A 72089-nucleotide genomic window follows, 5' to 3' on the forward strand; every position below is an offset into this window, starting at 1 on the left:
GCAGATTGCGTAAAAGAACTAGAGCAGTATATACATTGGAATGTTTTCTTCTCGTGAACAGCTTCAATATGTATCTTTAAGTTTCCAGAGCGTGTAAATGAACTAGAGCAGTAACTACATGTATATTTTTTTATTTTCCTCATGAACACCTTCAATGTGCCTCTTTAAGTCTCCTAAATGTGTGAAAGATCTAGTACAGGAACTACATTGGAATTTTTTTATCTTCTCATGAACACCTTCAATATGCATCTTCAAGTTTCCAGATTGTGTAAAAGAACTAGAGCAGTAAATACATTGGAATTTTTTGATCTTCTTATGAACACCATTAATATGCGTCCTTAAGCTTCCGGATTGTGTAAAAGAACTAGAGCAGTAAGTACATGGGTATTTTTTTTTCTTTTTACTAACACTTTCAGTATCCATCTTTAAGTCTTCAGAGCCTAGAACTAGAATTAATCAGAATATTAAATATATAATTAATAACTATGTATTTCAAAAATTTTAGGTTTGAAGATGATAAATTACTTTAATTGATGTAGTTTTTTCTTCTGACTTCACTGATGTAAATATTTCCAATATTTATTCGATAAAAACGGAATGATTTGAATTTTTCGATCGAAATTCCAACTTCCTCTTTTCGCATCTTCAATTCAATATTATTATTTGTTAATTATAACGTATAACTAAAAAATAAGTAGGCACGCCCAACGAGAACACACAGGACTAGCTTTTTTATTCCCTCTCAACCTTGATTGTCAAAAGGGAAAGGAAAAATTGGGGGAAAACAGTAGCATATGTTTTTTTGTTTTTTTTTGACCAACTGGTTCATTAGACTTACTTAGATAATATAATCGTTATTAATAATTATATACATTGAATTGATAATCTTATGTATGTGTATCTGTAAATCTGTGTATGAAATTAAATGCATTCTACGAGAAGGCTCTGAATTGCTATAAAAATCCAAATTCTATTTATGACAAATAAGATGCAATAAATATTTCGAATAATTCCTAATCTAATTTCCTTGATCCCATGACAAAAAAAATGGCAAAACATTGAGTTTTAGTCATAAAGAGATAAAATATAGTGTGCTTACTCATTAGAATGACGAGGACAATTTATTAAAGCGTTGAGCTGATGAACAATGAAGAAACATAAGGATCAAATCATTCAGTTATTATGTCAACATTAGCCTTTCAGTTATCAATAATATTTCTTAAAATCTGAATAAATTAATAATTAGTGATAAAATAACCTTCTAAGTTTCAAAATTTATCGTAGTGGATATCATTGGAACTTGATACATTCTTACTTTTTTATTCGTTGAGTCCAATGCCTGTTTGCATTGCATTCAATTGTACTTCAAGAACACCATCTTTTTTTAGATCCCTAGAGCACTATCTTGCTAGGAAATTGTGGAAGAAATGTGAATTTAACCACAATTATGTGAAAATAAGCTTTTTTTCATAAGTATTTTCATAACTTTATAAAAAAATCATTTGTTTAGGCATCCTTGTTAGTTGTTAGATAAATTAATATTCCATATATATTATAACATCTATTTTCAGATGTCCTAAAAATCCAGCACTTATAAAGCCGTCGCCAAGATTGGAAACAAAACAAATGGTCAAGGATATGTTTAAAGCACTTCAAGGGCTCTGACATCATATAGCATAAAGTTAAGTTCACTCTTGTTAGTTGTTGATGGAGCAGTGCCCCAATTTTGACTTTCCAATGCACTTATAAAAAGTGGAGTCCCTTCGACGAATCTTAAAGCGAAGAACTTATGAAGAAGACAGTACTATAAAAAGGAATTCTGATGACATGATTGAAAAAAGGCCAACTGTAAATATAGTCATTACTCATACATATGCCCTACCTAGTACTATGGAATCCTTGGGGATGATGAAAAAATAGAGCAAAAAGAGACATCCTGAAATCAAGATAGCAGTTATATTGATAGTTGTCATATCTTATTCAGTTTAAGAATCAATAATTTGAAAAAATATCAATAATTAATAGGTTGAAATACTTCACTTTATTAGTATTTAATATTTTGTAGAATAAATGATACTTCATTGATTACATTTTTATTTGTCTTAGATATTCTAAAACACTTTTTATTAACTTATGTATTTACGAGAACAAACGAGAATATTAGGAATTTATAAAAAAAATCAATTATGAAAATGTTCTTTACTGTGTTTTTATAGGTTTCATGCGATTCAAGGTGAATCTAAACGCCAATCGTGGAGATTCCTTTAAGTGATCATGCTCCTTCCTAAGAGTTAGATTTGAGATTGATGAATTATTATAAGAATAACAGTGAACTACTTCGCATTTTACAGATTTGATATTTATACTTGCCATTTTGATAAGAGAAAAGAGGAAAATTTGAACTAAGTTGAGTACCCTCATTATCCATTATGCCCCTAAAATCACATTATTAATTAGACGAAACGGCTATTTAGTACATAATATTTGAATGTTTTGATCCTTTTGTTGTTTGTGTTCATCAGCTGTCTCTCCCTTCAATTTTTTCCTCAAGTAAGAACTTTATATTTTTTATCTCTATGGTTTCAGCATTAAAAAAGTAAAATAGAATCATTTCAAATATTTTCAATTAATACCAACGGCATTATTGTAATAGAAAGTTTCAAAATACGTGCTTAGTCCCATAACATTTTCGATGATAAATTCTACTTGGTAAACTCATATGAATTTTGTACAGTTACATATAAGATTATAATATTTGTCGTAGTTGTAATTTTTTTCTCAACATCTATGATATTTCTGCCAACGATTCAATTTTTTTTACATATAATTCCCCTGAATTAATCATTAAGACTGATGAGTTATTTACTTACGGAGTCGGCTTGGAACACAGTAAATATGCATATTTATTTATGATTTGAAGTCACAAATTTTAAAATACCTGCAGATTTAGAGCCGAGATCTCTAAATAGGATAAATTCCATTTCAAGAAACTATTGGAATCATACTCTAGAAATTAAATTTAACTTTTTAGTCCCTAAAATGTTAAATCAATTTACACAAGTTAATTAAAAATACACACATCTAATAATAAATTAGTCTTAATTTATAGTTTGTAATAGTATTTTGTGATCTTGGCTTTGAATCTCTACCTTTAAATTATGTGACTCCAACTCCATTTGAGTAGTTGTACAAATATACTGACTTTATGAATTAATCACATGATTATTGAAAGATCAATCGATGAATAATATTTCATATTAATTAGTTATTTGAATGAAACTTACTAGATAATGATCTGATACAAACACAAAATGAAGTTGATACTTTATTTTTGAAGGACAAATTCATCAGTTTAAATAATCAATTCAATAATTTATTTTAGTAAAAATAAATTTTCACCCTGAATACAGAAATGAAATGCATAATACTATGGATACAATTATAATATTAAATACAATAATTTTTGGATTTAGAGGCATACAATTAATTCAAGATACATTTGACAGTTTATTCACTGTTCTGTTTGCTCCATGATCACTATGTCTTTTGCGTTTTCCATTTTTTCCCCGTTAACAGAGGGACCTTTTAACTATGAAGTTAGAAGTTTTTCCAAGCTATTAATTCAATCAATTTAAAAATTATCGTATAATTTCATTACGCACAAGGCACTTAAGAACAAGTTTCATTGTATATATTAGTCTTTCTCACCCCTTATTGATGGTAAAGAGCAAAATTCGCAAATTTAAGCTTATTGGTATACAAGACATATGAAGAAATCAATTCCTCAAATTTCGTAATCATCTTTTTTTGGTTCCACATAATCTTTTATCTTTCAAATAAACTATGACGGTATGACAACGCTATCAACAATCTCAACTTTAATTTACCTCACACTATATACAACCCTTGTAACTGGAACCTTTTTATGATTTAGATAAGGATAAAAAGACAGCTGTTGCTCTAAAAACAAATCTTAATTGGATATCTGACAAATCATTTGTTGGAATATAAATCATCTCCAGATAGCTTTCAAAATTACAAATGGGGTGTAATGGATCAAATATAAGTTATAGTTATCGACTTAAAATCATTTATTTTTCTAGGCTCCATTTAATCTGTTCATGAAACGTACATCAATTTCAACCCAAAATTAGCAGCTTCAATCCTTATTACTGCGCAATATGGAAGTACTTTATCTTAATTTTTAACTTCTCTTTTTTCTCAATAATTCTCATTTATTGTCTGGAGAGCGTCGGAAGATATTCGTATATTTAAATTTCCTCACCAAAATCTGTGATTATTATAAATAATATATTTCAATAAAACATCACAACTTTCTTAAACATTAAAATAATTGAATTACATTTTCAGGAATTACAGAGTACAGTATTGTGCAAAAGTTGATATTTTTAAATACCTGCAATTAAATGTATAATTAAATATTAAATAAATATAAATTGGAAAAAAATATTAATTAATATTTTACTACTCAGTCGTATGTATGAATATATTTTACTTTCTTGGAAAAGATGCAGTTATATATGTGAAGTGTAGCTTATTTGTCTACTTATGATGAGCTGCATGATGCATCTGCAAGCTATCCAAACTTATAAAAGTAGAAAAGCAGGAAGCACATTGGATTTTTTTAATTTCCTCAGGAACACCATTAATATTCCTCTTCAAGTCTTCAGAGCGTTTAAGAGAACCAGAACAGAAATTACTTTGTGATTTTTTTATATTCTCATGAACATCTTCAATATGCGTCTTCAAGTTTCTAGAGTTTGTAAAAGAAGTAGAACAGTAACTACATTGGTATTTTTGTATCTTCCCATGAACACCTTCAATATGTGTCTTCAAGTTTCCAGATTGTGAAAAAGAACTAGAGCAGTAGCTACATTGGAATTTTTTAATTTTCTCATGAACAGTTTCAATATGCCTCTTCAAATCTCCAGAGCGTGTAAAAGAACTAGAGCAGTCACTACATTGGAAATTTTTAATCTTTTCATGAACAAATTCAATATGTGTCTTCAAGTTTCCAGATTGTGTAAAAGAAATAGAGCAGTAACTACATGTGAATTTTTTTATTTTCTCATGAACAGTCTCAATGTGCCTCTTCAAGTCTCCAGAGCGTGTAAAAGAACTAGAGCAGTAACTACAGGGGAAATTTTTTACCTTCTTATGAACACAATTAGTATGCGTCTTCAAGCTTTCAGAGGTTGCAAAAGAACTGGAGCAGTGAGTACATGTGTATTTTTGTATCTTCTCATGAACACATTCAATATGCAATTTCAAGTTTCTAGATTTTTTAAAGGAACTGGAGCAGTAACTACATTGGAAATTTTTTATATTCTCATGAACACATTCAATATGCGTCTTCAAGTTTCCAGATTGTGTAAAGGAACTTGAGCAATAACTACATGTGAACTTTTTTATCTTCTCATGAACACCTTCAATATGCCTATTCAAGGTTTGCGAGGTTGTAAAAGAACTAGGACAGTAAGTGCATTTGTATTTTTTAATCTTCTTATGAACACCTTCGATATGTGCCTTCAAGTTTCCAGAGGTTGTAAAAGAACTAGAGCAGTAACTACAATTGAATTTTTTAATCTTCTCATGAACACTTTCAATATGCGTCTTCATATGTCCAAAGCGTATAAAAGAACTAGAGCAGTAGCTACATTTGAATTTTTTTTTCTTTTTATCAACACCTTCCATATCCATCTTAATCTCTTCCGATCCTTTAAAAGAACTATGGTGCATTAGAATTTATAATAGCTATTTATTAAGTAACTAGGTATTCCAAAAAAAGGTAGATTTGAAGATGATAATTAATGTAGCTTTGTCTTTTGATTTCAGTGATCTAAATATTTTCAATATTTATTCCATAATAACGGAGTAATTTAAATTTTCGACCGAAATTTAGACTTTCCCTTTTTTCACGTCTTCAATTCAATATTATTGTTTGTTAGAAATAACTAATAACTAGGGACGTCCAACGAGGAATACACAGGACTAGCTTTTTTATCTAATCTCAACCTGGTTTGTCTAAAAGGAGAGGAAAAACATCATAAAACAGTAGCTAACTGACCTTCTTTATTTTTATTTTTGCAATAAAATGATTATTCTATATAGAATAGAGACTTTTCTTCTACTAACAAATAAGATCTTAATTTGTCACTTATCTGAAATATAGTAAAATATAAATTTCTATGTAATTATCTTTCTAACTGAGCCGAATATAATGCATTGATTAAGCCTGTTTTGCCTTGTGATTTTGACTACTATCTTCAGATATATATACCTATTACTAAATATTTAAATGATACTCTGCAAATCAAATTTTACAAAGCATTTACACACTGTTATACATCTGGAAATAGTTTGTTATAAAAACCAATAGGTTTGTGTAGGAACAACTATAGGATCAAAATTTCAATGCGACCATAATGACGTCATTCGTCATCAAATAATCGTAATATAATTTTGATACATTTTACATATTGATTCTAATCAAACGACCTATAATTAGCTCGTATAATACACACTTACTAACTTATTTATTTCTGTAAAGATCCCAGATTTTCGTAAGAATCAAATTCTAATATGCTAATAAGCAATTTAGCTGCTTAGAAGAGGATTCCTGAGTCAATAAGTTTGGGAATTGCAACGACATTAAAATATTCAAATAAAGTTCACAGAAGCATAGTGTTAAAAAATATAAGTGACTTATTAAGGTCACTTATATTTTTTAATACTATAAATCAATTTATTAATTAATCAATTATACAGATATATAAGATTATTTCTGATATATAATCCGATTTTTTTTTAAAGGTGGCCTTTTTCCAACATAATGTAAATTACTATTATTAATTAATGAATAATTCTTCATACATATATTAAATATTGTATATGTTGTTTCCATGGCAAATTTTGATTTGTTGCACTTACATTCCATACAAACTGTGTTAACAATTTTGCAAATGATTTTTGTCATTAGATTTAACTTTTAAATATTCAAAAGAAATTTTTCCAAAAAGTAGTGTTGAGGGAAAAGATTTTAATTAAACTCTTCAATTTCTGATTTATTTTCAATTCCTTCTGAATTTTTTACATAGAATGATCAAATTGATAAAAATCCATTTTTTATACGAAATTCTTGTTTGCAATAAGCCCTAATTTATTATTATTAAATTAAAATAGCCTACAATGTAACAAATTAAACTTTTTCCAGTTTTTGTATGGTTCCTTCATCACTTTTAATTCATTTTAAAACTCTTATGGAATCGGTCAATATATTGGAATCTCTCATTGTATTTAATTCGATGGATATATTTTACATTTCTCCTAGATTTGATTTTTGAAATAATTTTTTTAATCTTATGATTTTTTCCGATTCTAGAATTTGACGCACAGAAATAAAATAATTTAGTCCAGGTAGTCCCCTATATTCACTAAAACGAAATTAAACGCCATCACTTTGTAATTTACTTGTTAAAATATACTCAACTTTTTTTGCATATTAAAAATCTAAAAATATCAGCAGTATAGAGATTTAGAGCCGAATAAGTTTCTCTTGAAAATGAATTATTCGGTAAATCATATTTCAATATTTGATGGATGAAGATATTTATGAATCAATTTATGAGCAAATCTTATGTTTTCATTGATTTCCTTATAAATTTTCCAAATGAACATAATTCGGAGTTCCTATTAATACATTTTCAAATGGAGGAAACTGAGAATTTTCAACTTTTCAAAATTATTACGGCAATTTTGAAATTATGTAGCATATCAAAAAAAGGATATATGCTTTAGTTGGAGTTTATTGGGTTCCATATTGAAGTCGAAAGACATCCATTACACACATTATCAACAATCAGTTCTAGGTTAATTGGATGATTGTCGAATGACATAGAAGCCTAAATCATCCAAAAAAAATTAAAGTTTTGATAATGATGTTATATTGATTAGATACTGACAACTTATCAATTTCGATGAGGGCAACTACATCCTTGTATCGAGATGTTAACGAAGAAATCATCAATGTTAAAACTATTTTCCATACATTCCCATCAACTTCTCCATAGCATTTTCGCCTTGCAAACTCGAATCTTTGACTTGTATAAACTATAATTAAAAAAAAATAAAAAATACTAATCTTAATAAGCTTACAAAATTACTTACTTTCATCCATCATCAAATGAAAATATCGTTGGAAGCTGGATAATTCTTTGTTTTAAGTATATTTTAGTAGAATCATTTATTCCACATTCTTCACTTAAAAAGCTAGTTATTCTCGTCAGATAGTTACTACGAGGTAGCAATAAGAATTTTCTAACACCATGATACAAGTATGGTGATGTTCTAAACCATATAAATTTTGAAAGAAACTGATACTACAAAATCTTGTGCTAACCCAAACTGAAGTTAATACTTTATTTTTGAAGTGCAAATTATTACTTTAAATAATTATTTCAATTATTTTTAGACGATTTACTTTAGAAAAACTTTCAACAGATATCTACTTTGATTTTGATGTGTGAACGTGATGTGAGTTTTTCATTTTCGACTGGAAAAAAAATCTTTGGGGATTTAAAATGCTAACCTTAAATGGAGGAGTTAAATAAAATACCACGTGATGTTGTTAAAAAACTACAACAACGACAAACTATTACTCTTTTATAATTAGAACAAAGATCATTTGAGTATACCAACAGGAATTTATCATACAAAATTGTGTTTTTCTTCACTATAGGTTGCGCTATTGGAGCTTGTACTCCTCCAATAGTATTGTAACTCATTTATCGAGCTTGACATATGTACCTTGTATTTCAAGTTACTTTGCTTAATATGTCACGCATAATTTTTCTTTTTTGAAAAACCTCACATTTTTCAATAATTTCAAGCATTTGCTTATGATTCCATCTCCTTCCAGAAAAAAAAAACCAATAAAAAAAACAGTATGGATATTATAAAAAAGAGAAGTTGCAGATGGAATTGGAACAGTTAAATCGGTTTAATGTTCAAATCAGTGCGACTTACTCATAAGATCGAACCATATCGATTGAAATATAATTAATAATTATGGTCACATTACTTCGTCTATGAAATTATATACTAGATTTCTGAACTTATTTTGGTTAGATATTATCAATTTTCTGATCATATCAAAATCTTCAAATCCAAAGACATCGTCGATGAAATCATTCAGTTAGTTTGAGAAGAGTAATATCTTGTATAATTCTGTTTGAATTAATTGAAAGCCGGACTAGCGCTGAAATATCTCTAGGATATACCAAGAATTTATTGTTTTGAAATCAATATAAAGTTCCTTCATTTTGAGCACTAATTTATTCTGGATATTGCTAATCGTAGGAAAGATCATATTGAATGGACGTTTAGTAACAAGTGAAAAATTTAGATAAAGTAGACTCCCTTAAGTAACAATGCAACGAAAACTTATTGGGTTGAATTGAGAGATTTCGTCAAAAGGCCCAGAAAAAATAAAGAGAGTTATTGTAGTGCAGATGGACTGAATTATAATAATGATAAGAGAGAAATTATTCGTGCTAAATGAGTGCAGAACTCACTTATAATTAATAAATATTTTTTCTAAAGCCCTGGAAGGTCCTTTGTAGAATAAAATACAACACTTTTGTAAGGATAAATTTAGTCATAAATCAATTTTGAAAATAGATATTTAATTATTATGATATAAATTTATTTCTTCCATTATGAAATTTGAACAAACCCCTCCATTATTGAAGGAAAAAAGTATAGATAAATGCATTTTAAATATTAAATAAATATATAAATTGGAAAAAAATGGAAAAATATATTAATTAATATTTTCCTACTAGGTCGTATGTATAAATATATTTTACTATCTTGGAAAAGTTGCACTTATGTATGTGAAGTGTAGCTTGTTTGTCTACTTATGATGAGCTGCATGATGCATCTGCAAGCTTTCCAAACATGTAAAACTACAAAAGCAGGAAGCACATTCAATTTTTTTAATCTCCTCATGAACACCATTAATATGCCTCTTCAAGTCTCCAGAGCGTTTAAAAGAACTAGAGCAGTAACTACATTGGAACTTTTTTATCTTTTTATGAACATCTTCAATATGGGTCTTCAAGTTTCTAGAGTTTGTAAAAGAATCTGAGCAGTCACTACAATGGAAATTTTTTATCTTCTCATGAACACCTTCAATATGTGTCTTCAAGTTTCCAGATTGTGAAAACGAACTTGAGCAGTAACGGCATTGGAACTTTTTTATCTTTTTATGAACAGTTTCAATGTGCCTCTTCAAATCTCCAAAGCGTCTAAAAGAACTAGAGCAGTAACTACATTGGAAATTTTTTATCTTCTTATGAACACCATTAATATGCGTCTTTAAGCTTTCAGAGGATGTAAAAGAACTAGAGCAGTGACTACATGTGTATTTTTGTATCTTCTCATGAACACTTTCAATATGTATCCTCAAACTTCCAGAATGTGTAAAAGAACTAGAGCAGTCTTTACATTGGAATTTTTTAATCTTCTGATGAACACATTCAATATGTGTCTTCAAATTTCCTGATTGTGTAAAAGAATTAGAGCAGTAGCTACATTGGAATTTTTTTATCTTCTTATGAACAGTTTCAATGTGCCTCTTCAAGTCTCCAGTGCGTGTAAAAGAACTGGAACAGTGAGTACACGGGAAATTTTTTACCTTTTTATGAACACCTTCAATATGCTTTTTCAAGCTTTCAGAGAGTGTAAAAGTACTAGAGCAGTCACTACATTGGAATTTTTGTATCTTCTCATGAACAGTTTCAATATGCGTCTTTAAGTTTCTAGAATTTGTAAAAGAACTGGAGCAGTCACTACAATGGAAATTTTTTATCTTCTCATGAACACATTCAATATGCGTCTTCAAGTTTCCAGACTGTGTAAAAGAACTTGAGCAATAACTACATTGGAACCTTTTTATCTTCTCATGAACAGTTTCAATATGCCTCTTCAAGTCTCCCGAGCGCGTAAAAGAACTAGAGCAGTTACTACAGGGGAATTTTTTAATCTTCTCATGAACACCTTCAATATGCGTCTTCAAGCTTTCCGAGAACGTAAAAGTACTAGAGCAGTAAGTGCATTGGAAATTTTTTAACTTCTCATGAACACCTTCAATATGCCTTTTCAAGGTTCCAGCTTGTGTAAAAGAACTAGAGCACTCACTACATGTGTATTTTTTTATCTTCTCATGAACACCTTCAATATGTCTTTTCAAGGTTCCAGATTGTGTAAAAGAACTAGAGCAGAAACTACAGTGGAATTTTTTTATCTTTTTATGAACACCTTCAATATGCGTCTTCAAGTCCCTGGAGTTTATAAAAGAACTAGAGCAAGAATCACATTGGAAATTTTTTTTCTTCTTATGAGCACCATTCATATCCATCTTCAAGTCTTCCGAGCCTTTATAAGAACTAGAGCACATTGGAATACTTTTTTTAATAACGATTGTTTTTTAGCTAATAACTATAAACCAGTACTGTAGTAGGTTAAAGTTGTGTATGTTAAAGGATTAAAAAAAATAGATGAGAAGGAGAACTTAATTAACTTGATTTGTTAATATCTTTTTCTTTTAATATTAGTGATACCAGTATTTTCAATTTTTATACGATAGGAACGGATTAATCATATTTTGTCGATAGAAAATCCGCCTCTTTCCTCTCCACGTCTATAATTCAATGTTATTGTTTATTTCATTGGCCATGACGTATAATCGTATGTTTATATTATTTTTTCATCGCGTTATAAGAAGAAAAGAAAAGAATAAAAAAGAAAAAAGAGGTAACTAAAAGAAAAAATATGTTCATTCAAGAACTACCAGAAATTTTTATTAGTCTTTGATTCACTTAATTAAAAATAGTAAATGTAGGTCTATAGAATACTTATATGTTGGTTAGTTAAAAGAATCAAACAAAAAAAAAAAAATATTTGAAGGCGATAACTAACTTTATTTGATGAAATTTTTTCTCTTAATTTCTAATATTTTATTCGATAGAAACGGTGTAATTTAGTGTTTTCGACAGATATTTTGGGTAGTTCTTCTCAGCTACTTTTTTTGTTAAATAACGCAAGTATGGCTAATGTCAACTTCATGTAATTTCTTCAGATGATAGATGAAACCTTTAAGAATAATACAAAAACGAGAGTTTAATACCTATTAGTAAATTCAATCTTGAAATTATTTTCAAAAAATCATACTCTTGTAGTCCTTTTAACTATATTAACTAAACTAACTTGGCAATGAATTCTTAGATAAAATTCTTTGACCATGGAAATCGTTCACTCTAATATGATTGGGGTAAAAATGTTGCGGACAAAAACGTTGGGGTTACATGGTAATATCGTTGTGTACATTATTAATGTGATACAAAAACGTTGTGGGTTATATAATTGTGAGTAATTCATTGCAAAATAAATTATATTCGGACGATGAAACTATTGAATGATGAAGGAGCATGCTAGAATAGAACCCTATTACTCTGCTATAAATTATAATATACCTTGGGCCACGGGTTGTATAGATGAACTACTGGCCCCGAGGCAAGGTAAATTTATACGCCGCTACTTCCCTGAGCATCAAGGAACCCTTTTAATAATCTACAATAGACCCTATTCTACAGGTTGTGTAGATAAACTAGAAATTAGGATCCGCTAGAAGAAAAAAAAATCTCACATGAGTCAAATAGGTGGTTCTTATGAACACGCTAGTCCTGTAGATGCTCTTAATCGCATTCGACTTCTAATGCTGGGTAAGCAAGCTGAAATTGCTGTTCCCAGTGCTCCTGTTAAATTTAGAAACACAAGATATGCCTCTCTTTAATCAATTAGGACCTACATCTATCTCAAAAGATGAATTTGAACATCATAACTCGGAGGACTGTATCTGTATGTCAATGTCTATAACTTTTGAAAGGGAATTCTAAACTGAATGTTAACATTCAACTCAACCAAACGAGTTCTAAATATAACATGAAGAAATAGGTGTTGAAGTATTAGATTCAGACTTGGAACAAAATTTCATGGCAAGTCAGGGTTTTATTTATGTTTGTGGATGGATTTCATATAAATATCCGGAGTTATGGGGAAAAACAGCAAATTTAGAAATATCTGAAGTATCTCCTTGGCTCCTAGTTTTTTTCCAAAGGTGGGCTAAGGCAAACCGTCAGACCTATTAATAGAAACTTATAACAATTGCGAAAAATTATTTCACGAAGAAGAGAAAAATATAACTAAAAGAATAAATGATATTTTACAATCTTCAAATGAAAAACAAAATAGCTACAAGCTTCTAATCAAAGTAATATTTAAATATGTAAGGATAAGAACTTTCATTCGAATAACAAAAATGAAAAAAAAATATAACCAAGAAAAATCCAAAAATCTATGTAATAAAACTCAGAGAAATATTAAAAAATCAAGATTTGTTAAAATTATTATTATTATTCTCATACATTAATATAATTGATGATGACATTTTTCCACTTTGTAAATATATATTTAAAAAAGTAGATGTTAGACAATTAAATATTTATTACTGCTTGTCATGCATTAAAATTGTTATATTCAGTGTTTTTTCGTACTTGAGAAGAGCCTCTATACCTTGTGTTATGGCGAAAATCTCTGCGTGAAACACAGATTTATGCATCATTTGGTGATGGCCCATCCAACCTCAGTGTTTCCGTCTTCGTCTTTAGACCCATCTGTATAGATGATCGCGTCAGGAGTCCTAATCTGACTATTATTTATCCAAATGCGATTATTTTTTATGTAGTAATTTGTTTGATCCATTCAGACTTGTATGAGTATTTTATCACTATTCCCACGACGTTTTGGAAGATTACCAATTCTATCCTAGGTATAACATAAGAAACGCTTCGTTTTCATTTTGATTTCGTCGCTTGTTCCTTAATGTATATGTCCAGAGGAGCAATACCCAAAACTGCCTACATTCCTTCGGTTGGCGTCGATCTAAATGATTAAGTCATTCCCAAAAGTGATTTCCTTTGAATGGTGTTTAATATTTTCCTTGCACTTTTCTTTGTACTGATTAGATGTCCCCATATTAGATACCCATAGCAGATGATATGCCTGATCATAGCTTCATACAACCAGAGAACCTTGTCTGAAGTGAGCCCCCATTTTTGTCCCATGATTGCCTTGGCCATATTCCATATCCAAGAGCACTTGAAGACTTTTTTTCAAATGCTTTGTCCGGGCAAGTTCTTTATCAAAAGTCAAACCTAGATACTTCATATATGTGGCATATTCCATTACTTTGCCGTCCATTTCTAATTGTGGAATGTATTTTGATCTAAGTTTATAAGCTTTCGAAAAAACTATAGCGCTTGATTTTGTTTGGTTAAAGGTAATACTTTTTTTTTTTCCCCATTCAATAACAGAATTGATTGCCTTTTGCATTGTGTTAACAAGGGGTTGGGGATATTTTCTACTAATTAAAAGGAGGTTGTCTGTGTAGCCAACGACCTTAACTGCTCCTTTTTTAAATTTATTAAGCTATCCATAATCATATTCCCAACGACCGGTGATAGAACACCCCCTTGTAGGCTCCATGGGTTGGATTGACACAAACTTTTTCGACTTTAAGCCTGGCCTTGGCATTGGTAATTATTCAGATTCTGTTTGGGACCTGAAGATGTACCAGTTAGCTTCTCTAAAATATATTTATTGCTTTTTGTAGAGTACCTTACCAAAGTTAATAATTTCAGATTTACAAGTTCTACCTTAAGATTTCTAAACTATTGATAATTTTTATTGGTTGTATTAATGCTTTTCATAGTGAATGTGAGATGAACTCACATATATATATCCAAATCTTACGAGTTTGAGCGTAAATATTCCATGTTAATACGCTTCTAGATTTCATAACAAATTTTATTGAAGAACAGTCCATTAACAGTTATTGACACCCTCAAATGCGAATGAACCATTCTTTCTTCATTTAAGGTATTTTCTTATCACTGGAATGAAATACATATGAGTAGTTATCTTGAATTAAGAACAAGGAGTAACATTTTTCATCTTTATCACACCTTCGATTAACGACAGTAAGGCTAAAACTATCCCCTAAGTAATTAATTAACAGAAAAAAAGAAGCTTCCTGGTCTTCTTAGAAACACTTACTATGTTCTGAAACAGGGGGAAATATCACAATTTAGTAAGATATTGCACATATTTGATATTAAGATATATTGCCTTAAGAAAATGCCAAATAAATATGTCCCCTTTCGTAAGATTACTCTCTAGAGTGACATGGCCAATTTATTCAAGCGTTCAGCTGATGAACAATAAAGAAACATAAGGATCAAAACATTCAGTTATTATGTCAACATTACCCTTTCAGTTACGAATAATATTCTTAAAATCTTAATAATTAGTAATAAAATAACCTTGTAATTTTTACAAAAGGAGATTGGTATTAGGTAAGTTTGTCATAGCGGATATAATTGGAACTTGATACATTCTTATTATGTTATTCGTAGAGTCCAATGCCTGCTTGCATTGCATTCAATTGTACTTCAAGAACACCAGCTTTTTCTAGATCCCCTGAGCACGATTTTGGTAGTAAATCATTGAAAAAAATGTGAACTCAGCCGCAATAAGGTGAAAATAAGCTTTTTTCCGTAAGTATTTTCATAACTTTATAAAAAAATCATATGTTTTGTCATCCTTGTTAGTTAATTTAATATTCCAAATATATTATAAGTAACCATCTACTTTCAGATTTCCTAAAAATCCAGCGCTTCTAAAGCGATGGATAGTAAACTGCCGTCGCCAAGATTGGAAACCAACCAAATGGTCAAGAATCTGTTCTAAGCACTTCAAAGATTCTGACATCATCAAACACAAAGTTAAGTGCACGCTTGTTGATGGAGCAGTGCCCTCAATTTTTGACTTTCCAATGCACTTAAAAAAAGTAGAGTCCCATCGACGAATCTTAAAGCGAAGAACCTATGAAGAAGACAGTACTATAAAAAGGAATTCTGATGACATGATTGAAAAAAGGTCAATTGTAAATATAGTCATTGATCATACATATGCTCTACCTAGTACTATGGAATCCTTGGGGGAGGTGACAAAAAGAGTAAATATAGTCATTGATCATACATATGCTCTACCTAGTACTATGGAAACTTTGGGGGAGGTGACAAAAAGAGCAAAAAGATACATTATGATTCTTTCCGAAAAAAATGAACTTCTTTCAACACATTTAAAGGCTTTAAAAATTAAAAATAAAATTATTTGTCAAAGCAAACGAAGGCTTCAGAAGCGGATAACCAATGCTAAAGATTTATGTCGTCATTTAACAAAATAAAATATGGGTTCTGGATTAAGTTACTACTATAACATCTAAGTTTTCAAAGAGCCCTTTCATCGTATGATCCATAATACAAAAATGGGAATTACAACAAAAACATATACTCTGGGAATTAAATCAATTTGCGTTGACTTAACAGTTTTTCTCTCAGAAGGGTTATGATTATTCCGAAGGAATTTCAACATGGAATTGCCACATCCTTCTGTCATTAGAACCTGGTATGGATCGATTGATGGTTCTACTGGCTTTACTCTAGAATCATATGAAACATTAAGAATACGATTTGAGCAACAAGAAAGCGACAACGGCGAAAAAATCTATTACAACCTAACTCTAGATGAAATGAGTATAAAGAAAATGATTGAGTTTGATGGCAGTAAGTACCATAGGTACGTGGATTGTCCGACGATTCAATGCCTCCTGCCACAGAGGTTATTGTACTGATGGTGGTTGCCATGAATGGGAGTTGGAAAATACCTATTGGAAACTGTATGATCCATGGATTATCTGGGAGAGAAAAGACAAATTTGGTTCGTACGGCTTTGAGTAAAGTGTATGATACGGGTATAATCATTCCTAGTATTACATGTGATACATCTTGCAACTTTTCTATTTTTAACGCCCTCGGAGCTGTTCTCCCTTCAAATAATATGGAAAATACGTTTCCTCATTCTTTCAATCTGAAATCAAGATAGCAGTTATATTTGATATTTGCCACATGATGAAGCCCGTGAGGAGTACATTTGCATCCTTTGGTGTTATGAAAAATCAAAAAGGAGAGGAGATTCGTTGGAGCTTTATCAATGAACTATACTTATTACAGAAACATAAAGGTCTGAGAGCTGGAACGAACTTGAGAAAAGCTCTCATTGAATGGAGAAAAATGAAAGTAAATTTGGCATGCCAAAAACTTTCGAGAAGAGTAGCAGTAGCTCTCAAAGGAACTTAAACACAAAAACTTTTCAAACTTTACGGCTACAGTGGAGTTCATTAGAATAATTTACGTCTTATTTGGCATTTTTAACTCTCGGAATATATTAGGAAGCTCAACTAAAGGGCCATTAAGAAGATGCAACTATGACTATAACAAAGAACTAAAAACTTACAGTTGTTAAGCAAAGCAAAAAACAGGATATGTTGGATTTTTGATTGGGATTCAGAGTTTTATACACTTATATAAGTGTATCAAGTGTAAACAAGTTATCTAAAATATACAAATTCAGTCAAGACCACTTGGAACTTTTCTTCTGTATAATTCGCTCTGCCAACGGGCATAATAATAATCCTTCGGTCAGACAGTTTTCCTCCGCTTATAAAAGATTGATTATTCAACATGAGATTAAAGCAGGAACCAGAGGAAATTGCTTAAGCAAAGATAACACAACCTTTCTATCTTCCCAGGGAAACAAAGGAAGATGCTAGATAAATATGGATAGCAACCATATGGAATTTAGTCGTAAACATGGCTTAATTGATAAAGGTCCTTTGCAGATCGACCATGATTTGAGCAGAGTGCCTAATCATAATTCTTTCACAGCAATTTCAGACTGTAAAAGAGTGGTCATCACTTACATTAACGGATTTTTAGTGAAAAAATGGGGAAAAACAATCTTTAGTGAAAAATTCATTGAATCTTTGTGGTGTCTCGACATCGTATTCAAGGTCGATTATGCCTTGATAAATCAGAAAGATGGGAGAGGATTGCATCAAACAGTACTAACATATCCTTTTGAGGATGTTATTGAAGTCTAGAATCTGAAAGTATGTTTGAAAAACTTTTAAATTCTACAAAACGGGCTTTGCCGAGAGATTCCAGCGTGACTCGTCAAATTAGCATTGCAGTTTTGAAAAATATTGGCTTTCGTAAAAATTATTTCAATGCCTTAGTGATCATATATTTGATTCATCTCCAGAATCTAATAATGTATTTTCCCTTATAAAAGCAATTTCTCAATGTTATACAAGTATGAAACTGCATCACTTGGGAAAGCTAGAAACTGAGACTGTAGAAGGAACCAAGATTCGTATTGTTCTCACAAATCTTATACAGTTTAAGTATCAATAATTTGAAAAATATCAATAGTATGTTGGAAGACTTAATTTTATTAGTATATAATATTTTTTAGAATAAATGATACTTCATTGATTACATTTTTATTTGTCTTAGATATTCTAAAACGCTTTTTATTAACTTATGTATTTACGAGAACAAACGAGAATATTAGGAATTTATAAAAAAAATCAATTATGAAAATGTTCTTTACTGTGTTGTTATAGGCTTCATGCGATTCAAGGTGGATCTAAACGCCAATCGTGGAGATTCCTTTAAGTGATCATACTCCTTCCTAAGAGTTAGATTTGAGATTGATGAATTATTATAAGAATAACAATGAACTACTTTGCATTTTACAGATTTTATATTTATACTTGCCATTTTGATAAGAGAAAAGAGGAAAATTTGAACTAAGTTGAGTATCCTCATTATCCATTAGGCCCCTAAAATCACATTATTAATTAGACGAAACGGCTATTTAGTACATAATATTTGAATGTTTTGATCATTTTGTTGTTTGTATTCATCAATTAAGAACTCTAATTTTTTTATCTCTATGACCATGACATGTAGAACGGAGGGCTTGTTATCCGATAAGTCGTCTTCAAAGTCCTTATTCAAAAATGTAATGAGTCTACACTTGAGGACATACTTCACATATCACATACTTCATACTCTATAAAAAACATGAAACAATATTATAAATATTGAATTAAAGACGCAGAGAAGAGGAATTCGGAATTTATGTCGAAAAATTTAAATTACTAGCCACGTTGCTATCGAATAAGTATTAGAAATATTTGTATCATATAAAGTTAATTATTGTATTCAAATCCAAATTTTTTGAAATCCTTAAGTAGTATGCCAACGCAATGGAATAACTATTCCTCAGATAATTCTTTCTTTTAATCCATAAGTTCCCGATTTTAATAAGAATATGGAACAAGAATCAAGATAATGTCAAGATTGTAAATTACTAGATGGACGGAAATATTATGGATTGATTGCACTAGTCCCTTACTTTTTCCCCTTGGATTTAGATGAGGTGTTACGAATTACTTTTACCTCTAAAAGCATGAAGACGAATATCATTGTTATATAAGAATTATATATATGATTGGAAGGATTCCAATGTTAAGTCACGTGCTACAATTAATATCTCTTCCACGAAGACAACATTAAATAAAACTTGCTTGGAATAGGTGATTCAACTTGGCACTGCAACAGAAATTACTTTTGACATTTTTCTAAAAGTTAATTACAGAATAAAATATCAAAAACGAAGTTGAGATCAAACATTTTATACTTTAAAGTAAGGAGTCCTCTTTTTGCTAAGGAATGTAGAATATATATAACGTAAATCTTTAATAGATAATCAAGATAAAAAGAGAGAATCGAAGAGTTGAATAATGATTACTTGATTAATAATAATAATTTTAAAATATACAGTATTATGTGCGTGCTATTTCTATTTCTTAATTGAATATTATGAAGTAGATTAAATGTATATAATATTTTTCTTTTAATAAAATCATGTAAATTGTTTATTGAAGAATTAATACGTAAAAATATAACATTTTTAACTAAAGAGTTATTTAAGAGTAATGTTGAGCCTTATATCTTTGACCACAGGGAAAAGGTTTCTTAAGTCTCGAAGATCCTTATTAGAATAACATACAACATTATTCACTTTTGAACATTGATATTTAATTATTATGACATAAATTTATTTATTTCAAATATACTCTAGATTATATTTTTAGTGAATTAGGAATTTTAAACACAATGTGAGCGCCCAAGTTGAACTTTGGACAAACCACTCCATTATTGAAGCGATAAAGGAGAGATAAATTAATTTTAAAATAATAAATATATATGTATAATTTAGAAATATAAGAAAATAAATTGTTTTTTAATACTTTCCTACTCAGTCGTTTATATAAATATATTTACTATATTGGAAAAGTAGCAGATTTTTATTTGGAGCGTAGCTTGTTTCGTCTACTTATGATGAGCCGCATGATGCATTTGCAATCCTTCCAAACTTGTAAATGTACAAAAGCAGGAACCACATTGGATGTTTTTAATCTCGTGAACACTTTCAATATGACTCTTCAATTCTTCAGAGCGTTTAAAATAACAAAAACAGTAACTGCATTTGTGTTTTTTAATCTCCTCATGAATACTTTCAATATGCTTCTTCAAGTGTCCATGCCGTGTAAAAGAACGATAGCAGTCACTACATTGATATTTCTTTATCTTTTCATGTACAGCTTCAATATGCCTATTCATGGTTCCACATTGTGCAAAAGAACTAGAACAGTACTTACATTGGAATTTTTTAATTTTTTCATGAACACCTTGAATATGTATCTTCAAGTATTCAGGGCGTGCAAAAGAACTAGAGCAGTAACTACATTTGAATCTTTTTATCTTCTCATGAACACATTCAATATGTCTCTTTAACTTTAAAGAGTTTCTAAAAGAACTAGAGCAGTAACTACAAGGGAATTTTTGCTTCTTTTCATGAACACCTTCAATATCCATTTTCAAATCTTCCGACCCTTTAAAAGAACTAAAACTATGTTTAAAGATATAAAAAATAGATTAGAAGAGTATAATTAACTTTAATTGATGTAGCTTTTTCTTCGAATTTCGCCGATGTAAATATTTTCAATAGTTATAGGATAACAGCCGGGTTATTTGAATGTTTTGACAGAAATTCCGACTTCCTCTACTCCTCGTCTTCAATTCAATATTATTGTTGGCTTCTAATAAATATAAATAACTAGTCACGCCCAAGACCATCTTTTTTATCTACACTCAACCTCGACTGTCAAAAAGGAATGAAACTTTTCAAAAAAACAGTGCTCAGATTGACTTTTGTATTTTTACCTTTGCCAAAAGGTTCCTAATCATTATTATTTAGAGAATTGTTTGAATTACATTCAATTAATTACACTGCAGAAATCGAATTTTGTACTAATGAATTGAAGCCATAAATATCTTTGAGCGCAGAATCCAAAACTGATCTCAGTTGTCGGAATTTTGAAATATCCGGGATTATAGTAATCGAGACTTTTATAGCTCTCTGTCATTTTTTAACCTTAAGACAATCACACATTGAATAAGGCGAATAAAACTGATGTAAAATGGTTTTTTAAAAGTATTTACATTGATTCTGTATATTGTTCTGAACTCCACATATTTCCATTTTTACTCAGTACACCCTTGATGTTACTAACTACAACTAACATCTGGAATGGAACAAAGTTTAGTCATTCAAAGTCATGTTGGGGGAAGGAGTTTATTTTTTATGTTTAAAAGTCAAATGGCATACATTTTTATAAAATGTTTTTTAAAAGTTTGTGCAATATCATTCCCCTGTAAAATCATAGGCATAAGGAAATATACGTTCACTAACGTGCTACAATTAAAATATATTTCAAGACAAAAACATTTTTCGAATACAAAAGTTTCTGAGGAAAAAAGAACCCGCAGTGTAAGTGTTTTAACCTAAAAGTGCTACTGTTATTAACTTTAACATTTTTCTGAGAGTAAATTTAAAAAAAGACGTTTAGATAAAGCATTTTATAATTTAAAGTAAGGAGTCCTCTTTTTGCTAAGGAATGTAGAATATATATAACGTAAATTTTTAATAGAGAATTAAGAAAAAAAGAGAGAATCGAAGAGTTGAATAATGATTACTTGATTAATAATAATAATTTTAAAATATACAGTATTATGCGCGTGCTATTTCTATTTCTTAATTGAATATTATGAAGTAGATTAAATGTATATAATATTTTTCTTTTAATCAAAATGAAGCAAATTATATATTTAAGGAATTAATACGTAAAAATATAATATTTTTAATTAAAGAGATATTTAAGAGTAATGTTGAGCCTTATATCTTTTAACACAGACAAAAGGCTTCTCAACTCTCGAAGATCTTTATTAGAATAACATACAACGTTTTTGTAAGGATAAATTGAGTCCTAATTCAATTTTGAACATTGATATTTAATTATTATGACATAAAATTATTTATTTCAAATATACTGTTGATTATATTTTTTGTGAATTGGAAATAGTAAACACAATGTGAGCGTCCACTTAGAATATTGGACAAACCACTCCATTATTGAATTGATAAATACATTCTAAATAATAAATATATATAATTTAGAATTAAAAGAAAAAAACTGTTTTTTAATACTTTCCTACTCAGTCGTATTTATAAATATATTTTACTATATTGGAAAAGTAGCAGATTTTTATGTGGAGCGTAGCTTCTTTGTCTACTTATGATGAGTCTTATGATGCAATTGTAAGCCTCCTAATTGTGCAAAAGTACTAAAGCAGGAACCACATTGGAATTTTTTTATCTTCTCATGAACAGTTTCAATATGAATCTTCAAATGTGCTTTTTGTGAAAAAGAACTAGAGCAGTCACTACATTTGAATTTTTTTATCTTCTCATGAACACTTTTAATATGTGTCTTCAAGCCTCCAGATTGAGTAAAATAACTAGAACAGTAACTGCATTGGTATTTTTTTATCTTTTCATGAACACCTTCAATATGCGTTTTCAAGTTTCCAGAGTTTGTAAAAGAACTAGAGCAGTGACTACATTGAAATTTTTTAATCTTCTCATGAACACTTTCAATATGCGTCTTCAAACCTCCAGATTGTGTAAAAGAACTAGAACATTTACTACATGAGTATTTTTTTATCTTCTCATGAACGCCTTCAATATGCGTCTTCAGGTGTCCAGAGCGAGTAAAAGAACGAGAGCAGTGGGTACATTGGTATTTTTTTATCTTCTCATGAACACTTTCGATATGCGTCTTCAAATTTCCAGAGCGTGTAAAAGAACTGGAGCAGTAATTACATTTATATTTTTTTATCTTCTCATGAACACCTTCAATATGCTTTTTCAAGTTTCCAGAGAATGTAAAAGAACTAGGGCAGTCACTACATTGGAATTTCTTTATCTTCTTATGAACACCTTCAATGTGCAGTTTTAGGCTTCCAGAGAGTGAAAAAGATCTAGAACAATAACTACAATGGAATTTTTTAATTTTCTTATGAACACCATCAATGTGAATCTTCAAGCTCCCAGATTGTGTAAAAGAACTAGAGCAGTAACTACAGGGGAATTTTTTCTTCTTCTTATGAGGACCTTCAATATGCGTCTTCAAGTCTTCAGAGCTTGTAAACGAACTAGAGCACATTTTAATTTATAATAATTAATAACAATTTTCGGAAAATAATATTGTCAAACGAGGAACACAAAACCAATAATTAAGTTTAATAAAATTATTATTATTATGTTACAACTCTATACTTTGTAATTTAGTTAAGTTTTTCAAAAAATTTAGATGTGAAGACGATTATTAACCTTATTCAATGTTAATATATCCCATATTTATTCAATAGCAACGTATCTATTTATGTTTTTCGACAGAAATTCCTTTTTTCCTTTTCTCCGCGTCTTCAACTCAATATTAAATAGACAGTGTTTCATGTTTGTGATAGCTATGACGTATTTGGTATGGCGACTCTACGTCATAACAAGAAAAATAAATAATATATTATTTAAAAAAAAAATGTAAACAGGAAAATAATTTGTAAAATAATCTTAATCTGTATATACGTATATATGTTGCAATTAATGTAAGAAATCCGTTAATATGCAAAATAACTAGATAATTTCCATAATTACTGAACTAGACCGTTAATGTGGAAAAAACTAAGTTATATGCACAATAACTGAACAAGTCTGTAAATGTGCATACTAACTGGAAAAGATTAGTCAATGTGGAAAATCATTGAAATCATTAATTTTACATTCTTTTCCGTGACCCATTCCAGAATCACAAATTGATGCTCGGCTCATGGGATATGCAGCGTGTCCTCAGGGCTTGATTAAGAGTAAGCACCCTTCGTCAATTAATGTATTACAATCTGAAACGCCATCACTGTAAACTCTTTTAATTCTCAGACCACGGGCTGTGTTGCGTGCCGACAGGACTAAAAACGGATTCTAACCCACCGCCAACTCATGTAATATCATCAGAGACTCTATCCATTTTAACTCCGGATGTTATAACAATACACGGGTTTTTTTTCGTGCCAAAGTGACTAACAAATGGATTGGAACCCACCGCTAATTCACGTAGTATCATCAAGGACGCCATCCACTATCCAGAAATGTTTCGATTTGGATAACTTATCATCATTTTTGTGGCCTATGGAGCAATAATTATCTTTAAAATGGATGTATGATTGACCATGAATTTCTAAAAACCTAGTTGAGAAATAGTACATGGATTGATAAAACTTTTTTAAATCGGTTTACTCTTGTTGCGTACTCGATTAGATTGAAACGAAGCCCCCCTCATATGATCAGTACATTCTTATTCTTGGATATTTGGCATAAGAAATTGATTAGCCATTTATTCCAAGAAATATTTCAAATAACTATGTAATCAATGCCAGGTTGAATTTTTTCATCTGAGTAGGATAAAGTTTTCTATTGTAAAAATTGTGAAAAAATCATACTATCTGTAAAAAGATGCATGAAAAAATCTATTCGATCTTCTCTATCTATATTAATTTTGTGCTTCTCCAATAAAGGAGGCATATATATTTTTATTGACTTGACAGATGGGTTTTTTATAGATTCAACAACATCATCTCCCTCCTAAACCTCAACTACTTCTTCACTTTCATTGTTACTAGCTGCCCCTACTTATTGAGTTGTACCAATTTGTACAGGTAGTCATTATTCATTCCTACTACCACAGTCGTCCACACTTAAGTCTGGAATCTCTTCTTTTACCCTATATATATATTCTTATGGTCTCACTGACATACTAAGATATGCATAAAAACGAAATAAAAATAAAATTTGGACATACCACACAATCATTGAAGCGAAAAAGTATAGATAAATGCATTTTAAATATTAAATAAATATATAAATTGGAAAAAAATGGAAAAATATTTTTATTAATGATTTTCCTATTCAGTCGTATATTTTAATATATTTTACTATCTTGGAAAAGTTGCACATATAATACACAGGGTTGATCTTATCTAGTGGTACTCATTTTAATCATTTTCAATTTTTTAAGAGTAAAATTTAAACGAGAGCTATTGTGAGGATATTTATTTAACAAAATTATCTGAAAATATTGATCGGCATAACTTTAATTCTATCTGTGCCCTCAATTCTAATAATTGCTTCAATAAGAGGCCTAAATCTCTTGTCGACCTTGAATATGTAGTCAGACTCGATCTTGCTCCACTCCTTTTTGATGGAAGAGTAGTCCAACGTATTCGCGTCTGGATAGGAGGGCGTACATATGTCCCAAAAGTATGGAAAGTTATATCTCAGGAAAGCCCTGTCTTGAGTGAAAACAAACTTGTGGTCCAACTTTTATATGGGCATAGTAGCACTTTCTTATCCAGAAGTTCAATGTAAGCATCTGCAGTGAGCCACTCCTTCCTCTCTACAAAAATGGGAGGGCAAACTCCACAACGCTCAAGACCATGATGATTCCAGTTGGATTGTTTTTTTCTAAATACATGTATCATTGAAGTTGAGATATTGCGAGTATGTTCAGTTATGATGTAGCAGCTATTCAGCTTATTCTTAGTGCCATCAGGGATGAAAAAACTTTCCATCATCAGAAAATAGAGAAACTTTTCACATAATTTACTAGCCCTGAGAAAATTTAGAGTCTTTTTTGCTTTTTCCAACCGTTTTAGCTTCCTCTATTCAGAGATAAGATGTTATGTTGTCCTCCTCCGTGATTTTGTACCAATGTTATTCCGGTTGAACATAATAAAATGTGTTCCTGTATCAACCCTGTTCCTTGAATGTCTATTTATGATGAGTCGTATGATGTATCTGTAAGCCTTCTAATTCTGCAAAAGTACTAAAGCAGGAACCACATTGGAATTTTTTAATCTTCTCATGAACATTTTCAGTATGAGTCTTCCAGTGTGCTTTTTGTGAAAAAGAACTAGAGCAGTAGCTACATTGGAATTTTTTTATCTTCTCATGAACACTTTTAATATGCGTTTTCAAGCTTCCAGATTGTGTAAAAGAACTAGAGCAGTAGGTACATTTGAATATTTTTATCTTCTCATGAACACTTTTAATATGCGTCTTCAAGCCTCCAGATTGTGTAAAATAACTAGAGCAGTAACTGCATTGGTATTTTTTTATCTTCTCATGAACACCTTCAATATGTGTCTTCAAGTTTCCAGAGTTTGTAAAAGAACTGGAGCAGTCACTACATTGGAATTTTTTTATCTTCTCATGAACACTTTCAACATGTGTCTTCAAGCCTCCGGATTGTGTAAAAGAACTAGCGCAGTAACTACATTTGTATTTTTTTATCTTCTCATGAACACCCTCAATATGCGTCTTCAAGTGTTCAGAGCGTGTAAAAGAACTAGAGCAATCACTACATTGGAATTTTTTTATCTTCTCATGTACACTTTCAATATGCGTCTTCAAATTTCCAGAGCGTGTAAAAGAACTGGAACAATAACTACATTTATATTTTTTTATCTTCTCATGAACACCTTCAATATGCTTTTTCAAGTTTCCAGAGAATGTGAAAGAACTAGGACAGTCACTACATTGGAACTTTTTTATCTTCTGATGAACACCTTCAATATGCTTCTTCAAGCTTCCAGAGAGTGAGAAAGATCTGGAACAATAACTACAATGGAATTTTTTAATTTTCTTATGAACACCATCAATATGAATCTTCAAGCTCCCAGATTGTGTAAAAGAACTAGAGCAGTAACTACAATGGAATTTTTTCTTCTTCTTATGAGGACCTTCAATATGTATCTTCAAGTCTTCAGAGCTCGTAAAAGAACTAGAGCACATTCCAATTTATAATAACACTCTTCAGATAATGTCAAACGAGGAACACAAAACCACAAAACTTAATTGATAATGAAGTATAAAAGAATAATAATGATTATTTTACCAGTTGCAACTAAATTATGTCAAGTATATCAAAAAAATAGATTTGAAGATGATAAGTAACTTTAATTGATGTAGCTTATTCTTTTAATTTCACTGATGTAAATATTTCCAATATTAATTCGATAGTAACGATACGTAGTCATTTATTTTTTTGAGAGAAATTTCAATTTCCTCTTCTCTGCGTCATCAATTCAATATTATTGTTTATGATATACAGAATGAAGTAAAAAAGAAAAAGAAGTAATCAACGAGTTCTAATATTATCTGGAGGAGCAAAAGCTCCAATCACGCAACTTGTTCTGGTAAAAAACATAATTTTTGATTAAAAAAACTTATATGGAATTTGTAAATTTATAAGGCTATAAAATTTGTCATAGTTTAATGTCAAGATCACGTGGTATTTTAAGCAACTCTTTTCTATTAGGATTATATTTGAAATCCTAAAATATTATTTTTGAGTAAAAAAATGATGGATTGACTTATTGTATAAAACTCAGAATCAAAGTAGATAAAGGTGTTAAAGGGTTTTCTAAAGTAAACTTTAAGAATATTATCAAACTAATTATTTAAAATGATGCATTTGCATTAAAATAAAATTTTTATCCAGACTAGTGGAGAAATTCAATAAAATAATAGAATGAACATCTCTTGCATCCTTATTTCCAGCTCCATTTACATAAGACAGACATTCAAGGGATATCTGGGAACAAATTCTACTGCCCTGGGACAGTTTAGGGAGGATTTCCTTGCCAATAAATAATAATTAACTGTTAGCTAGAATGAAAATACAGCAGGAAAGCAAATATGTCAAATGTTTCCTTTTGTCAGTTAAGGTTGAGAGTGGATAAAAAAGCTAGTCCATTGTTCCCCTCATCAAAGCTGCTTGTAGGAGATCCTATGAATCGTCATGACAAGTAAGCTGCTCTCCTCCAAAATATTCATCATTGATCAAAGGATAACTATGTTTATTCATATCCATACTCTCAGTCTATGGATGCATTTTACCATGAATTTTCTAAAAAGACGCAATTGAGAAATCCATCACCTTAGTCTTTTTGTGGTCTAATTTTTTGTTCCTCGGCCGATGTCCTTAACTATTAGAACAATCACATTGTTATTAAAAAAAATAAAATGTGTGATAGTTCTTCTATAAGCTTTAAGACTTGAGGATGAATATTGAAGGTGTTCACAAAAAGATTAAAAAATTCAAATGTAAGTACTGTTCTAGTTCTTTTACACAATCTGGAAGCTTGAAGATACATATTGAGGGTGTTCATGACAAGATTAAAAAATTTCAATGTAATTACTGCTCTAATTCTTTTACACGCTCTGGAAACTTGAAGACGCATATTGAAGGTGTTCATGAGAAAAAGAAAAAATTTCATTGTAATTACTGCTCTAGTTCTTTTACACGCTCAGGAAACTTGAAGACGCATATTGAAGGTGTTCATGAGAAAAAGAAAGAATTCCAATGTAGTTATTGCTCGAATTCTTTTACACAATCTGGAAGCTTGAAAATTCATATTGAAGGTGTTCATGAAAAGATAAAAAAATACCAATGTAGTGAGTGCTCTAGTTCTTTTACACAATCTGGAAGCTTGAAAACGCATACTGAAAGTGTTCATGAGAAGATAAAAAAATACCAATGTAGTTACTGCTCTTGTTCTTTTACAAACTCCGGACATCTAAAGACGCATATTGAAGGTGTTCATGAGAAGATAAAAAAATTCCAATGTAGCGACTGCTCTAGTTCTTTTACACGCTCTGGAAACTTGAAGATACATATTGAAGGTGTTCATGAAAAGATAAAAAAATTCACATGTATTTACTGCTCTAGTTCTTTTGCACGCTCTGGAAGCTTGAAGACCCATATCGAAGGTGTTCATGAGAAGATAAACAACTTCCATTGTAGTTACTGCTCTAGTTCTTTTACACAATCTGCAAGCTTGAGGATTCATATTGAAGGTGTTCATGAGAAAAAGAAAAAATTCCAATGCAGTGACTGCTCTAGTTCTTTTACAACCTCTGGAAACTTGAAGGCACATATCGAAGGTGTTCATAAGAAGATTAAAAAATACAAATGTAGTAACTGCTCTAGTTCTTTTACACAATCTGCAAGCTTGAGGATTCATATTGAAGGTGTTCATGAAAAGATAAAAAAATTCAAATGTACTTACTGTCCTAGTTCTTTTACACAATCTGGAAGCTTGAAAACGCATATTAATGGTGTTCATGAGAAAATTAAAAAATTTCAATGTAGTAAATGTTCTAGTTCTTTTACAAACTCTGGACATCTAAAGACACATATTGAAGGTGTTCATGAGAAGATTAAAAAATTACAAATTAATTTCTACTGTAGTCCTTGCACACGCTCTGGAAACTTGAAGACTCATATTGAAGGTGTTCATAAAAAGATAAAAAAATTCCAATGTAGTAAATGTTCTAGTTCTTTTACAAACTCTGGAAACTTGAAGATTCATATTGAAGGTGTTCATGATAAGATACAAAAATTCCAATGTAGTTACTGCTCTAGTTCGTTTACACAATCTGGAAACTTGAATACGCATATTGAAGGTGTTCATGAGAAGATAAAAAAATTCCAGTGTGGTTCCTGCTTTAGCACTTTTACACGGCTAGGAGGCTTACAGATGCATCATAAGACTTATCATAAGTAGACAAAGTAGGTATATATAAAAAATATAACTGCAACTTTTCCAAGATAGTAAAATATACATACGGCTGAGTAGAAAAATATCTTATTTATTATTTGAATTTATTCTTCCTTTTTCGCTTCCATTATAGTGTGGGTTGTCCAAAGTTGACGTTTCTATTGTGTTTATAATTTCTAATTGCCTTAAAAAATATAATTAACATTATATTTAATATAAATTTATCATACTAATTATATATTAATATTCAAAACTGAGTTTAGGCTAAATTTATCAAAAAAAAGTTGTATTTTATTTTACAATGAATATTTGAGCATTGAGAAGACTTATGTTTCTGATCACAGCTATCAGCTAATCGCTATTATTAAACTTAATCAGTAATTTTAATTCAAGATACCTATTAACTAGGAATATATGAACTTCAAATTTGGAAAACGCCACCAAGATCGAATTTCAAATTATTTCACATAAATACACCGTGAACTGCTCATATGTCTTAGAAAATTTGTATCATGTATTAAATACTGGTCTGAAGAGTCAAAGATTTCGTTTTATAGAGTTCTTAGAGTAACGATACATTTTGGGCCATCAATCCAACTTCCTTATTTATGAATGTTGCTGTTTTCTACTTGACAGTGAAAAAGGGATTTGAATTAGATTTGCCTTGGAAATTCCTTAGTGAGTGCTTTGAACACTTATTTGCCCAATGTAAAAACACAAGTGGATTTAATTAATATATCACATTCCGCCAGTTAATTAAATTAGAAAAGGCCATCAGACTCAAGGTGAAGTACACTTCGTTGTCAATTAGCGACCTTACAAACATTGAAAGAAGCTTTAATGATAGATACGTATATATATGGAAGATATTGCAGTTTTTCTTGAATATTTAGACGACATGGTCATTTCTGTTACAATCGAAGACAATTATAAATAAATTATTTTCGGATTCAATTTGTTACTCTCTTTCTAAAACAATTAACTCTGAGGACTGCAAAAATTCATTATCCTGTCAAGCCAAATAATCAAGTTTATTCGATATTGTGGATATTCTAGGACGGAATATTTGAACATTTGCAATCGAGGTGGACTGAATGTTCATGATGCATTGAATAATCCTCTCTGCCTTGGGATTTTGACTATTCTCTCTAGATATATATATATTAGTAAATATTTCAATGATATTCTGTAAATCAAATTTTCTAAAACATTCTCTCCTTACATACTGTTAGAAATAGTTTGTAGTACAGCCAACAATTAATAATTATAAATAATTTGAAACTTTTACTCACTGAAAACAATTATAATAATACATTTGTATGTCTAAATTAAAGCCGAATGAATCAAAAGATAAAAAATAAAATAACAGAGAACTCATATATAGGAAATATAAATTTTAGTGATGTTCTAAATTTTTATTAGTTGTCCCATCAATACTAAAAGAATCTTATTATTTTTTTTTTATATTTTAGCTATTGAAAATTTCCGACTCGATAAGATTTGTAATTGCAAAGTTAAGAGGTTTAAAACACATCATTCCTTAACAGTTTCCAATAACTATATTAGATGTAATTATTTTTTTTGTGCTTCTATATCTTTGTAAGAGTAATATTCCTTTATATTGACAAGCAATTAAACTGTTTAGAAGATGATTTCCTACTAAATATGTTTGAGAATTGGAACGACATTATGACATTATAATAGAGTCTGCAGAAATTAAGAAGTTACTTAAAACATATCATCACTTAACTCTTACCAAGAACTAATTATATGTAATATCAGAATAAAATATGCATTGATATTAATAAAAGATAGGCACATTAATATATAACTAATATAGGTTAGGTTAAAAAATAACATAGGAAAGGACTTTAAATACTTATAAGTAATAGTATTACATTACTTTAATTTTTTAAATAATAACTAATACTGATAGTGATAGCCAATAGTCTGCCTATGTTATTTTTTAACCGGTAACCTATATTGTATTATTGAGCCTGGCACTACATAAAGTATAACTATTACCACTTCTTTTTTATTCACAAAACCTTTCGACGTGTGTAGGTATGAACCTTAATACTCTGCAATCAGGATGAGGTGAGAGCGAAGATGGTATGTACTAGGTATGTTGAAGTATTAATACATTTTTAGATTTGATGTAGCTTTTTCTCCTGATTTCAATGATATCAGTATTACAAATATTTACTCGATAGAAACGGAGTAATTTGATAGTTTTCGATCGGGAATTCCGACCTACCTTCTTATCGTTTTTATTCAATGTTATTATTTGTTTATTTGGCTCTCCATATTTATGTCTTATGTTCATTTTATGTTTTCACCTTTTGAGAAGAAAAGAAGAAGAATCCAAGTCTATAATTTTTTAATATTTTTATGCATGCGATACAAAGAGGACAATTTGTTGTAAAATAATATAATTATTAAAATTAAATATTTCATACATATTTGATGTTATAAATATAAATTAATTTGAATTAAAATAATGTTTCATGCATATTATTAACATTTCTCAAATATGGTAAGGGAAAAATCATGAAAATTCATGAAATTGTGTCTGGTGATAGAGGATAGTTATAGCTTATTAGCATAAAGTGAAAAAATGGATTGAAAGTACCACTTTGAAAATTTAAACGATTATCCGTTAGTAGAATTAATATTATTTAGTAGTTAGTAATTAGGAGTTAGGAGTTCTAAAAAGCACAATAATAAACGAATAAATGAAACAGTGAGAAACGGAAAGAGTTATCCTCCTCCATCGACTACTCCTTCTTTGAAACTCCTCAAAGTGAACTCTGTTTTGTCTCTTAAGAAACTTATTTCCTTGAACTGAGTCCTTTAGTATCCTTGATGTATATAATGCAGTAATCCCTCATCTCAATCACATTTATATCAATTCCATTTATAAGTTGGATTTAGTGATATACGGTCTGTTAAATGATAATGTTTAAAAAAAAATATATATATATAAGAGACCTCTTAACATCAATCGACTTCTATTGAAATATCTGAATATCATTGCAATCCCCAAGCATATTTAGTCGAGAATCCTCCTTCAAAAAAACTAAATTACATGTCATTATATTGGAATATTACTCTTGTGAAAAAATAGGATCTTGCCACAAATAAATTAATTACATATAATACAGATTTTTAATTGTATACATCCATTCAATCTATCAGTTTTTGCCCAAAAACATTTTTCTAGGATTTCAAATATTATCCCAATATGAAAGAGTTACTTAAAATACAAGTTGATATTGTTATAAAATTACAAATACGCCACATATTATAACTTTATAATAGTACAAAGTTCACATGAGTTCACCGAATGGAACTTGTCATCAAAAATTATCTTTTTTCCCACAACGTTTTGCGTGATTTGTGCACATCAACATAGTATTAGGACTCATTTGTTGATTACTAATATAATAATTAATTTCAATTATTATATCAATTTAGAGATGCTCATAGCTTAATAAAGTACTTGTAAAAAGATTACTTTATGAAGTATATTAATATTTTTTCCCCACTTTTTATTACAAGATTAATTAAAATAATCAGTGAAGAAATGAAGATGGCACAGATATAATAGTAGGAAGAAGATTAGCGCGTTTGTCTTAGTATGTGGATAATAAAATGATTCGAAATAAAATATATACATCTTTGTATTTTCCAGGCTTGTGAGCGATCAGAAATTCCCATTTCACTGCGATATAACGATCAGGGCCATAATAATAATTTCTTTTCTAGCTCTTTATTTTACATTAACGGGAGCTGTTTCTAAAAGTTGTCGTCTCTCAGCCTCTGTCTAGTCCTCCTCAGGATCTGTTTGGCCTTGGAGAACAAACGCTTGCTTGGCACTACTGGGAAGCAGGACATTGTATCCTTGAAATACCTTTTTGACCCCCCGGTAGGCCAAGATCATTTCCGGACCTTCAGAGTAATCAGCCAGGTATCTTTTCACTTCCTGCTTGGCCGTATCCACCTTTTTTGGGACTTTGGTGAAGAAATTACTCTTTTTCTGCAACTTAGGCAATATCCCACCTTCTCTTTAGAAAAAATTCCGATCAACAAGCCTTGTATTTTATAATATTCAATACGTTTTTAATAAAATATGACATTAGTACTTAGGCTTAGGTAATTTCTACTATTTAATTTTTAGAAAAAAATTTCCTTAATATCTATTTACAAAAAAAATGAAAATTATTTTTTCTTCTTACTGTCAATAACTAGCAATAATATTGAATTGAAGACGCGGAGGAGAATAGAAATTCAAATATTTTCTATCTTAAATTCAATTTTTTGTAATTAATTTGTAGAAAAATGTTGTTCTAGCAATCCCAGGTATAAATACCCACTTTATTACTAAATTAATTTTTAAATTCAGTACAAAAATATTGTCTTTGGAGAAGATATATTAATTATAGGCTATAGTATGTAATTTCAAATAGATTATTTGATGCTGATCAAATAAAAAGGGACTACTATAGTTAATTAGGTTTTGCCATTTGAATTTAACCGTAAAAATACACTTCCCCCTATGAGGTTAAGTCAATTCCAGATATTAGTATAACTCAGTGAAACCAAGGTCTATGTAATAAGTTATTACTAATAACTAATAATAAGTTCTGGGCAATACAAAAAAGAAAAGAAGAGTGAACATTAGTAGTGGATAGCAAAAAAGAAAACAGTAGGCGAAGAAGAATTGAAATTCACTATAATATGTCCATTATATTGAATATAATTAGATATATGCAATTTACATCTAGTATTAAGTAATAATAAACATGTTGAGAGAGAGTAAGTTATCATTATATATTAATATTCCATATTCCAAAATATTCCAAAGTATTCCAATTTAAAGAGAAGGTGGTGTGATATTACCTATTTATTCCAATCTTCTTCACTCCAACGACAATTTCCCACCATCACTTATCAAAAGATCCAAATATTCATAAAATTTAGGTTTATAGATGTAAAAGTGTAGAACTATACTAATTGTTTCTCTGAAAAAAAACACATCATACTTCCTAAGGGACAATTAGAAAAATCCATTTCCATTTAAATTATGGATGCCCTTTTTACTTTTCCTATTTCCTGCCGTATCATTTTATTTAAATCATCAAAAGTTTTTATGTAATGTTCCACGAACACCACTTACAGACGGAAGCAACGGACCGGAGTAAAGTCAATAAGAACACCTTTGGATTGGGGGTACAATCATACACTAAAACATATATTCTGTAAGGGATTACATTTAAAAGGACGTACATACATTTGAGTATTAAAATATACTAACTCGTAAAACACAAGGTACCTACCTATCTATTTAAAACAAATCCCTACGTCATGATTTAAAAGTAAATAAAAGACAATACATAACATTTTATAAATTTAATTAATAACTGATATAATATTTATTTATGTTAATATAGTGAATTTCAATGTTTTCTTCGCACACTGACGTCACTTGTTTCCTTTTATTCAATTCATTTTTTTCGTATTGCGCAGACCTTAATAATGTTTTATGTTTTTATCTTGGTCAAAATACAATATAAATTATATTATATAATATAGACAGTAATTCAGTAAATAGACCTCGGACTAATAAAATGACTCTATTATTAGCCCCAGTATAGACCAAGATATAAGTATAAAATTAAAAAGAACAAGGGACGTCCCTTTTTGAGAAGGTGTGAGAAGAATTTTCAATTTTCGGGTTAGAAAAAGTGAAAAACTCAGAGTCAGTGCATATCCAACAAATAATGCACGTTCTGGAAACTTGTAGACGCATATTGAAAGTGTTCACGAGAAGACGAAGTAATTCCGATGTAGTTACTGCTCTAGTTCTTTTACAGCCCCTCAAGGCTTGAAGATGCATATTGAAAATGTTTATGAGAAGATCAAAAAATTCCAATGTATTTACTACTCCAGATCTTTTACACGATCTGGAGGCATGAAGACGCATATTAAAAGTGTTCATGAGAAGATAAAAATATTCAAATGTACCTACTGCTCTAGTTCTTTTACACAATCTGGAAACTTGAACAGGCATATTGAAGGTGTCAATGCAAATTATTTAAAGATGTTTTAAATTTGTCATTATTGATATGCTTATAATTATTCCATGAAGATGGGGGAAAGTATAATAAAAAAACTTAACAAAATTTTACAAGCGTTGAATGGTAAAAAACTATTTACAAGCTTCTATCCGAAATCGTGAACAAATATGCTAGACTAAGAAACTTTAATCGAATAAAAAATTAAAAGATACATATACCATAAAAAAGTTAAAGAAATTTATCAATAGATATTTGTAAAAATGATTATGATTATTATCTATTAATATACCGGGTGAAAAAAATTAATGATACCTTCTAAAAATACAGTTTTGAATATGTGTTGTTGATTAAATCTTAAAGTTCAGATTATTTTTGAATAGCTTAGATTCTAAGCCATTGATTGATGTAGATGTTGTATACAAAAATTATGTATATGTCGCGATAGAGGCAAGAAGATCCATCATAGGCAATTTTATCCGAGCCGGGAGGACCACCTCGGACATCATGAAGGCCTTAAACGTAAGTAAGGCACAGTCTATCGTGTCAGAAATCATTTAGCTGATGGGGACAACCTTAAGAACACACTCAAGAGTGGAAGACCTACCAAAGTAAAGCTTGAAGATATTATGCATGCCTTTTAATGTCAACCCAACAATTAAAATGTCAGATTACGCCATGAAGAAGAAGGTGTATCGGTTTACTGTTGGCAAGGTCATCCGAAAGGCTGGAGGAATGTCACTTAGATGAATTGAGAGGCTACTCCTGTCGAAATGCCAAAAAAAAATCCGTCTTCAGCGATGACAAGAACTCATGAATGATCTGAAGCACAACCAGCAATCGGGTAATTTTTTCTCTGATGAAAATACCTTTACTGTTGACTCCGTCTACAACAAGCCAAACGATTTATTAGGGGATTTGGGTCTTCCTTGCTCAAAAAATAAATTTCTATCAAACTACGTACTCAGATTTGTAATCAAGACTTCAAAAAAACCAAAATTTGTTCTCAACAGAACTTTCAAATATTTGTTAGTACTTCAGAATCCATAATTGGACTAATAACTATTTTAAATAATCAAAAAATGTAATTTTAACAAAAGGAAGCAAATATTATATTTGAGGAATAAATACGTAGAAATTTAACATTTTTAATTAAAGAGTTCTCTAAGAGTACCGAGGGGCTGATAACTTTAATGCCCCACATAATTCTTCTTAAACCTTGAAATTCCCTTTAAAGAATAATATACAACATTTTTGTAACTATAAATGTAATCCTATTTCAGTCCTAAATATAAAAATTTAATTATTATCATATAAATTTATTTATTTTAATTAATAAGGAATTGTCAGAACAATGCAAACAAACATTTTAAACTTTCGACAAATCAGACCATCATTGAAGCGAAAAAGAAAAGACAACTGTATTCTAAAAAAATAAATAGTATAAATTAAAAAAAATATTTTTTTATATTTTCTAACAAAAATAGCATGAATAAATATATTTTACTATCTTAGAATAGTTGCACGTGTGTATGTCTAACTATGGTGAGTCTTATGATGCATCTTCAAGCCTCCTATTCGACTAAAAGAACTAAAGCAGGAACCACATTGGAATTTTTTAATCTTCTCATGAATATTTTCAATATGAATCTTCAAGTGTGCTTTTTGTGTGAAAGATATAGAGCAGTAACTACATTGGAAATTTTTTATCTTCTCATGAACACCTTCAATATGTCTATTCAAGCCTCCTAAGCGTGTAAAAGAACTAGAGCAGTAACTACATTGGAAATTTTTAATCTTCTCATGAACACCTTCGATATGCTTCTTCAAGTTTCCAGAGAGTGTAAACGTACTAGAACAGTAACTACATTTGAGTTTATTAGTCTTCTCATGAACATTAATAACATGCGTCTTCAAGCTTCCAGGGGTTATAAAAGAATTAGAGCAATAACTACAATTGAATTTTTTTATCTTCTCATGAGCACCATTAATATGCGTTTTCAAGCTTCCGGATTGTGTAAAAGAACTAGGACAGTAAGTACATTTGAATTTTTTTATCTTTTCATGAACACCTTCAATATGGATCTTTAATTGTCCAGAGTTTGTAAAAGAACTAGTGCAATAAATGCACTGAAATTTTTTAATCATTTCATGAACACCCTCAATATGCGTCTTTAAGTGTCCAGAGTTTGTAAATGAACTAGAACAGTGACTACATTTGAATTTTTTTATCTTGTCATGAACACCTTCAATATGTATCTTCAAGCTTCCAGATTGTGTAAAAGAACTAGAACAGTACTTACATTTGAATTTTTTAATCTTTTGATGAACACCTTTGATATGCATCTTCAAGTTTCCAGAGAATGTAAAAGAACTGGAACAATAACTACATTTGAATTTTTTAATCTTCTCATGAACACCTTCAATATGAGTCTTCAAGTTTCCAGAGTTTGTAAAAGAACTAGAGCAAGAATCACATTGGTATTTTTTAATCTTCTCATGAACACCCTCAATATGTATCTTCAAGTTTCCAGATTGTGTAAAAGAACTAGAGCAGTAACAACATTGAAATTTTTGTATCTTCTCGTGAACACCTTCAATATGCCTCTTCAAGCTTCCAGAGCGTGTAAAAGAACTAGAGCAGTAGTTACATTGGATTTTTTGAATTTTCTTATGAACACCTTCAATATCCATCTTTAAAGCGAGTAAAAGAACTGGAGCACATTTAAATTTGTTAAAAACACTATTCTAATTATTAATAACTAGGCACGTCGAACAAAGAGTACAATTGTAGATTTATAAAATTGTTAGTTGAACTCATAGATTGAGGGTATCTATGAAAATCGTTAGCAGTTGAGTCATGTTAAAACATGAGACCAAAAATCAACCCGGTAATTAAATTCTGACAATTTGAGGAATGCTTAATTGGGACCATATCAAAGGATATATATAATTAAATATATAATATATATTCTTTGGACGAGATCAGCTTAGCTGTCATGACGTCACATTAGATCACCTACAACTACAAGAAGTTGTGACGATTGGGGGGGAGGTGCAATAAAAAAGGACACAGGCACTTCTAAGTCGATCCTGAATTCTAGTTTGTGTCCAATAAGTACATGAAATTTTAACTCTGCAGCAAATCCTTAGTGTTATTCTCCATCTTTTATGAGCTCATGCAATTTTTCAATCCAACTTGGTTTTCATCAATGATAGGTTGTCTTGTATGTAGTAGAAAAATAAGTTCACTCCTCAATACTTAAATATTTAAGTGTTTTATTTTTAAGCATAAATTCCTCAAAATCAATTTGTTTACTTTTTACACTTTTACTCTAGATACCCATTTATCACACATTTACTTTGAATTCGGGCACGTAAATATTCACACGTCAATCCATCTTTTTTTACTAAAAGTCTATGTTTAGAGAATTTATATGACAGAGTTATCTAAAATGTAGGAGTCACTTAATACTCCCACGTAATGTTGTTATAAAAATACTACTACAAATATTATAGCATTATAATTGTTCAAAGATCATATTTGTTTACCAACAGTAACCTATCATCAAATTATTTTTTTTTACCACATGATTTGAGCTTGTGCTCCTCTTAGTAGTATTACTTATTAGAAATAAAGCATTAAACCTTTAATTAGAACTAATTGAGCAGTGCCTTAGAAAAGGAGAGACTGGCCATCATGCGCGCCATCTAAAGATTAAAATATGAACTAATAACGTAAAACCTTAAGCTTATATAAATGAATAAAGTAAAACTGAATCCAATACTTAATTATTTACAAAATTAGATATATTCATAGAAAATAATATACAAATAAACAGAGGATTTACAAATTAAGTAACAATTGTCCTCATTTTTAAGCTTTTTCTCGCATTACTTGCCACTAAGACATAAGACATATTTTTATCTCTATAATAAAAGTGTAGCTTACAATTACATTTTATATTTTACAATTTTACCCAATGCTTTAGGGTGTCAAGAAGCAATAAATTCATTGGAAAGGTTTGTCAGGATTGACGAAGATATTTCATGAATAGGATTGTTTATCTTACATATTCTTGGATTGTAGCTTTCAAATATATTAATTGCTAACTTTTTCAAACAATGAAATTGAAGAATCGCTACAATAAATTTAAGAGTTTTCCGAAAAAGGTTTTTCTTTAGAAATTAAATTTGATGAACGATTATTATAGTCCTTAATTAAGGAATCATCAAGTTGAATGCTCTCAGTTTATATGACACTTGATCTTGATATTCAATTAAAGATTGAAAAACTTCCGTGTTCACAGGATAAGAGGAAATATTGTATTTCTTTACAACATGTGCTGGTATTGTTATCGTATGTCCTCTTATTAAGTGATTTCGTAGGTTCTTGGCCAAATGTGGGATATCCACGATGACAAATATAAGTTCATTGGATGGAAGAGGACTAGCAAAAGTGTCAATGATATTTCTTTTCTTTAGCACTATTCCGAGCTTCCTCTATATTGCCTGATTTGATGGACCCATATCACTGGTTATCGACCCAACTTTCAAACCAACAGTTGAAGCTGAAGTGGTAATTTCTTTAAATATGGGAGTAACTTTCTTCGGGTCGAATGGTTTTCCAGTAAAATGCAATGCTACGACATGTTTCCAACTAGTTTGAATACCTTTCAACATGAATCACAATGCATGAGTTGCGAGGAACTTATAATTGGGAAGATATTCGAAATAAATTTAAAAAAAGAAGTTTATTTAATAAATAAATAATACACCATGCATTTGCCCATCCTTTGAAGAAGAAAAATCAAATTTCAAACCATCATACGATCATATTTAAGAACTTGTTGATTTAGAACAGGGGAAAACATAAAGTTTGCTCACAAATTAAAATAAAAACTTGTACAATTTACATCCAAATAATATGAAAAAAATGATTGTTATGCAATTTTTCATGAAAGCACTATTAGTGTCTTAAAAATGGTTCTTAAAAACTGTAATGTGGATTACAGCATCAAATTTATTCCTTAATTCGCAAATTAATAACTATTACAAATATGACGGAATACAAAATAATCGGGGAATAAAAATCGTGATTCAACAAAATCTTGAATATGTATAATATTAAGGTTGAACAAATTGATTTTCGGGGAAAAAAAAAAAATCTACACGGATAAAAGATAGGTCGATGAGGAACAAAACAAAAAAATTGGTATTTTTAGTCTGTGGATATAATCCACAGACTCATTTTTTATTTTAATGATCTAGTTGTCTCGAAATGTTAAATTCGAAAGACAAAATACAAATAAGTTACATGGTGTACTGTATTTTATATTCGGTGATCCGTTGGATAACCAATATCCTCCCTTCTTACCTTAAAATTATTGCAATTATTCAATACGTTTTATATAAAAAGTTATTAAGTATCTTTTGCCATAAATACCCTGACATAAGTGTAAATGTTATGTCCTTTATTCCTTGTATAAAATAATATATATTTATATAATAATATTTTCCTTCATGTCTCTTTGTAATTTCTCGGTTGTTCTGAATCTTTTTTAATGGTTTGCATCTACTTCACATCGTCAGACACAACAATTGCGGCGAGGAAGGGATCAAGACGATGTGACCTCCCTGCTATTGGATTGATGGCAAAGCTATCCCTACTGGATGTGGGTAGCCCTTTTTTTTCATGGATAATCTCACTTTGTCTCCGAAAGATTGAACATTATTGTTTGAGCATTGTGGAGGATGCAATGGATCCGATGTCCTTGTCTAGGGATGATGTGTGTACTCAGTTGAGGTTTTAATCCACAAGACTTTGTATTCACTATTTTCCCTACTCTTCCGTTCACCTCATGGTGTTTTGAATGTGTAAAGCTGATGTTTCCTCTCCTGGACGGCCTTATAGCTCCTGATCGTCCACTGGATTATGGTGCACTTCTTAATACCATTTTTACAAATATGTGAAAATAAAGAGAACCATCTGAACATGGTTTCGATAGGAGGAATTACTAGTCCAAGCTAGCTAATGTTACATGAAATTAAATAAAATATGATTATAAGATAACCGTCAATTAAAAAGCATACTTCGCGAGAGTCTATCTACAAGAAAAACTTTTAAACTATCTTCATCATCAAATATAACTAATTGTTTTAATTATGTTAATTAAATATATATATATATATGTAAAGACGTCGTATACAATTTTTTAATAACTAGGGATGTAAAAATTGTCCAAATCCTCGTGAACGTACCTTAAAAATGTAATGTAATTAAAGTGTTCATAATCTGCAAAATATTAGTGCTCTCAATGATTATTTTTCCTCATTTTTAATCATTTAAACGTATTAGTGATTATGAAGGAATATTATACTTTATTTATTGATCATTTTCAGTAGATATTATGTCGTCTATCAAAGTTACTAACATATTATTTTCATCTTTTTAATTTACACTCGCGAGGATTTAGACAATTTTCCCGTCTTTGTTAATAACTCTTCTCTTCTCTTTTTATGTTTAGTTTTCCTCTTGCGTACACAGGAAAAAAGCTTGCTCTATAGTTGTCCTTGGTTACAGTCAGCGAGTGAAAATGATGTATGCTGATAATCGTCATAAGCATTTTTTAGCTAGCCCGTTTTTTGGGGATGGCAGTCTGTAGTGTGTTTTTTCTTGTCCTAAGCTGTAATCATTATTATTTTATTCCTGAGGAGTGAACTTCCATTCTCTACCACAAACATCAACATAAAGCTATTATTGATATAAACGAAACCGGATCGAACATTTGGTTGTGCTTATAGAAGACGGAGAGTCACCCTGAGGATTTGTTGTTGGGGAGTATTAATTGTAAGTCCATATTGGATTCTGAGTAGAATCGACATCGGAGTAATTCTTGAAAATTTCTTTTTTTTTCTTTTTACCCCTTCGTCAAAGCTACTTGTAGTTGTAGCCTATTTAATTTGACGTCATGACAGCTAAGCTACTCTCCTCCCAAATATTATTCAAATTGTCAAGATTACCATGTTGATTTTCGATCTCTTTGTTCTAACATGTCCAAATTGCTAACGATTTTCATCACTACTTCCAGTGAATAGGTGACCTTTTTGTAGTCTAATTCTGTGTTTCTCGTACGACGTTCGTATTATTAAACAATTATAATGTGCACTAGTGCTTATACAACCTTGGAAGACTTAAAAAACGAAATTGAAGGAGCTCCTGAGAAGATCAAAAAATTCGAATGTAGTTACTGCCCTATATCTTTTAAACGTTATGGGGACTTGAGAAGGCATATTGAAGGTGTTCATTTTAAAATAAAAAAATTCCAATGTTGTTTTTGCTCCAGTTCTTTTACAAACTCTGGAAACTTGAAGATTCATATTGAAGGTGTTCATGAGAAAATAAAAAAATTTCAATGTAGTTACTGCTCCAGTTCTTTTACACGCTCTGGAAACTTAAAGACTCATATTGATGGTGTTCACTTAAAAATAAAAAACTTCCAGTGTAGTTACTGCTCTAGTTCTTTTACACAATCTGCAAGCTTGAGGATTCATATTGAAGGTGTTCATGAGAAGATTAAAAAATTTCATTGTACTTACTGCACTAGTTCTTTTACAAACTCTGGACACTTAAAGACCCATATTGAAGGTGTTCATGAGAAGATAAAAAAATTCAAATGTACTTACTGTCCTAGTTCTTTTACACAATCTGGAAGCTTGAAAACGCATATAAATGGTGCTCATGAGAAGATAAAAAAATTCAATTGTACTTACTGCTCTAGTTCTTTTGTAAACTCTGGAAGCTTGAAGACTCATATTAATAGCGTTCATGAGAAGACTAATAAACTCAAATGTAGTTACTGCTCTAGTACGTTTACACTCTCTGGAAATTTGAAGAAGCATATCGAAGGTGTCCATGAGAAGATTAAAAAATTCCAATGTAGTTACTGCTCTAGTTCTTTTACACGATTAGGAGGCTTGAATAGACATATTGAAGGTGTTCATGAGAAGATAAAAAATTTCCAATGTAGTTACTGCTCTATATCTTTCACACAAAAAGCACACTTGAAGATTCATATTGAAAATATTCATGAGAAGATTAAAAAATTCCAATGTGGTTCCTGCTTTAGTTCTTTTACACGAATAGGAGGCTTGAAGATGCATCATAAGACTCACCATAGTTAGACATACACACGTGCAACTTTTTTAAGATAGTGAAATATATCTTTATACATACGATTGTTGTAGGAAAATATTTTTTCATTTTTTCTAATATATATTTATTTATTATTTAAAATGCATTTATATTTCCTTTTCGCTTCAATGATAATGAAGTTTGTACTATGTTCCAAGTGGATATCCCATTGTTTGTATATTTCCTAATTAACTAAAAATATAATAAACATTATTTTTAAAAAATAAAAATTTATATCATAATAATTGAATATTCAAAACTGAATAGAATAACTAATAAGATATCATATTCTACAATGGCTTTTGCGGCATAAGAAGACTTCTATTTGTAATCAAAGTTATCAATTCATTGAAAACCTTAAAAAACGGATTTTAAATGATAAATCTTATGTATTAATTCCTCAAATAAACAATTTGCTTCATTTTATTAAAATAAATATTTTTTTGATTTTATTTAATAGTCCTTAAATGAATGGTGAGCCTTCAAATACTAATAGTTGTTTTACAGTTCTTTTGAGCGCAAGTTTTGGTTTTCATTCAAGTTTTGATTACGAATCCGAGTCTTTAATTCTTCTAGTTTTTGAAAAAATTATTTACTGAACATGGAAGCTACAAAGGTTTTAAAAAATATTTCTTTACAATTACTTGGATTCATTTCTGTTTTGGTTCTATATTCCAATGAAGGTTTTTAGTCGTTCTTAGATTTGTGCACGATTTTGGGTGGAAGTTTTTAAATATTTTGTTTGGCATTTAATGCTTTTAAAATTCCGTTAAGTTTTTTATTATACTTTTTCACCTTCTCTATTGAATAATTATAAACATATCAATAATCGCGAATTTAAAACATATTTAAGTAATTCGTATTGATTTACTGCTTTACAAAAGTATTTTAATATACACACAAATAAAAAATATATAAGAAGCTCAATAAATATTCACTACTTAGTAGTATTTAACTATTTCATTCATCATATTAGATATCTGTTTACAATGCATCGGTGAACATTTTCAAATATATTCTTATAGATTGTTAAGGAAATTTCGACTGTTGAATATTCAAGAAGAACGAAAAACAATTAGTATTTAGAGATGGTAAAATGATATAGCCAATTTTTTTTTAAAGATCGTTATCGTTTAAAATTTAGCTAATCCCTCTTAATCTTAGGTTTTAAAATAGTTCCATCAATTTCTTGTAATAAAATATTTGATGAATCATCATAATCACTTTCCTTGGTGCACTTTATTTCCCTAAATTATGAAATTGTTGACATATTGTAGAAATAACGAGGAGAATCTTCTCTCTAATCTTTTAAAATATTCAAACAAGTGATCAAATAAACTTAAATCGACTAATTTGAAATGAATCACAAGTCACACCCCATGGATTACAAAATAGATGAATGAATTTCAAGATACAAAAATATATTTATAATGACCATCCTAATATCATTGTATATGTATTAAACATCACATACATATTTTAATTATTAATTAATTTTAATTAATAAAAAAATGTTTATTATATTATTTATTAACATTTTACATTAGTGACATTGTTCATATTAAAAGCTGAAACATTTTATTGATTAATTAAGTATATTTTATTTAAAATTAAATGATCATTATGAATTATTAATAAAAATATGGAAATTTTAAGAATTAAGCTATCAAAAAGTGATTGTGTCTCTTCAAGGATAAATGTTTAAATGCATTTACATTCAGTTCCAACTGGTAATGTGCCCGAGCTATTGGAAGGATTTGTTTGAAACCATGTCCAAAAAGATAACATATATTAACTTGATTTTATTAATTTATAAACATTAATTCTTGAAGCAATACATCAGAAAACACCTAGATAACATATATTAACTTGATTTTATTAATTTTATAAAAATGTATGTATTCCATAGTCAGTTGAAATATCATATATGTAATTCTTTTGATGCATGACTATATATATTGATGTTTCTTCATCCCAGTCTTTTATTTTGAATTTGAGTAATTCTTTTATACCATTTACATTTCAAATATGTGTACCACGCCTACCTACTCATCTAGCATTTATTCCTATGATTGTAAAAGTAATAAAGTAAATCCTTAAATAGCACAAATATGTTAAGTAGGTACTGAAATTTTGTCAGGTAATAGGTGGAGTTTAAATTGACTTGTATAAAGTGTAAAAATGGATTAAAAGTACCAATTTGGAAATATAAACGATTAATTATCTGTCATATGAATAATTGTACTATTTTTATTACATAGACATTCCTAAAGGACTCTAGGTACCTTCAGAAATTCTTATCTCCTTTTTTTGTGAGGTAAAAGTGCCCCCTTACAATCTCTTTAATATACCTACTATTAATTGCACAGACCTTTTTATTCAACCATTCTTTTTAAAATCCTACCTTATTGGCTATTTTTCTTCTATTGTATGACTTCTCATAGTACATTCTTATCAAAAAAATGATGCTTAACTTTAGGAGGTTTTTTAATTTTGACTTAACATGTGACTATATCGAGACTCGAAGTATCTTGACCTTATTATACGTTTTAACAAAAGAGAGTTAATTGTACAAAGTCAATTAATGTTTGCCATAGAGATACAATTCATATTTTGTATTTCTATGATTTTTAACCGTATAAAATAGTAATAATTCTCCCTTCTTTTGTGAGACAGTACTTTTTCATCCAAATATTGGTAGAACCATTGGACATACATTTTCATTATATATCAATTATTATTAACACTTACTTTAAAGAAAGAGAACAAGAGGGATACAGTATGCTGCATTTTTGTCATGCAAATTGATAATTTGACCAAAATATACAACGATCAAATTGATACACTTCCTCACTGTCAACATCAAGAATTCATAGAAAATATAGGTCTTCCGCTATTAGTTTGAAAATATGATAATATTCTTTTGGATTTTTTTGTTGAAGATATAATTTTTATTATAATTTATGAATATATATATATATATAAAACCCACTATACTTCGATGTCTTGTAACTACTACGGCATTCTGGAGCAAAACAAAGACACTTATTAATTAAACTTTAACTAATGAGAGTATTTAACAAAAATCTTGCGTTTTTACTAGATACCTACATATTTAGAAGTATATAATTGGAATAAGCGTAAATCGTAGTAAATTAATCAAATATATTATAAGGCTAACCAATTAAGAAAAAATAAAAATATAAACTTAAATACATATTTGCATTAAACCATTATTTACAATTCATAAATAAGAAAATAATTTAAATTGTTAATGTCATATTAATATGCTTTAATATTTTTTTATTATTATTATGCTTCATAATCTATTATTTAGTGTTAATAAATAATGAAGTAATCTTTCTGATATAAAGTTTTCTTACATCCTAAACATTTAGTATGGCCCGTAATTTATTTTGAATATTGATTTGGAGATCCTAAATCCTCGCCATGGAATTATAATTATATATAATCACAAGTGATTAGTAACTTAGAAAATGACTTCCAACTCAATAACTTTTGAAATAGATTAAACAAAATTCATATTTTCCAAAATAACTCTACTGAAGTTATATGATCACTGACAATTTATTAACATATTTATCAACTAAAAACTATTTATACATATATGTAGGTAATAGGAGAGCTAAATATGTTTTGCGACATTGCTGTAAAGATATCTAGAAAAGAGGACCACAATAAATTCATGGGACACGAACGTCTTCTATTTTTTTTACTTCCAATGATAGGATATATTCGCAAGTAATAATGGAATCGTAAGGGAGGATAAAGTGTTAGAATTACAGAAATAATACAGCCTTATAAATAGACTCAGTATCATAGATATGAGTCGTTAGTTTGTTATGTACATTTATGGCATTTAATGATTCAAATGAATGGAAGAGTTTTCTAAGAATATTAGGAGACGAAATGAAGAGATGCCGATGAAGGATTATAAGTCTCTTTGTTCCTCACATTACATTTAATTCCAATATTACTCCTCTTGATTAAAAATATCATCAGTTATTATAGAAGTATACAACGATTCCATACAACCTCTAGAGGGACGAATGTTTATTTGAATCAATGGATGATGAAGTAACAGATTTTGACGTTAAAGAACATCTGCAAAATGACTGATACTTCCATTAAATGAGATGACGATCCATCGAGTAAGGCTCAAGGACCTTTTCTAAAGAGATGAGATCTCTGAACATGATGGATATACCAAGGACATAAACATATAGGAGTTAAATGGAACTATGAGCTGACTAAGATCCATATATTAGGATGTTTCATGAAAAAGATCCATCCAAATCATCCTTATTGTCTTATAAGTAATTAATTTGATGACTAAAGTGTATCACAAAAACTGTTTTCAATCATTTTATTTCTTCCTCCTTCACCCGATGAAGTAGTTTGTTGTATAAGGTTTCGTGTAATTTCTTATTCTCTCTTGCTTTGATACATATCCCAACAACAGCTCAAGTCTTTTCGAGACGATAACAACAATAACACCTACAGTTGTGTCAGTCCATATTTAGGCTCAAGATTGCATCCTCGGTCACGTCATATCAGTCCTAAAACTTGAAAATTTCGGTCTATGATCTTTATTTCTACTTTTTCGAAAGACCTAAAGTACAAGTCCTAAGATTTGACTGGACCGAATATATAAGGACTGTCACAACACACATAGCAGCTTCATCAATAAAAACTTGGCGCTAAATATTATATGATTTAAGGCTTTATTTTATACGGATAATTTCATAGTCCTGGTCAATGATGCTAATTAGTAATTGACTTACAAATAGTAATCGTAAGCATTTTGTATATATATTTAGTTCACGCAACCAGGAGAGCGAATTTTCTATTATTGATATAATCAAAACCAGATTAGACATTTACTTGCAGACAAAAAAAAAGACGGAAAGTAATACAAAGGATTTGTTGAAGAGTTATTGATTCAGAACAAAATTGAGGATAAGCATCAGAGTAATTCTTACCTTTGTCAATTTATATCCCTACTAACAGTCTGAGTGCACCGGACTCTTTTTTAGTCTAGCTCTGTGTTCCTCTTTAGAAGTCCCTTGTTATTAGAAAAGTGTTGTTATTGTAAAATTCAAAAGTGTTTTACTTATTCAATACACTTTGAAGACTTGGAGATGGATATTGAATGTGTCAAGGAGAAGGTTAAAAAATTCTAATTTAGTTAGTGCTCCAGTTCTATTACACGCTCTGGATAACTTGGGCAGCATATTGAAGGTGTTCATTTTACAATAAATAATTCCAATTTTGCGACTGCTATAGTTCTTTTTGAAAAAACTCTGGAACCTTAAAGATGAATATTAAAAGTGTACATGAGAAGATCTAGTTCTGCTCTAGTTCTTTCACATTCTTGGGAAATTTGAAAAAAACATATTGAAACTCTTCATGAGAAGATTAAAACATTCCATTATGGTTTCTCCTTGATACCTTTTACACAATTAGGAAGCTTGATGATACATCATAAGACTCATTATAATTAGACATGCACAAGTGCAAATTTTCTAAGATAGGGAAATATATTTATAATCATAACTAAATTAGGACTAATTTTATTGATATACAAATGTTTTATATGATTCTACTAAGATGTTAAGAATACCAGTTTTTGATTAAAGTCGTCGTCTCCTTTACTCTTAACAATGACACTGGATTGACATGATGATTCTCTTCCTGATACTACTATTAAATAAAATAAGAGACTGAATGTTACTAATGTAAATATATATTTATCCAGGGAAAACTACTAGACCACATAATTATTTTTTATATGTATCTTTTTTGAAATTAAGCATTGAATATTTTTCTATATTATAAGATATGAAAATTCTAATCACTATGAATGATGAATAAGTTCGTTTTTATCATTTTTCAGCCTAAAAGTGTCCTTTATGGGTGTGCCCACACCTTTGGGCCTAAGAAGTTGAAACTTTATAAGGTTTTCTCTTTTAAATCTGACCAGGTTAAGACGGATAGGGGGTGGGGGTCATATAAAGTAGACTTATTCCAAAACCAAAATATGGTTTTTTGGAGCTCAAGGACACTAGATTGAGTTATAAATCAAAAAGTGACTGGTGTTTCAAAAAAAACTATACGAATACGAACGTTTTCTATGTTTACTCAAAACCAGAAAAGTTATTGGCAAAAAAGAAAAAAAAAAATTTCAGGTGCAAAAAAATCCAAGAAGACGATATAATCTTGGATTTGTAGATAAGATAAATTTTGTAGAAATTTGTCGAGATATTCATTTGCTTATAAATTTGACATATAAACATTCATATTTAACTAAAATATCAGTCATTTTCTGAATAATTCTTCATTTTCTCCCCTTTTTTTTCATCAAACGTCAATTTTCGATTTATACGAAGATTCTTCCTATCCTACAAAACGATGCATTTTGGACATAATATTTTAACCCTCAACATTTTTGAATTTCCTGAATATTTTATTAAATAATTGTCGAAATATTTGCGAAAATGAACCAGTTATCGAGAGTAATTTTTTCGACGGTATTATTCACTATAACTTTTTTATTTTTGCAAGTACGAAAAAACTATTGGTAGGTCTATGTTCCTCATAACTCATTTTTCTGTAAAATTAGTGCAAAACAGTCTTTTAGATTTGGCAATTTTTAGAGAAAAATAAAGGATGGACATCTCATCTACACAACTTTTTTGATACATGATGGGCTTATGTAATTTGAAGCTTATAACATTTTATTTTAAGTTCATAAGAATATGTACTTATATATATTATACAGGTGCTATGTTATTATAATACTTGCCCATACTGAAGGCATCTAAAAATTAAAAAGAAATAACAATGACCATTTTTAATGTGATATCCCGCTCCCTCCTTGGGGATAGCAACGCTGGATACCCTCTGCTAGTAATTCATAATTATAAATATAAAGAATTAAAAGAGACGAAATACCTTGAATTAAATGTAGGAAGTATGTGACTAGATATAATACGTTCTAGCTATCATTCATCCTTTTCTTAGTGATTATATTCTCCAATCAGTCCGAGAACTGATCCAATACTACTAATCCGCCATAATAATTACTTCGGGAATTAAATGTACTTCATTATTAAAAATGGCATTACTTTGATCCTTTTAAGCTCATGAATGAGGATTTAAAAAATCGATATAATGTTTCTCGTAGAGAACTAAATATTCTTTCTCTATCATATTTCCAATTGGTTCTTTTTCGGAATCAAATTTAAGAATTTTGTTCATTCAAATGAACTAATTACACATTAACAAGGGAATATTTCATATTATCGTTCACTCTCTATGTATATAATAATTTATAGAACTCCCTGAATGCCTAGATGAGAAGCTTATTTCAATGAGTTTTAATACTATCTTGAGGAGAACAAGCTCCAATCACGGAAACTGTTGTTATGAAAAACATCATTTTTGATAATAAATTCCACTAAGTGAACTCATATTAAACTAATTATTTAAATGGATGAATTTGTTCTTCAAAAATAAAGTATCAACTTTACTTCGTGTTTGTACAAAACTATTATCTAATAAGTTTCTTTCAATAATTAATTTATATGAAATATTAGCCTTCTATTGATGGATTCATAAAGTCGTGTGTATTTGCACAATGACTCAAATGGATTTGGAGTCGCATAATTCAAAAGGTTTGATTCAGAACGTAAGACACAAAATGTTATCCCAAACTATAAATTAAGAATAATTTATTCTTAGCTAGATTGGTGTATTTTTAATGAAATTTTTTATTTTAATTTATTATTTATGTCACTGAGAATTTAAATTTAATTTCTAGAGTATGATTACAATAGTTTCTTGAGGTTGGATTTATAATATTTAGAAATCCCGGCTCCGAATCTGCAGCTATTTTAAAATTTGCGACTCCTAACTATGGATAAATATTATCATTTTCTTTGTTTCAAACCGACTCAATGAGTAAATATATGTGGGGATTCATCACCTATAATTATTACTATATTGAAATTAGATGTACTTAGTTACTAAAAGTTATATTATTTTAATCCCTTTAAGCTCATGAATGGGCTATAAAATATATATTTATATAGGCTATAGTATCCTTATAGAATATCGATACTGTCTGACTGATGTTTCCAATTAACTTCGCCACCAAATGTTCATTCCAATGAATTTATTACCTTACTTATGCAACCTTAATGTGGGGAAATTTAATATTATTTTAATAAAATTTATTCTAATGCAAAATCCATTCAACCCCGTCCGTCAATATTTGCTACTTTAATAACCTGCTCAATTAAATGTAATTAGTTAAAATACATTTTGATCCTTCTAAACTCATTTATTGGGAATATGTGTAATCGATATAGTCTGTATCAAGTTTTCTATCCCTAAAATACAAAAAAATCATTGTTAAGAATTAATTACTCTATTATTCAAAGATCAATGGAGATATAATATTTAATAATATTTGAATGAATCTTACTAAATAATCTTATACATAACCTTAATTGACATTGACACTTTATTTTGCTAGGGCAAATTAATCACTTTAAATAATTAATTTACTGAATTTTGTAAATTTTCAAGTACTCTTGATTCAATTTTCTAATCAATTTGACATATCATTTTTTTCTTCATAGAATTTCATATTTAAATGATCTTAGGATGGTAATTATAAATATATTTTAGTATTTTAAAATCATTTCAATTTATTTATTTATCTTAAAAAAATTCTGTAATTATGTAATAATTGTAATTATTTATTTTAGAATCCATGGGTTGTGACTCATTTCAAGTAAGTAAATTTGAATTTATTCGATCACTTGTTGGAATATTATAATTTTATTTCTACGCTGGAAATTGTTAACAAAATAGGAACGTCCTTTTTGAACTTTAGAACGAACCAAACTATCTTTCAAGTGAAAAAGGAAATATAAATGCTTCTTAAATAAAATAGATATTTTCCTACTCAGTCTTATGTATAAATATATTATTTACTATCTTAGAAGAGTTGCATTTGTGTATGTCTACTTATGATGAGCATTATGATGCCTCATCAAGCTTCCTAATTGTGCAAAAGACATAAAGCAGGAAGCACAATGGAATTTTTTGATCTTCTCATGAACAGTTTCAATATGGATCTTCATGTTGGATTTTTGTGTAAAAGAAATAGAGCAGTAATTACATTGGAATTTTTTCTTCTTCTCATGAACACCTTCAATATGTCTTTTCAAGTGTCCAGAATTTGAAAAAGATCTAGAGCAGTAACTACATAGGAATGTTTTAAACTTCTCATGAACACTTTCAATATGTATTTTCAAGCTTCCATAATGTGTAAAAGAACAAGAGCAGTCACTACATTTGAATTTTTTTATCTTCTCATGAACACCTTTAATATGCCTCTTCAAGTCTCCAGAGCGTGTAAAAGAACTGGAACAGTGACTACATTGTAATTTTTTAATCTTCTCATGAATACCTTCAATATGCCCCTTCAAGCTTCCAGAGCGTGTAAAAGAACTAGAGCAGTAACTACATTGGAACTTCAGTATTTTCTTATGAACAACTTCAATATGCTCCTTCAAGTCTCCAAGACGTTTAAAAGAACTAGAGCAGTCATCACATTGGAATTTTTTCTTCTTCTCATGAACACCTTCAATGTGCCTCTTCAAGTCGCCAGAGCGTGTAAAAGAACTAAAACAGACACTACATTGGAATTTTCTCTTCTTCTCATGAACACTTTCAATATGCCTCTTCAAGTCTCCAGAGCGTGTAAAAGAGCTAGAGCAGTCACTACATTCGAATTTTCTATCCTTCTCATGAACACTTTTAATATGCATCTTCAAGTGTCCCTGTTGTTTAAAGGAACTAGAGCATTCACTACATTGGAAATTTCTCTTCTTCTCATGAACACTTTCAATATGTTTCTTCAAGTTTCCGGAGATTGTAAAAGAACTAGAGCAGAAGCTACATTGGAATTTATTTATATTCTCATGAACACCTTCAATATCCATCTTCAAGTACTCAAAGCTGGTAGAAAAAATTGAGCTAATTTGATTTTTTTAAATAACATTGTTCTTAAAGTTATTAAAAGGGACGTCGAATGAGCAAACAAAAAAATAAGACGTCGAAAATGGTAAGGTGCACTCATTGACTGGGTTTAGTTATGAAAATCGTTAAAATTTTGGGAATGTTAAAACCGAAAATAAAAATCTTCTGTAATGCTGTAAATTTATATATTTTTAAAAAGGGGAGCTTAGCTGTCATGGCTTTTCATTAGATCAGCAAAAGTCGTGTAGATGATGGGTTAGGAGGGAAGAAAATAGGCAATCTGATGTCAATCCTCAATCCTACTCTGAATCTGGACTTACAACTTTTAACTCTTCAGGGTTAATCTCTTTCTTCCTTGATTACACGCAAATGTTCAATCTGGTTTCGTTTATATCAATGATAGCTTGTATGATGTTGTATTTGTTTACTCCTCAGGAATTAGCTTAGGAAAATAAAATTCACTCTTCAGGTTGCCAACTAAAAAAAACAAAAACGGGCGAGTTACAAAATGTTTACGTTTAGCAATTAATAATTAGCATTACTGACTAGGGTTATATAAAGGGGACCATAGAGGGTATTGTATATCCTGCATGCTAGAGCCGAAGTATTTATTGTGGAATTTGTTATTTTTGTTATCGACAAGAAGACGTCAGCTGTTGTCAAGGTATTTATGCATAGACAGCATAGCATAAATATTGATATTAAATACTAGGACAATGAGTTCTAATACTATTTGGAGGGCCAAAGCTCTAATCACGCAATCTGTTGTGGAGAAAAACATCATTTTTGATGATCAATTCGACTTGGTGAACTCATATGAACTTTGTAGATAGTATTTATCTGGCTAACATAACCGAATATGATGCCTTGAATAAGCCTTTTGATTTTGACTCTTGTCTCTAGGGATATATAAATATATATTAATACTAGGGAAATCAAGTTTTCTAAAGTGCCCCCATTAGTATATTATTGAATCATTAGTAACACAGACGAATAATAGTTATTTAACTAATAATAGGAATGATTTTGAAATCTTTACTCGCCTAACAAGAATCTCAATAACGAAATAGCATTTGCAAGTCCAAAATAAAACCGAATTGATCAAATAATCGTAATATAATTTTGATACATTTTAAATATTGTCTTCAACTTACAATTATCTCATATGGACAACATTTAGTAATTTATTTAGTTCTGTAAAGATTACAGATTTACACATAATCACTTAATAGTTCCCAATAACTATTTATAAGCAATACAAACAAACATATCAAGAAAAGAGAGGCACATTATTCATTAAAGTCTAGAATAATCTTCCACTTGTTTTCCAATCACAAAAGGGACTCACAAGTAATAAAGAAATCACTAATCAGATGTGAGGCTTAAAGTGTCCAAGTTATATAAACATACATTTCTGCATTTGAGACTTGAAATAAACTTGAATGACATCTGAGGACTCGATGAAAATATTCAAAGACTTTGACTTTACTTCAGATTCGACGTGGACTTGGAGTATAATTACCTTTTCTCTAATTTAATTAATGATGTATCGTGAGATGCAGGAATGGAACCCACACTCCTAAATCTTTGGAGGCTATGGATGAAAGATATCTGTAAAAAGGATTAGACACCTACTAGAATTCAAGTGTGGACTCATTACATTTTTGAATAAGGACTTTGAAGACGACCTACTGGATAACAAATTCTCCCGTTATGGCGTATTAAAACAATGCAAAAAAAAAAAAATAGAGTTCCATGAATCTTTATAACAGAAACGCACTCTTTAATCTTGCGAAAGATGAAGTACAAATTGATCATCTTTCGGAGCAAGATGCAATAAATAATTGGAATTATTAAATGAACAAATTTGCCCGTTTCACTCCTCTCATCAACTCAACAGTTTGTTAAGACATCCAATTAAAGTTGTTTTTAGAGCAAGAGCATAGTTTTAATCCTTATTAAAATCATATGAAGTTTCCGGTGTCAAAGTTTGTGTAGATTAATATTGTAAGTTCAAATAAAGTTAGGATTATTGATGTCATAGATTGAAAGTTATTCTTGGGTAGGAAGACTATAAATTGAGAAATTGATTTCTTCTAATGTGTCTCGGATACCAATAAGTTAAAAAAGCGAATTTTGCTCTCTTCAACATCAATAAAGACAGACGAAGACTAATATAAACAATGGACCTTGTTTATAAGTGCTATATGCACAGTAAAATTATATGATGATTTTTAAATTGATGGAATTAATAGCTTAGATTTAATTTCATGGTTAAAAGATATGTCCCCTCTGTTAATGAGCAAGGAAAAAGGAAAAGCAAGAGACATAGTGGAGCAAATAGAACAATGAATAAACTGTCAAAGGTATCTTAAATTAATTATATTTGTCTAAATCAAAAAATTATTGTATTTAATATAATAATTATATCTATAACATTGTAGCAAGTAAATGAGCATTTCATTTCTGTGTTCAGGGTGTAACATTATTTATACTGCACTATTTTTTTTCTGTGGGATTTTTTATTAAAATCATATGGATATTAATTTTTAAACTGGAGTCTTGATTATATTTGTATTGATTTATATAATGCTAATAAATTGTTTTTTACATTATAGGTGTTGTTTTAATGAAGTCATAGACTTGTTCCAAGAACATAATCTCAATGAATAAAAAGATACCTCTTTTTGTTCCATGGCTTGTCTCCAAAACATGCAAAATATCAAAGATTTATTTATTGAAGGTTTTTTCCTCAGGAAAAACGAGGCTGTGTGATTACAATCTCCGTGCTTCATCCCTCTACATTACATAAATTCAAGTAAAGACCAAATATAGTTCTGCAACTTACAATAGGAAGGATTTATATAGGCCGAGGAGTAATAATTAATAGTGAATAAGTTCTAATCATAGAAAAAGAAATTAGGCTTTTAATTATAGATAAATTGAGCTACATAGTGAAGAAGTAGTTGAAGCCCTCTTGGCTCTGAAGTTGATACTTTACTTTTGAAGGACAAATTAATCAGTTTAAGCAAATAGTTTAATAATTTTTTGAACATTTAAGTTAGAAAACCCTTTAACTTACATCTACTTCGATTTTGAGTAATATACCTTAAGTCAATCCATGATTTCAAATATTAGCCCAAAATGGAAGAGTTGCTTAAAATACCACATGATGCTAACATAAAGTTACAAATACAAAAAAATATTATTGCTTTTTACTTGTACAAGCTACATATGAGTTTGCCAAGTCCAATTTCCACAAAAAAATAAAAAAATTTACCACCTAGGTTGCGTGATTTGAGCTTGTGCTCCTCCAGAGGGTATCATAACTCATTGGTATTATACCTTGATAAATACTCTGACAACTACTGACGTCCAGTCGATAAGAATAATAAAAACCTCATCAATCAACACTTCGCAACCCAGTCTATATATACATATTTTTCTATGGTCCCCTTGATATAGTCCATGTCTGTAATGTTAATTGGTAATTGCTAGTCGTAATCACTTTATATCTCGCCAGTTGTTTTTTTTTAGTTAGAAACCAGAAAAACGAATTTTCTTTTCTAACATACGATACAATTTGCAAGCTATTATTGACATAAACGAAACCGGATTGGACATTTGTTTGCACTCAAAGAAGACGAAGAGTAACCCAGGAGATGTTTTGCGGAGCTATTGATTCAGAGTGGAATTGAGGATCGGCATCGGAGTCATTCTTACCATTTTTCCTTCTTTCAACTTTTCATAGCTGTTAGTAGTTGTGGCTAATCTAATGTTATATATATCAAACATTCTTCGATTTTAGGATTACTATGCCAATTTCGGTCTCTTTGTTTTAACATGCCCGAAATGCAAACAATTTTCATCACTACTCCAAGTCTTTGAGTGCACCTTACTCTTTTTGCAGTCTAGTTTTGTGTTCCTCTTTCGAAGTCCTTAGTTATTAAAAAAGCAAAAGTGTTCTACTTCTTCAATACACTTTGAAGACTTGAAGATGGATATTGAAGATGTTCAGGAGACGATTAAAAAATTCCAATGTAATTACTGCTCTAGTTCTTTTACACGCTCTGGAGACTTGACAAGACATATTGAAGGTGTTCATTTTAAAATAAAAAAGTTCCAATGTTGTTACTGCTCTAGTTCTTTTACACGCTCTGGAAACTTGAAGACGCATATAGAAGGTGTTCATGAGAAGATTAAAAAATTCAAATGTAGTGACTGCTCTAGTTCATTTACACAATCTGGAAGTTTGAAAATGCATATTGAAAGTGTTCATGAGAAGATTAAAAAATTCCAATGTGATTCTTGCTCTAGTTCTTTTACAAACTCTAGACACTTAAAGATCCATATTGAAGGTGTTCATGAAAAGATAAAAAAATTCAAATGCACTTACTGTCCTAGTTCTTTTACACAGTCTGGAAGCTTGAAAACCCATATTAATAGTGTTCATGAGAAGATAAATAAATTCCAATGTACTGACTGCTCTAGTTCTTTTACACTCTCTGGAAACTTAAAGAAGCATATTGAAAATATTCATCAAATAAAAAATTTCCAATGTACCTTCTGCTCTAGTTCTTTTGCACGAATAAGAGGCTTGAATCGGCATATTGAAGGCGTTCATGAGAAGATTAAAAATTTCCAATGTAGTCACTGCTCCAGTTCTTTTACACAAAAAGCACACTTAAAAATTCATATTGAAACGGTTCATGAGAAGTTAAAAAAATTCCATTGTGGTTCCTGTTTCAATTCTTTTACGCGATTAGGAAGCTTGAAAATGCATCATAAGACTCATCATAGTTAGACATACACGCGTGCAACTTTTCTAAGATAGTAAATATAATATACTTATACATGAAAAGGAAGATATTGTGCTGTGGTTTTATAATTTAGGTATAATTAAAGAGATACATTTATTTCATAATAATTAAATATTTATACTTATAGGACTAAATTTATTGTTACAAAAATGTTCTAATAAAGACATTCAAGAGTTTGTTTGGGATTAAATTCATCAATTTACTCTTTTAACAATCACAATAAATTATACAGCTATCCTAACAAAATAACAGTAAAATAAATTATTGATACTTTTATACATTGTGGAAAAATATCATGATCAATTATTTTGATGGTTTTACAATTTACCCTGAGATAGATTTATTTAACATTTCTTGGATATATTTTAATTTTAACTTTATTCGAATTCAAATTTTTAGTCCTCCATGATTTTAGATAGACTTGTAAATATTTTTCTTTAGGATTTAATTCTTTTAAAAATTTCATAAAGTCTTTTAAATATATTTTTTTCTCCTTCTCTACTGAATAATTACAAATATATCAATATTCACGAATTTTAAAACATATTTAAATGATTTGCATTGATGTATTGCTTTAGAAGACTATTTTAATATTTTAAAACACATATATATAAGAAGCTCAATAAATATTCACTAGTTTGTAATACTTTGATTTTTAATTGATTTATATATTATGTTTATGTGTTTTTATTTTGATTATATTTTTAAATAAAAGCTAAATTTGTATTCCATAATATGTTTTAGTAAATTTTATAATTTTTTTTTTTTTTAAATAGATATGGTTCAAGTTATGCATTCTTTTCTTGAACAATTTTATCTTCAAAACCTGATTAAACATACGTATGTACTGCGTAACCTTGAGGATTGTACTGCAGAGTTGTAATTGCAAGTCCTTGTTGGATTCAGAGAAGGATTGAGGATCGACATCGCAGTAATTTTTGTCTATTTTATTATCCTACCTAATCGTCAGAGTGACTTTTGCTGATGTAACGTAACACTTTAACAGCTAAGCTGACCCTCTCCCCTTCAAAATATAAAATCTTCAAATTTTCAGGATTACCGACCATGTTGACTTTCAGTTTCTTTGTATTAACATAAATATGGGCAAAATGCTAACAATTTTCATCACTACCCCCAATTTATGAGTGCACCTTACTCTTTTTGTAGTTTAGTTTTGTGTTCCTGGTTCGACATCCCTAGTTATTACGTATAAGAACATTGATATTAATAAATTTAAATTTGTTCAATTTCTTGTACAAACTTTGAATACTTAAAAATGGATATTGAAGGTGTTCATGAGAAGATAAAAAAATTCCAATGTAGTGACTGCTCTAGCTCTTTTACACGCTCTGGAGACTTGAAGAGACATATTGCAGGTGTTCATGAGAAGATTAAAAAGTTCCAATGTAGTGACTGCTCTATTTCTTTTACACAATCTGGAAGCTTAAAGACGCATATTGAAAGTGTTCATGAGAAGATAAAAAAATTCTTATGTAATGACTGCTCTAGTTCTTTTACACGTTCAGCAGACTTGAAAAGACATATTGAAGGTGTTCATGAGAAGAAGAAAAAATTCCAATGTAGTGACTGTTCTAGTTCTTTTACCCAATACGCACACTTAAAGATACACATCGAAGGTGTTCATGAGAAGATTAAAAAATTCACATGTAGTTTCTGCTCCAGTTCTTTTATAAACTCTGGACACTTGAAGAGACATACTGAAGCTGTTCATGAGAAGAAGAAAAATTATCAATGCACTTCCTGCTCTAGTTCTTTTACACAATCTGGACATTTGAAGACCCATATTGAAGGTGTTCATGAAAAGATAAAAAAAATCCAATGTAGTTACTGCTCAACTTCTTTTACACGCTCTGGAAGCTTGAGGAGACATCTTAAGACTCATCATAATTAGACACACACAAGTGCAACTTTTCAAAGATAGTAAAATATATTTATACATACGACTTAGTACCAAAGAAAACACAAAACTAATTTATATTTATTTATTTTTTGTGTTCACAATTTCTAAGTCAGTAAACATATAATTATAATTAAAAGTAACAAATTTATTTCATAATAATTAAATATTTATATTCATTACTGAATTATAACTAAACTGATTGTTGCACAAATGTTGTTTATTCTTCTTCTAAGGTCCTTCTAGAGTTAAGAAGACTTTTTTGTGATTAAAGTCATTTGTTCTTTTACTCTTAATAATCACACTAGATACAACGACTACCTTGACAAAACACTGGGATGATAAAGGATTGATACTTTTATTTATATAAAGACAGGCATTCCTCCGTTCATAATTTGATATTTCCTCTCAGGTTTGGCATGGGGAAATTTTTAGTAATCTTGCGGAGAGTTATTTTAAAGCCAATATTTTTAACTCTTTTATAAGACTATAACCATACCTTATATTATAGAAAAAAATTCAATGCTTAATTAAAAAAAATATGCTTCTCCAAGGATTTTTATTCGATTTTGTATTTTTAAGTGATTCCATAGGTTAAGGGGTGTACTAGCAAAAAGGTCGACATTATTTTAATATTATTATTGTATAGACAATGATGAGGGTTATTTAAGTGGAAGAGACAAAGCAGAGTTGACTTTCAATAATCTCAAAAAAGGAGCTGTGGATGGAGGATGAGAACTCTCTCTGTTTCTCACTGCAACTTTCAGTCACTTTGTCGAACTCCTTAGTTCTTAAATGTAGAAGTATACGATGATTCCGTAGAACATCTGGAGGAATTTATGTAAAAGGACAAAGATTAACGAGATCAGAAGTCAATATCACATATCTTGTCATGAAGAGGCACTTTCGCAATTAACGATCCTTCCATTAATGGAGACAAGATCCACCGAGGGAAGCTCTTGTTCAAGGGACCCTGTCTTAGGAGTTGAGATCCTTTAAACGACCTTGACATTGAAGAGTGTATCAGAAGTCGTGTAAATTGGATATTCCTAAGGATGGATGAGGATCCATGCTCCGTAGGTGAGATCCATCCAAATGACCATGAATTAAATGGAACGTTATGCCTTTATCGGTGTAGTGGTTCAGGTTCTTGAACCAGAACTGACAAAGTCAATCAGACATCGGAACCGAGATATATTGCTTATCGGTCTCGGTTATTTTATTTTAGTTCCTATATATAATATATTTTATAAAAATTAAGTTAGCTTTAATAAATAAGTCAATTTTCTGAGTTTTTAATGTCCAATTGCAGCGTTATTCAGTGTTTTGTTACGTCGCGAGAATGATACAGTTGTATCTGAGTTCCAAATAGCTAAGGGCTTCTTATGGATCTGAAAGGGGTTTTAGGTGTCACACAGTGTAAATAAAAGAGGGAAGGGGTGGGGTAGATTATAGATCCAGTTCCACTAATGAGTTTGCCAGGTCCCTATAATATTTCTTAAGTCAGGGTTTACCAAACTTCACTATGCAAAGCTCACCCTACGCTAATATATTTTTAGCTGAGCCCCTCTTTATTCAAAACATGTGTAAGCTTATACTGAAAGCAATTTCTCATTTCTCCATTTTCTGTAGTCTCTCAAGCTCCCCCCTTAAAAAAATGAAAACCATTGTCTTAAGCAAATTTAGCTAATTTTTTATAAAAATATAATTAAGATTTTACAAAATTATTTTGTACAAATGGTATTTGAAATAAATAAAATGATATATTAATAGTTAAATATATATATTTTTTGTTTCTGATGGCTTCCTGAGGTTAAAACTTTTTTTTGTGATTAAAGTCATTGGCCCATCACTACTCTAAAGATGTTCTTGTTTTCTATTTGTTTTATTTTATTAAAATAAGTAGTTTTGGATTATTTAAAAGTTCAATGATTGGTTCTGAAGGTCTAACTATTGTTTAAAGTCTTACTTAGAAAAAATCAAAAATGACTTAATCACGGACTTTAAAGAGATTCCTGGTTGTACATATATTGAGTCCTTTTGATTCAAAAAACCTAAAGACTCTAGTAGTTACGACATTGAATTTCGTTTATCAGTTGTCGGTAGAAGTAGGGAAGTTAGGGAATTGACTAGTGATTGTTGAAAAGATATTTCATCAAGGTTGTGCCCAGTTTAGATTCAGCGGTTCTATTGGTCTCGTTTTTTTTTAAGCAGGCTCAGTTTGGTAACAGGCACTTCAAACAGGGGGCGTCGCTAGAAAATTCGGGCACAGGAAATGATATTACTAATATATGTATTTAATATTATATTAGATACAACCAGGACCACAGCTACCTTATATGTACGTAGTACCGCAAGTTCCAGCAGGGGCCCCAAAAACTAAAGTTGCTTATGACAATTGTTATGTATTCGTGCCCCCTGTCCTACTTTCTCATCTTTTAATTATTGTTAGTACTTAATATATGTATAAAGTACTATCCTCATTATTATTCTTATATATAATCGTGTATTGTGTATGTTTGTCAGAGTAGTAATAATTATGTATCAATAAGAATATATATACGTATTCCTATTAAATTATAGCGTTGCCTTTTTCCTCCACGTCTTTTCTCTCCTCATTTCTCTCAGATTCCTTTATTTAAATATTTCGTACCTTGTCAACCTTCGTCAAGACCCAAAAGTGGGAACGTAGGATAAGATCAGGATCACGTGACCTCATTTGCTGACGGATCGTCGGCAAAGCTAGCCCTGTTAGAGTTGGGTAGGCGTTCTTCGTCGATAGGGAGAGCGCTCGTTCGTCTACAGAAGACGGAACAGTATCGTTTGTGTCTTGGTTTGGGCCTCGTGGAGGATGGAAGAGAACCATGGCCGAGAGGCTGAAGAGCTGAGGACTAATTAGTTTTTTGACGGGGCAGTTGGAACCCAAACAAGTCCTTGCAGACATACCGTACGTTAATGGTTGGCTGCAAATACGTCCTGTGTTTTCTTGAGTCTAGTGACGATGGTGTTGAAGTGTTTTCTTTCGTAAAAACAGTAGGGGCTCAGTAAGCTCTTGGGAAGGAGGATGACGAGAGAACGAAGGAGGGGAATGATGATAGGAAGGTAGTGGATCATTAAAGCGCCAAAGATTGAAAGAGCTCCGATGATTATTTAAGGTTATCACAATGCTTCGCAAGCATTTCCTTGCTTATTCCCGTTTGTGATTGTGCCATGGCTCTGAATGAATTTGGGACATATCTTATTATTAGGTCTTTTGTTAGGATGTCTTTGAGATCCTGTACAAAATCAGATCGAGGAGACGATCCACTGTAGCCATAATTTCCTAGGTCGATGATTCTTGCTACAAAAGATCAAGGCCCCTTTTCACGCATTCTTGAGGGGACATACCATAGAGATCTAGAGCCTTGTCCTTTAAACATGAAATCTATTTTCAAAAACCATGTTTCAGAGTTTTCTTCTTTAAACTTAGGAAAAATTAATTCTGAACACCCGGTTCGGTCACGGGAAGCGTTGTGATTTGCTGAATTTACTCCAGAGGAGGTATTTGACTGCTAGAGTGTGGTCGTTTCAAGGTTAGGATTTTCGGGATCTTGTGAACGGGTGGTAGGAGACATTATATTTGGTTGTCGGGGTCACCAATAAAGGAACTTAACAATATGGTTTTCTAACTAAAGACTGAATATATTTGCTATGTATGAAAGAACAAGAATTTGTCAACAAAATTCAGGCATGAGAATTCCCAGTTTTTAAAGCCTTTTTATCCAATATATGAACAGTTTTGTTTATTTTAGCAATTAATTTTGGGGGAATTTGGCATTCTTTTTCAGTTTCTAACCCTTTCAGTTTTTCTTGAAAATTTTTGTTAGGCAAACATGCCATTCCTGGAAGAGATCTGACTCTGTGCAAACAACATCTAATGATTTTGGAGAAAAATCGCCAAAATAATCACCCCAACTGGTAGCAACCATTTATATTCTTCCTTTTAAAAACTGGAAATTGGCATCCAACTAAATACCCTACTAATGCCACATAAATCAAAATTACATTATATCTCAAATTTCAAAACTTGTAAGGGGTTAACTTTGTTGAGAAAATGATCTTGATGAAATTAGAATTTATTTTGTGTTTTTCTTTTATCTTTTGACGGATATGACGATACTAGTGAGGAAAGAGAAGTCACTGAAGAGGAGATTTTAAATCCACACTATCCATGGCAAATGTCTTTGTGATTTTTATTTAAATAGGTATCTATAAAGCTTATAATACAATGTGTAACTGGAAATATGGTGAAATTGGGATTGTTATAAAGTCGTCCTGATAAAACATTATTAACATAACGTTTGAATTTAGGGGGGGGGGCACTTTTTGGGGGTCTGACTTAATTTTCCTGGACAGAAGTTGGTTAACAGTCTTGTTTTTTTTATAATACCCTAAAATAGTACTATACATTGATGCAAGTTTTGTCTATGTACTTTATGGGTTCAAATAAACTATAAAAGTGACGTTTTTATGGCGAATTTTGGGGAGGGGTCTGACCCCACTTTTCTAATGGATTTTTTTTTGTCAGTCTTGATCTTTTATGATGACCTGACATAATACTATATATTAATACAAGTTTTGTCCATATACGTTATAGTAAAAAAAATCGTCCAGAGGCTATTTTTACGGGGCTCTGAAGGCCAACCCAGAAGGGGCCGTCAGGCTGACAAAAAAATAAATAATCAATGACTATATTTTGTTTATCTGTCATTACTGATTATGCTGGGACTGTGACTATATAAAGGCTTTATATAGTCTGAGGCTTGGCCTAATGTTGGGTCAGTCCTTGGACTGATCGCCTTATTCTTTTTTTATTTTATTATTTCGATCTTTTTTAACATTCAACGGTCGTAAGGTCTGATGCATTGTTCTTTTTATTTATTTTACTCATACATAGGATAAGGAATATATAAGGACTAAGAAAATAAGGAATGATAACTTCAACGTATAAAAGTGGTGTCAAGAAAAAATGGGAGCGGAAAAAATGTCAAAGAAAAAATGGAAGGAGAAAAAAGGAAAAGTAACTAAGTGGAAAAAATGTCATGATTATTTTAAACTGATATAATGAATATCACGAATATAATCCTACATGCCATTAAAATAATTTATGGGTGTGTCTGATGTACGTCCCGGTTAGAAAAAGGATAATGATAAAAACGCTTTTACTTAAAAATTGGAGACAGATACAGACTTTAGACACAAGTTCTTCAGAATTTTAAGTTACGTACATAAGGGTATGTTTAATTCTGAGTCTTGATCTTTATATCACTATATCGCAAAAGAAATTGCGATCCCATCCATTAGTACAATATATCATATCATGTAATAGAGCTGTGGTTCTCTAGAGCGGTCTTTGTCTTGAGACTGCTTCTTATGGTTTTAGTCTCGTCTTAGTCTCGAGATATCAAAGTATTGATGTTCATAAAGGAGTGGCTGTGTATGATGCAGCACCTAGCCACCACCCTTGATGTGCTCGGGAGACAGGGCATGTTTTTGGGGCACTTGCTTCCAACCATCACATATATAAAAGCATACCTGGATAAGGAGAAGGGCAACAGGAACAAATACAAGCCCCTGATCGACGCCATGGTAGCTGGGATTGACAAACGCTTCGGAATCGGAATCTATTTTGAAATGAGAGAGATGCTCGTCGCCTCAGCTTATCTCCTTCAGTTCAATGTAGTCTTTCTTACTGATGAGACTCAAGGCATTTCAAAGATACAATGTCGTGCTTCCTAGTAGTGCCAGCAGCGAGCGGTTGTTCTCTGACCAACCAGATCCTGAGGAGGACTAAACAAAGGCTGAAAGATGACAACTTCTAGAATGAGCTCCTGTTAATGTCAAATAAAGAGCTGGAAGAGAAATGATTCATGTAGATGTTTTATTAGTCGCCGGTTGACTATATTTTTGTTTTTTTCTATATATATTTTATTCCAGTAAAAATCATTTATATAAGGTAAAAGATATACATATTGGTTTAGTTATAGGTTTAAAGACATTGTATATTTGAGTATGACCGCAATTAAATTGATCGGATCGCTGATCCTAAATGTCCCTGATTGTTATATTGCCATCCATCAGAGTGAATTTATGATAGGATCGCATTTTCTTTCCTGATCGCTCACAAGCCTGATTATATTTACATCAAATAGACAACCACAACAAATTTTATTTGTTTACTTTGAGGTTTTACAATAGAAATTTATCCATTATATAATTATAGTAAATCGTTTTAGTTTAGAATTTTAACATAAATAAGCTAATATAATTAAAAAAATTTAAATTTTTCATTGGCTTTCTTTAAAATAGCGTGTTCGCGCTAGTATATATTGAGAAAAAAAAGCAAAAACGATATTGGAAGAAGTGCTAATTACTTAATTCTCCGTTATCAGTTATAATATTATTAAACATGATGGATTATTCATATTGGACAAGCCTCTTTGATTGACAGACAAGCATTTGCGTAATACTAGATAAGAGACGCAAATTCCACTTTGTTATGATCCAGGATGTATCAGAAGAGGAGGTCAAGTCGTCGGAGAGTGCAAGGAAAACTGTAAATCTGAGTACAATTGGATGAATTTGAAATTGCAATAGAACGATAGTCTTTGTCCCCTCATAAACTGTTTTTCTCGCCTAAGAGAACTACCTATACAGGCTGCATTTCAGAGTAACCAAAAGGACTAAAATTCTTAAAGTTGTTTGTCTAGGACTGTGAATTCATACCTTCAATGTATCAATCCAAGTTATGATAACAAAATAAGTGACTTAATGGCTGTTTTAACGAATTTTTATGCATATTTTTCTAGTATTACACAATAACATTTTTAAAATGTAACTACGTTTGTAATAAATACTAATGGTTTTAAGTGATATTTATCAAAGAATATGACTATATATATGTATATATTTTATATTTCAATATAGTAAATTAAAATATTAATGTAAATTCCTTTGTCAATGTTTAATTCCATCAATGACTTTATTTATAGAATAAATGTAAATAAATATTTATTGACGACAGAAACGGCTCTAAAGAAATTATTTGACATATATGTAATTATCTGATATGGTTCATTTTGGTAAGTATGGCTGGGTCCAACTCCATGGGAAGGTTTCAGGGCCTCAAAGATTTCAGGTGCCTTATATTTCTCTTAACTGTATTGTATTTTAAAAGTTTGGTATTTGTAAAACTGTTTTGTCTATTGAACTCTAAATTTACCTTTCAATTACGGAGAAATGCGATTTTTTATTTATTCCTTTTAATTATGGTGAGTATTAGTCTATTTTTGGGAATCTTAAATACACTAATAATTTTTCAAATGCCCTTAAAATATCATTTTATGAATAAAGTATATATATATATATATATTCAAATTATATATTTCGAGTGTTATTTTCGGCTTATGTATGTTTAAGAAATGCGTAATTTTTAACTAATTTAGATTAAATATATGTCCATGCGAAAAAAATAAAAAAAGTCGTTAAAGAGGATTTAAATAATCCTAAAAGTTACATCAATCAATTTGCGATAAAATAGATAATTTTACTTTAAATAATTAATAATGACTAAGTGATATATTTGATTTGAAAGAGACTATATCTGTACCAAATTAAGTATCTTATATCAAATAAAGGATATAAAACATAACTAACATTCATTGGTATCTTAAGTTATCCAATAATTGGCACAAACTTGTCTTTGAAATATTGGATATGAAGTTATATGAAATAAAAAAATATTTTTTTGCCCTTTTGTTCAAGACGATTTTATGTTGACACACATTTTTTTATAACCCTCCGTTAGTGAACATTCTTTTTTTACGTAGTTTATGAACATAGGTAAAACCCTACACCGAATATTAAACGAATTATATTAAATGATACAGAGGTATAAAATAAATCATTTTTTAAAATTAATTGAAATAATATTAGTTTGGTGTATAAACAAGAAATACTGAGTGATTATTATAGTTCAATACAACATCTAAATATTTTTCAATTATTTTTCATTTTGACAAAATTAAAGTCTAAATTAACCTTATTGACATAATTGGATATTGATTTATGATTATGCAAGGCGTCCACAGGGGGTGGGCCTAAGGAGTGGTAGCTCCTTAGGCCCACCCAAAATTAAGGAATTGTTGCTTTTAAAAAAAATTAATGTTTGAAATTTAATTAAATATATAACAACGCTTTCAGTTTAAACTCCCTTGAGGTCCAATACTTCACCTCTATAACCTTAGGGCCGGAATGTATTTTGTATATTAAGAGGTTTTTTTTTTGCATACAAGAGTCTATAAAATATATTTTCTTTTTTATGATTTAAGTCTAATTCCTAGATAAAACTAATCAAGTATGACATGTTTGTAATAAACAAAAAAAAAAAATCATTAAACAAAATAACAAAAAAAAACTATCCGCATTACTCTTATATAAATATAAATTTAATTAAAATATAATTTTTTTCCTGTGAGTGTTAATTTTGTCAAGACTTTTTCAATCCACCTCGTTTAATCCCATTTCGTGTCAATTTTGTATTTTTTGAAACGTTTCTTTTATATTAAAGATAATTTCCCTGTTTTTTCTTCTAGGTATTACAGATTTTTATAGATTTTTTCTTAAATTTCATCCCTTCTTTGTAACATTATGTATCACTTTTATTAGTTAATAAAATAAGAGTTTTGTTTTAGTCATAAAAAACAGTTGACAAATTTTATTGTCTCGTTTTCATCATACAAAAACATATGTTGTAGAATATATTTCTTCAAGTCCTAATCCAACAAAATTAACATTGCTATCACTCTATAAAAGCTGTGTTCCTAACAATCTGTGTGGGATTGGTCCTAGGTCTGATATCCAAAACAGTTTTTCCCCCTTGAGGTCGTTATTTTTTATCGGTCCGATCATTTTTAACATTCAACAATCCTTTCTATCTTTTGGGTTGATTAACTCCTAGCCAGGAGCTAAAATAATATTATTACACGTTCATTATAATCTAACACACGTGGTGATAATATCCAAGCTCCACCAGTTTAATAGAACTTTTATTATTTTGTATCCCATTGGCGCAGAGTTTTGATTAAATATTTTGATTTTGACTATTCATTATCGAAAAATGATAAAAAAGTTTCTCAAAATTCCTGAGAATTTTTGATCCAATAATTCCCGTGAATCAAAACTATATCCTCATAAGTTTGATGTAAGATTGAAATATATTAATTTAAAATTAACTATATGATTTGATAGAAATTTGAACCCTTTTCAATTTCTAAAAAAACAAGACTTTTATCTAGACATATACTCTTATTGTACAGTTGTTTGATTAGCTACTCACTAAAATATTTACATTTACATACTTATATATTCATACAGTTGGGTTTCTACGTAGGGATGCATCCAATGGAATATAAAATAATGATGATACAATCATTTGAAATTCAAAAGACTAGGCATGGACCCATTCTCCCTTTTCCGTTCTGGTGGACTTGCCCAGCGTTACCCAGGACATTTAGAAATTAAAATCAATAAAGAGCTCTATTGCTAAATATAAAACAAAAATAAAAACCGTCAAATTTTAATAATTAGTCTCATTTTGGTATTTTGAGTTAATTATACAAATATGTAGACATTATACAGGCTCTCTTCTTTGACTCCATGAGGAAATAGCTGCTATTTCTGGGTTTTTCAGACACTTCCCTGAGTATCAAGGACACCTTTTTATATTCCAAAATAAACTCCAGCTCTCAGGCTGAAGAGGAGAAGTACTGCAGGGATATAATGGATATGGATAAAGCACGGAGGTTGAAATTACACAACCTCGTTTTCTGCCGAGAGGAAACCTCCGATAAATAAATTTTTGATATTTAGCATGATTTTGAGACAAGCCAAGGGTACAAAGTAAAGTTTCTTGATATACATGGAGATTATGTTCTTAGATCAAGTATAGGACTTCAATAAAACAACATCTATAATGTAGGAAATAATTTATTAAGATTGTATAAACCAATAATTATACATTCAAGACTCCAGTTAAAATAAAAATATGCATATAATTTTTTAAATGCCCTCACAGAATTTTTTTTAGGGAAGTTATATTTCAGCCTGAATACAGAAATGAAATGCACATATAATTTCTATAATATTATGGATACAATTATAATATTAAATACAATATTTTTTGGATTTAGACGCATTCAATGAATTTAAGATAAATTTTACAGTTTATTCACTCTTCGATTGATTTACTCCAGGATAACTATCTCCCTTGCGGTTTCTTGCATATTAACAGAGGGGCCATAGCTTTTAAATATGAAATTAGACATTTCCAAATCTATCATGATTAAAATTTACTACACATATAAGCAAGGTCGATTGTATATATTAGTCTTTCTCTATCCTTATTGATGGCGAAGAGTGCAAAATTCGCAAATTTTAATATTAGACATGAGAAGAAATTAATTTTTCAATTTTCGTAATCATCTCTATTGGATCCACATTTGAAGTATTCCTACCCAAGAATATCTTTCAAATAAGTTTTTGACGTTATGAATGTCATCAACAATCTTAACTTTATTTGACCTCACAATATGCACAAACTTTGACAATGGAATCTTCTTATTATTTTGATAAGGATTAAAAGTAAGGTCTTAAAGCAACCTTAATTGGATAAATGACAAATTGTTGAGTTGATTAGAGGTGTGAAACGCGTCTATTTGTTCATTTAATAATTCATATGATTTACTGCGTCTTGCTTCAGAAGATGCACAATTCGTATTTCACCTTTTGTAAGATTAAGGAGTGTGTTTCGGGTACAAAGATTGATGGAACTAAATC

At 30.1% G+C, this 72089-nt stretch overlaps 9 protein-coding genes and 4 long non-coding RNA genes across 16 annotated transcripts in view; 4 read left to right on the forward strand and 9 right to left on the reverse strand.

Annotated features, from left to right (window-relative positions):
• Positions 1–143, reverse strand: part of LOC121130516 (uncharacterized) — a 1677-nt gene extending 1534 nt beyond the window's left edge. The window contains exon 1 of the mRNA XM_040726253.2: positions 1–143. This exon is cut by the window's left edge and continues 1534 nt beyond it. Within this exon, the coding sequence (XP_040582187.2) occupies positions 1–143 (143 nt within the window).
• Positions 144–260: 117 nt separating this feature from the next.
• On the forward strand, positions 261–2088 carry LOC139907322 (uncharacterized). The gene is made up of 2 exons (XR_011783849.1): positions 261–372; positions 1572–2088. It is a non-coding gene; the product is annotated as an uncharacterized lncRNA (long non-coding RNA).
• A 2021-nt stretch (positions 2089–4109) lies between these two features.
• Positions 4110–8418, reverse strand: LOC121130517 (uncharacterized). The gene has a single exon (XM_071893707.1). It carries the CDS (start codon positions 5758–5760, stop codon positions 4564–4566), a length of 1197 nt encoding a protein of 398 aa, XP_071749808.1. The 5' UTR covers positions 5761–8418; the 3' UTR covers positions 4110–4563.
• Positions 8419–9702: 1284 nt separating this feature from the next.
• On the reverse strand, positions 9703–13405 carry LOC139907321 (uncharacterized). Its single transcript, XM_071893706.1, has one exon. The coding sequence runs from the start codon at positions 11477–11479 to the stop codon at positions 9935–9937; it is 1545 nt and encodes a 514-aa protein (XP_071749807.1). The 5' UTR covers positions 11480–13405; the 3' UTR covers positions 9703–9934.
• Positions 13406–13470: 65 nt separating this feature from the next.
• LOC121130220 (uncharacterized) lies at positions 13471–15318 on the reverse strand. Its single transcript, XR_005868632.2, has 2 exons — positions 15105–15318; positions 13471–15032 (listed from the first exon to the last, which is right to left on the reverse strand). It is a non-coding gene; the product is annotated as an uncharacterized lncRNA (long non-coding RNA).
• A 183-nt stretch (positions 15319–15501) lies between these two features.
• Positions 15502–18541, forward strand: LOC121130219 (uncharacterized). The gene is made up of 2 exons (XR_005868631.2): positions 15502–15695; positions 15796–18541. It is a non-coding gene; the product is annotated as an uncharacterized lncRNA (long non-coding RNA).
• A 3322-nt stretch (positions 18542–21863) lies between these two features.
• Positions 21864–23961, reverse strand: LOC121130518 (uncharacterized). The gene has a single exon (XM_040726255.2). The coding sequence runs from the start codon at positions 23678–23680 to the stop codon at positions 22745–22747; it is 936 nt and encodes a 311-aa protein (XP_040582189.2). The 5' UTR covers positions 23681–23961; the 3' UTR covers positions 21864–22744.
• Positions 23962–25433: 1472 nt separating this feature from the next.
• Positions 25434–27360, reverse strand: LOC121130215 (uncharacterized). Its single transcript, XM_040725977.2, has one exon. The coding sequence runs from the start codon at positions 27358–27360 to the stop codon at positions 26338–26340; it is 1023 nt and encodes a 340-aa protein (XP_040581911.1). The 3' UTR covers positions 25434–26337.
• Positions 27361–28631: 1271 nt separating this feature from the next.
• LOC121130210 (uncharacterized) lies at positions 28632–31953 on the forward strand. Of its 2 annotated transcripts, none has more exons than XM_040725972.2 (2): positions 28632–30142; positions 31604–31953. In XM_040725972.2, the coding sequence occupies exon 1, from the start codon at positions 28632–28634 to the stop codon at positions 30135–30137; it is 1506 nt and encodes a 501-aa protein (XP_040581906.1). In that variant the 3' UTR covers positions 30138–30142; positions 31604–31953. The 2 variants fall into 2 exon arrangements, with proteins under 2 accessions (XP_040581906.1, XP_040581905.1); XM_040725971.2 differs by lacking the exon at positions 31604–31953 and adding an exon at positions 30540–31574.
• A 5561-nt stretch (positions 31954–37514) lies between these two features.
• On the reverse strand, positions 37515–39895 carry LOC121130519 (uncharacterized). The gene has a single exon (XM_040726256.2). It carries the CDS (start codon positions 38900–38902, stop codon positions 37745–37747), a length of 1158 nt encoding a protein of 385 aa, XP_040582190.2. The 5' UTR covers positions 38903–39895; the 3' UTR covers positions 37515–37744.
• A 2868-nt stretch (positions 39896–42763) lies between these two features.
• Positions 42764–44838, forward strand: LOC121130214 (uncharacterized). Of its 2 annotated transcripts, none has more exons than XM_040725976.2 (2): positions 42764–43058; positions 43146–44838. In XM_040725976.2, the coding sequence occupies exon 2, from the start codon at positions 43370–43372 to the stop codon at positions 44390–44392; it is 1023 nt and encodes a 340-aa protein (XP_040581910.1). In that variant the 5' UTR covers positions 42764–43058; positions 43146–43369; the 3' UTR covers positions 44393–44838. The 2 variants fall into 2 exon arrangements, with proteins under 2 accessions (XP_040581910.1, XP_040581909.1); XM_040725975.2 differs by having other exon boundaries at positions 43300–44838.
• A 3275-nt stretch (positions 44839–48113) lies between these two features.
• LOC121130226 (uncharacterized) lies at positions 48114–50028 on the reverse strand. Its single transcript, XR_005868637.2, has 2 exons — positions 48459–50028; positions 48114–48404 (listed from the first exon to the last, which is right to left on the reverse strand). It is a non-coding gene; the product is annotated as an uncharacterized lncRNA (long non-coding RNA).
• A 3099-nt stretch (positions 50029–53127) lies between these two features.
• On the reverse strand, positions 53128–55132 carry LOC121130216 (uncharacterized). Of its 2 annotated transcripts, XM_071893653.1 has the most exons (3): positions 55023–55132; positions 54797–54953; positions 53128–54455 (listed from the first exon to the last, which is right to left on the reverse strand). In XM_071893653.1, the coding sequence occupies exon 3, from the start codon at positions 54437–54439 to the stop codon at positions 53456–53458; it is 984 nt and encodes a 327-aa protein (XP_071749754.1). In that variant the 5' UTR covers positions 54440–54455; positions 54797–54953; positions 55023–55132; the 3' UTR covers positions 53128–53455. The 2 variants fall into 2 exon arrangements, with proteins under 2 accessions (XP_071749754.1, XP_040581913.1); XM_040725979.2 differs by having other exon boundaries at positions 53128–54953.
• Positions 55133–72089: the final 16957 nt, after the last annotated feature.

The sequence above is a fragment of the Lepeophtheirus salmonis genome, chromosome Z (genome assembly GCF_016086655.4).
Source record: "Lepeophtheirus salmonis chromosome Z, UVic_Lsal_1.4, whole genome shotgun sequence".
Taxonomy (NCBI): domain Eukaryota; kingdom Metazoa; phylum Arthropoda; class Copepoda; order Siphonostomatoida; family Caligidae; genus Lepeophtheirus; species Lepeophtheirus salmonis.

Coding starts and splice junctions, on each gene's coding strand:
- LOC121130517 (XM_071893707.1), bottom strand. CDS start 5,760: ATGCACCATAGTTCTTTTAAAGGATCGGAAGAGATTAAGATGGATATG.
- LOC121130518 (XM_040726255.2), bottom strand. CDS start 23,680: ATGTGCTCTAGTTCGTTTACAAGCTCTGAAGACTTGAAGACGCATATT.
- LOC121130210 (XM_040725972.2), top strand. CDS start 28,632: ATGAATATTGAAGGTGTTCACAAAAAGATTAAAAAATTCAAATGTAAG.
- LOC121130214 (XM_040725976.2), top strand. CDS start 43,370: ATGTGCACTAGTGCTTATACAACCTTGGAAGACTTAAAAAACGAAATT.
- LOC121130215 (XM_040725977.2), bottom strand. CDS start 27,360: ATGTGCTCTAGTTCTTTTACGAGCTCTGAAGACTTGAAGATACATATT.
- LOC139907321 (XM_071893706.1), bottom strand. CDS start 11,479: ATGTGCTCTAGTTCTTATAAAGGCTCGGAAGACTTGAAGATGGATATG.
- LOC121130519 (XM_040726256.2), bottom strand. CDS start 38,902: ATGGATATTGAAGGTGTTCATAAGAAAATTCAAAAAATCCAATGTAAC.
- LOC121130216 (XM_071893653.1), bottom strand. CDS start 54,439: ATGGATATTGAAGGTGTTCATGAGAATATAAATAAATTCCAATGTAGC.